Source organism: Salmo salar, chromosome 27, assembly GCF_965601325.2.
Source record: "Salmo salar chromosome 27, fSalSal1, whole genome shotgun sequence".
Classification (NCBI taxonomy): Eukaryota; Metazoa; Chordata; class Actinopteri; order Salmoniformes; family Salmonidae; genus Salmo; species Salmo salar.
This window is the reverse complement of record NC_138317.1, coordinates 10,802,744-10,863,691: the sequence shown is the minus strand read 5'-3', so window position 1 is coordinate 10,863,691 and position 60,948 is coordinate 10,802,744. Positions and strand designations below refer to the sequence as shown.

The 60,948-nt window shown below is 42.4% G+C and overlaps 3 protein-coding genes across 4 annotated transcripts; all 3 read right to left on the bottom strand.

Annotated features, from left to right (window-relative positions):
• Window positions 1–2,066: 2,066 nt before the first annotated feature.
• Window positions 2,067–9,578, bottom strand: LOC106588432 (glyceraldehyde-3-phosphate dehydrogenase). 2 transcript variants are annotated; one of them, XM_014177418.3, is made up of 12 exons: window positions 9,488–9,578; window positions 8,956–9,001; window positions 7,229–7,328; window positions 6,909–7,018; window positions 5,418–5,508; window positions 5,008–5,123; window positions 4,006–4,087; window positions 3,546–3,697; window positions 3,268–3,346; window positions 2,950–3,033; window positions 2,491–2,588; window positions 2,067–2,372 (listed from the first exon to the last, which is right to left on the bottom strand). In XM_014177418.3, exons 2-12 carry the CDS (start codon window positions 8,976–8,978, stop codon window positions 2,303–2,305), a joined length of 1,005 nt encoding a protein of 334 aa, XP_014032893.3. In that variant the 5' UTR covers window positions 8,979–9,001; window positions 9,488–9,578; the 3' UTR covers window positions 2,067–2,302. The 2 variants fall into 2 exon arrangements, with proteins under 2 accessions (XP_014032893.3, XP_014032894.3); XM_014177419.3 differs by lacking the exon at window positions 9,488–9,578 and adding an exon at window positions 9,395–9,418.
• Window positions 9,579–18,053: 8,475 nt separating this feature from the next.
• Window positions 18,054–24,681, bottom strand: LOC106588431 (glyceraldehyde-3-phosphate dehydrogenase). The gene is made up of 12 exons (XM_014177417.3): window positions 24,579–24,681; window positions 24,012–24,057; window positions 21,636–21,735; window positions 21,419–21,528; window positions 21,061–21,151; window positions 20,664–20,779; window positions 20,333–20,414; window positions 20,081–20,232; window positions 19,817–19,895; window positions 19,518–19,601; window positions 18,887–18,984; window positions 18,054–18,351 (listed from the first exon to the last, which is right to left on the bottom strand). The coding sequence occupies exons 2-12, from the start codon at window positions 24,032–24,034 to the stop codon at window positions 18,282–18,284; spliced, it is 1,005 nt and encodes a 334-aa protein (XP_014032892.1). The 5' UTR covers window positions 24,035–24,057; window positions 24,579–24,681; the 3' UTR covers window positions 18,054–18,281.
• Window positions 24,682–31,118: 6,437 nt separating this feature from the next.
• LOC106588433 (inhibitor of growth protein 4) lies at window positions 31,119–35,413 on the bottom strand. The gene is made up of 8 exons (XM_014177421.3): window positions 35,318–35,413; window positions 34,785–34,856; window positions 34,452–34,618; window positions 33,959–34,073; window positions 33,522–33,633; window positions 33,165–33,309; window positions 32,578–32,639; window positions 31,119–32,429 (listed from the first exon to the last, which is right to left on the bottom strand). Exons 1-8 carry the CDS (start codon window positions 35,352–35,354, stop codon window positions 32,390–32,392), a joined length of 750 nt encoding a protein of 249 aa, XP_014032896.1. The 5' UTR covers window positions 35,355–35,413; the 3' UTR covers window positions 31,119–32,389.
• Between the last annotated feature and the right edge of the window lie 25,535 nt (window positions 35,414–60,948).

Genomic DNA, 60,948 nt, shown 5'->3' with positions numbered 1-60,948 from the left:
TGCTTACTACATGATTCCATATGTGTTATTTCATGTTGATGTCTTCACTATTATTCTACAAAGTAGAAAATAGTAAAAATGAAGAAATACCCTTGAAGGAGTAGGTGTGTCCAAACTTTTGACTGGGGCTGTATGTATGTATGTATATATATATTACAATGAAGCAAGCATGGCTTTGAACAGATGTTTTCTTTTGACTGGCTATGTACCATCTTAAAACAACAGGCAGGTACGTACAGCACAGAGGTCTATTAGGTCATCATTTTCAAAGGCTGATAGGAAGTTGTAGAATTATTGTAGAATGAATTAGACTGCAATAAAACTGGAATGGAAATAACCAACTCGTCACTTTTCAGACGAGCTATTATCTCTAATAATAGTAGTCATTTCAATGCACAGTTCTCCAACATGTAAGTGAATTACATGTATTGGTAAGAGTTGAGACCTTGAATGGAGGAAAGTGCTTCTTCCTCAACATCCTCTTCCTCAACATCTTTCTCCTCAACATGCAGGGCTGCGGGTACAGGAGCCATGACTTTTTATTTTCTTTAACTTGTGGATGTGGCATAGGTAGGAGCAGCTGTAGTCGGGCTGGAAGAGGTTTTCCCAACATTATCTTCCTCCTCTATGAGACAGAGAAAGAGAGCGAGAGATGGGGCATGTAAACCCATTTAGCCTTCAAATTTAAAAGGCACAAACTGTAACTTTGGCAATAAGACGAAGACAAACCCATTCATGTAATATTTACGATTTCCCCATCTGATAAATGTGAGATTGCGAGGCCCATTCGAACACACCATCGGACAGACAACTGATCTCACCCAGCTCCTGGAAGAGAAGGGGTTGATCTTCTTTGAGACACTTGAAGGTCATACAACTCTCATTTGATCCTGGGGGGGATCTTTTCTTTGTGTATTTGATCGTACGCCTCCTGTTGCATCATGCCCTTTCCAAGCAGGTAATCCACTATTACCACGGTGACCCTCTTAATGAGTGTGCACATCCACAAACGCAACACCTTGGATTCAGATGAGAAAAATAAGTGTTTATTTTTCAGGAAAACTTGTAATCTTTTACACTGGTGATGATTTGAAGCAAGATTATTTTTCACAAGTTACATGTTTATTTTGAAAAAAATGCAAATATGTGATATAGCATTTATTGCATCTCTCCTCAAAATGTTTTTCATAGTGCCTCTATGAGATGAATGGTAACCCTGAACGCTCTTGCTAACCCTGAACGATGTCATCTTGATCACGGTCCATATTTGTAAACTATTTCACAGAAGCAAGGCTGTAACGTAACATTTGTCAAAAGCTAAAGGGTCTGAACACTTTCCGAATGCACTGTAGTTTATCGGAATAGTAATAGATTGGACAGAAAACTATTTTTCCTCAGAAGTGCGCACCGGTTTTCCCTGTCGTAAAAAAATAAAAGGTACATTTAGTGACGGTTATGAATAACCCCTAGAAAGTTCACTTACATGAACAATAATAGCCTCTTATCTTGTTCCTGGTCTTGTGTTTAAAGAGCAATGATCTGTGTGATTTGAATGCATTGATCTCTTATTGACTTGATCTGACATACGTCACTGACTATAGCTCCTGCCATCATGTGACCTGTTTCTCGTCTAAGGAACCAACAACAATATGGAGAGTCAAGCATTTTTCTTTAGAATACAATGCACTACTGAACTAGTCTACTTTTTGCTTCCATCTGGAAAATGGTTTCAGTTAAATGGTTACACCCACTTCTGAAGAACTCTCAATCACTCCTCAGAAAAGGTATACTTTCACTTTCCACTAGGTGTTGACAGACAAGTCCATCTACACATCTCTTGTCAACATCATTTAAGACTCAGACTTGAGTAAATGGGAACATTTTAGCATGCCATTCATGGTCCAAATGATTAGTTATACAGCCTCTGTTGGGCTTTAATGGAATGTACCCTGAATGCCAAGTTTGATTCACAGAAATAAAATGTAAACAGATCTAAATTAATGCGTGGATTTGAACAATTCAAGCATATACAAGACGTGCTCCTGAGGACTGAGACGACAAAATCATTTTCAGAAACCGATGACTTTTATTGACAACTAAGGCACGGCAGACAGGAATATTCTGCAGGAAAAAAAACAGACTCAGTCTTCTGAACAGAACAGAGGTGTGACTTATTATAAAACATTGCTATAGACTTTACTACTGGGTTCTTTCTCTGGCGGTGGACTGGTTGGATGTCCGTTCAGGAGAAGGAAGAGGCCATGGGGGGGGGGGGGGGGGTTGGAGGTGTGTTGTGGAAACTTTACTCTTTGAGTGCCATGTGCAGACACAAGTCAATAACGCGGTTGCTATACCCGTACTCATTGTCGTACCTATGGGAGAGGGAGCAAGAGGAAGGAGTCTTTATAATGTATATAAATATTCAAAATTACAACATTGATTGTGTTGGGCGGGGGGGGGTTTTGGGGGTAGGTCTAGATAGATACATACCATGAGACCAGCTTGACAAAGTGGTCGTTGAGGGCAATGCCTGCCCCGGCGTCAAAGATTGAGGAACGTTTGTCGCCGTTGAAGTCTGTGGACACCACCTGGGGGGGGGGGGGGGGGGGGGGGGGGAGCAACAGGCTTTAGGCTCATTATGTGAAAAACTGAAATGAACAAACCAATTAACTCTACTGCTCTACTGCTCCCTAGTGTTTGAACTCAGGTATTGCATCATATGACCTTGAGGCTCAGTGCATGAGTGTAAGGAACGCTTGGGCCCTGTTGATGTACTCTTTAAAATCGCATCCTTCCTTATTTCCTTCATTGTGGTCATCACTGACATGACAGCAACACAGATCCTTACTCACAGCTATCAAATCATGTTAGATCAGATTTCTTAAAGTATGGAAGGAATGATGCATTTTATAGTATTCAAGCAGGGTCTTGGAATGGGAAAATATTTACCTGGTCCTCCGTGTATCCCAGAATTCCCTTCATGGGTCCTTTGGAAGCCTCCTTGATGACTCTCTTGATCTCTTCATAAGGGGCCTGAGGCAGACAGGAGAAAACATTAAAATGTAGAACAATGTAACCAAATGGAGACAAATGCCTGTTGCATGTTATGTTGACAGTAAGGAAATGTGCAAAAACAAGGGTAGCTTGTAGTTGGGTTGGAAGCGTGGGCAAGAGGAATTAGGTATTCGGAGTAGCTTTACTTGTGCATAACATCTATTTCAATAAAATGCCTCAAAAAGAGCAGAGAGAGCTGATTGGGAGACTTACAGCCTTCTCAAGACGGACAGTCAGGTCAACCACGGACACGTTGGGAGTGGGGACACGGAAGGCCATGCCTGTCAGCTTGCTGTGGGTCAGGAGGTTCAGTTGAAAAATGAATGACAGCCCTGGTTTTGATATACAGCTGAGGGATGGGGCTAGGGAAATGTAAAGCTTTGGAATATTCAGATGCGCCCTTAGTGAAAAGCACTATACAAATCCCATCCATTATCACCATGGTCGTAAAACCTCCATTACGAAACCAGTGGTCCCGGATTGGTTCATACCCGTTCAGCTCTGGGATAACCTTGCTCACGGCCTTGGCGGCGCCGGTGGAGGCAGGGATAATGTTCTGGCTGGCACCACGTCCATCTCTCCACAGCTTACCGGAGGGCCCGTCAACAGTCTTCTGTGTGGCGGTGACGGCGTGAACTGTGCTCTGGGGGAAGAAACAAGTGATATGGATGTTAGTCTAAGCAAGGTGTTGTTCATTAGGCACCAAACTGAAGAAAACGGGAAGTTACCATCTGAACTAATAAGAAAACCTAATTTAAAAATGTTCCACTGTGTACCCTAATGAACACAACCCAGGACTTGTGCAGAGCAGCAACATGGCTGTTGTTAGCATTAGCATGTACATTGACGTCTCTATTAATGTTAGCATTTACATCTCCACCAGTGTTGACCCACTTTTTACCGCTACATCCCAGTCCCTATGGTAATTGTGCTGTTTGGATCCATTCTTACCATGAGACCCTCAATGATGCCGAAGTTGTCGTTGATAACCTTGGCGATGGGAGCCAGGCAGTTAGTTGTGCAGGAGGCGTTGCTGTGAGGACATGACATCATTATCAATAATAATCAACATGCTCCCACTCGGAAAAGACGCTACGCCACTTCAACGTCTGTTACACCGACAACAAATCAGCATCTAGCCACTCCTCCACCCACCTTTGAACCACATTAAATCCTGTCTCTCTGAAATAAAAACCTGGACGCAACAGAACTTTGCCTTTCTGCTGGGTGTGTTCTTCCAGTCCAAACTCCAGAGTTTTGTCGTCAGGGTCTTTTCTACAGCTACACTCAGGGTCTAGAACTCCTTCCCTCCAACGGTCCTTCTAGTCCTGTCTAAACCTACCCATAACTCCCACTCCACCTCAGTTCCTTCAAATTTCTTGTTTGTTTTGCCTTTATGTTTCCTTTATTGCCCATTAGAAAAGCGGCATATAAGAACCATTATTGACAATATGACAGCGCCACAAATGTTGAGTAATTTAACATTGTGCCACACAGCCATAAAGTAATCATTTTAAGAGCAGCAACCTGTAGTTTTATTTTAAGCAAACCTGTATTAAAATCAATAGTTTTCCATGTTACCCAGTCTGATTTGTTGTTTTCTTACCTCAAGAGAAGATATGCGGCTGCCATATAATTTTAATACACGGTCTATGGAAATCCCTGTGAAGTAAACAATGCGAGTACACACAATTTGACAAAAATGGTGGAAAACAGTTCTGTTCCAAAATCTGTCAAACACCTTCTCTAGCGATATTGTCCCAATGTTTTCAGGCCACGTTTCATACTCGCATTCTCAGTAAGACTGAGAGGGAGGGTTTTTGACCTGCTGGAACTGAGTGTGTGTGTTTCAGTGATTGTTTGTACAAGTAACATATCACCATGTGGCAGGACTGTTTGTACAGGTCACACTGCGCCTTTAAAATAATGTTATGGTGGAGGGGAGTGGCTTACCTGACAACCTTCAGGGAGTTATCGTAATGATGGTGGTTGACACCCATCACGAACATGGGGGCATCAGCGCTGGGGGCGGAGATGATGACCCTCTTGGCACCTCCCTGCAGGTGAGCCTATGGTGGTGGTGGGTGGGGTGAGAGGTCAAAGAGTACATTTGTGTAACAAATACACAGCATCAAGGCTGCCTTGCTTGGTTCAGTCACATACAGCCGATGATATGCAAAATTGGTAGACTGGAGGCGATTAAAACGATTTACAACATGAAAATATATACAGCACTGTGCTTACTCACTGCTCACCCACAATATTATAGCCATGAAGTATTTAAACATATTTTTCACAGAATTCAAGTATAGACCATTGTCAATATGACCTACTTCCTACTGCTAGTGAACTGCGGTACTTACAGAGGCCTTGTCGATGGTGGTGAACACACCAGTAGACTCAACAACGTAGTCAGCGCCAGCGTCACCCCACTTGATCTGGGAAGGGTCCCTCCTGAAGATGGCAAAGAGATGGGAGAAGTTAGGATTAAACCACAAAACCAGGGTTAGAATAAATATATGAGTTGATCCCCCTTTGCTGCTATAACAGCCTCCACCCTTCTGGGAAGGCTTTCCACTAGATGTTGGAACTGCGGGGACTTGCTTCCAGTCAGCCACAAAAGCATTAGCGAGGTCAGGCACTGATGTTGCGCGATTAGGCCTGGCTCGCAGTCGGCGTTCCAATTCATCCCAAAAGTGTTCAATGGGGTTGAGGTCAGGGCTCTGTGCAGGCCAGTCAAGTTCTTCAACACCGATCTCGACAAGCATTTCTGTATGGGCCTCGCTTTGTGCAAGGGGGCGTTGTAATGCTGAAACAGGGAAGAGCCTTCCCCAAACTGTTGCCTCAAAGTTGGAAGCACAGAACTGTCTAGAATGTCATTGTATGCTGTAGCATTAAGATTTCCCTTCACTGGAAGTAAGGGGCCTAGACCAAACAATGAAAAACAGCACAGACCATTATTCCGCCTCCAAACTTTACAGTTGGCACTATGCATTTGGGCAAGTAGCGTTCTTCTGGCATCCGCCAAACCCAGATTCGTCTCTCGGACTGCCAGATGTAGGAGTGCGATTCATCACTCCAGAGAACGCGTTTCCACTGCTCCAGATTTCAATGGCGGCGAGCTTTACACCACTCCGGCTGACGCTTGGCATTGCGCATGGTGATCTTAGGCGTGTCTGTGGCTGCTCGGCCATGGAAACCCATTTCATAGAGCTCCCGATGAACAGTTATTGTGCTGATGTTGCTTCCAGAGGCAGTTTGGAACTCTGTAGTGAGTGTTGCAACCGAGGACAGACATTTTTATGCGCTACAGCACTCGGCGGTCCCGTTCTGTGAGCTTGTGTGGCTTCCCACTTAGCGGCTGAGCCGTTGTGGCGCCTAGACGTTTCCACTTCACAATAACAGCACTTACAGTTGCCTGAGGCAGCTCTAGCACAGCAGAAAACTGACTTGTTGGTAAGGTGGCATCCTAGTACGGTGCCACACCGAAAGTCACTGAGCTCTTCAGTAAGGCCATTCTACTGCCAATGTTTGTCTATAGAGATTGCATGGCTGTGTGCTCGATTTTTTATACACCTGTCAGCAACGTGCGTGGCTGAAATAGCCGAATCCACTAATTTGAAGGGGTGTCCACATACCTTGTTTGGTCCAGCCTACTGCTAAGGCATTCCCAAGAGTCAATGTGAATGTTTAAGATACACAGACAAATATCCATATTGCCAGAAGTAGTATATAACCCATCAATTTGATTCTGCGCAAAACAGTGTCTCAGAAACAGTTTCATTTCAAACCATGCACAAAATAAGCCAATGAATGTACCTGGAGCATTAGTAAAGAAAAGGAAAAACACTTACTCATGGAAAACTGTGATGTGCAGGTTGCCAATGATCAGCTTGCCATTCTCTTGTCTCACCTCACTGTGCTTCCATACACCGTGAGTGGAGTCATACTTGAACATGTAGACCTACAGAACAAGAACCTTTAGGGAGGTGTTCAATATGAGAACAGTAAACCTGTGCACCTGAGATTTTTCTAGAGTTTAACCGAAAGAAACCTGACCCACTCAAGGTCTGACTTCGGTAAAATATTTTTACATTTCTCCCTCAATTTCAGTAACCTATATTTTGATTTTACATTTCGGTGTATTAAGCAGTAGGCTGTGTAAAGTTCTCACCATGTAGTCCAGATCAATGAAGGGGTCGTTGATTGCGACGACGTTGACTTCACCGCTCTTGGCAGCGGCACGGGTCACCAGGCGCCCGATACGCCCAAATCTGAGAAGAGAATCTTTTTTTAAATCAGTCTTACAGGTAATTCATATATATGCAAATTCATATTACCACACTATACCAGGCGGTGGCAGCAGCCATGTGACGCAGGCAGACACACCCACACCTAAAAATGAGTCCTGCACACAAGGGTCAACGGATGGCTCAGCAAAGGAGTCAAAGTTCATCAGAAAGGAGTCAACATGCATCAGAAAGAACACAAGGCAAAAAACAAAAGGTTTGGTAAGGTGTTCTGGCAAAAAATACCTTGTTATCAATTTCCTTTAACAAGTCATTTAGTTCTAGTCAGCAAAGTTACAGCATACTATACTTCACAAACCGTTTTGGAACTGCTAACAGTCAGCATGATCTTTTAGTCAGTCATTAGACATCATTTAGTTTCCATACTTAGGAGGAGTGAAATATCAGTCTCCAGGTCGCAGCGTTTCGTCTTTCAACTGGGCACAGTAAAACTGTTGGGTTGATTTTGGGAAAGGGTCTATCATAACAAACTTTAATCTTCCAGCAGTTTAGTGACAGCTGACTATTGGTCAAATAAAGGTTAGAGGAATAGGATTTGTAAGAGTTCCTCCAAACTGTCTCGCTGTGATCTCTGAACTTCAGCTGAAAAGGTTAGCGGGATATTATTAGATGGGTAGAATAAAGGAATGTGACAGCTGAGGAGAGGAAAGATATAAGAGTGTTGCAAAGAGGCGTTGTGACAACCAAACCATAAATAAGTAGAGGATGGTAGTGGCCAGACCAGGGAGGTGTTGAACACACCATAGCAAAATGAAAATAAGCATTTCTTATTGCACAAGTTCAGGTAGTCCCTTCTCATTTCGGCCTGTATGCTTCTGTTTTCGTTTCTAGTGAAAGCTGTACAACCCAGGCTTGTGAATTTGAGAGCAAGCGCCTATGGTATCAACTAGACTCAGCCGCAGGCTTATTTTATTTGAGCGGATGGTCAGGGGCCCGGAACATAATTACAAATAACTGCAAGAAGCCCAAACGGATATAATATTGAACTAAAACAGAATCATTTCAAAACTTGCTTACATTTGTATACGATATCTCTATTATGCATGGGAATACTTTGGAACAGATTTCCAGAATTAAAAAAATATTTAACAAAAAAAAAATCGCTTGGAGCTGATTTGCGGGGGGGTTTTTTTCAGTCTTTTTATGTCCAACAACATGCATACATATTTTTCGGGGAAAACTTGGAGCGACAAATAAATTTTAAAAAAAAAAATCACCCGCGGGCCGGCCGCCAGCTGGAGAACCCTGGCCTATGGCATGTACAGTACAGAAGTGCAATGCAGCCCAGGGTCTATCCTGAGACCCGATCCTGTCATCAGAGACGTCTTATGTTCTCTTTAAGACAATACCATTTAAAAGATCCTAAATTTGCCCAGTGACAGAAGCAGACACACCCCCAAGTAAAAACAGGAGTCTTACACACAATGCATGGCCCAGCAGTTTGGTCAGGCTTATGAACTTGAGAGCAAGCGCCTATGGAATGTACAGTACGGAAGTGCAATGCAGCCCAGGGTATTACCTTGTCACCTGATCCTGTCAACAGCCTGTTCTTTTTAAAATATATCATTTTAAAGAAAAATATGCAACTTACCCATTGATTCCAATCTTCACCATTCTGCCTGATCTTGTCTAGTTCGCTGAAGGTAAAACCAAATAAAATAATAGGTAATTAACTTGTGCGTTACGTAGCCCAGCACAGTGTGAACATGAGGCAAAATTTGAATAAGCAACTAAAGTAATCTATGTACAACAATACATTAAGCATCACTGATAAACCGTCAATACAGAAAGAAACTAGCAGTGATAGATGCCACAAAATAGGTGTATCTATAGAATCCCAAGAATTGCACAATGCATACATGACATCAGAATAATTTCAAAGAGCCCAAAAATGTTTCTCGCCTAAAATACTCAACTATCCATGCCACGTAAGCTCATTTATTCTCTCTCATCTACACAAATTGTAGCCTGCATCTATACAAATTGTAGTTATACAAGACAGCTATTCAAAACGCCAGGTAGGACTCCACCTGCCGAAGTGTAAATTGCCACAAAGAATCAACGCATAATTCTACAATGAAATGTCAAATTGGCTACGAAGCCATAAAGAGATGAATAAGTACCGTTTGTGAGTTGCTCTGTCCACTATGTTGGCAAGGTGCGCTAGCAATTTATGTTCCTATAGGGTCCATGAACACGCCCCCACGTGAACACCAACTCATGTGCACACGCCCCTTCAGAATGTCAAGTCACAGATGGATGGGGAGCCAAGGTCGTTGTCGCAATCGACACGAACATAAATTACAGAACAGGAAATTCATTTGAATGTCACCCACCACTATTGATGTGATCATCTTGGCTACATTGCGTGTGGAATGAGCTGGATGCATCTTGGCCCCCAAAAAAGAGGAAGATTTGTATTTGGATGGATTTGATAGTTAGATAATAATTGTATTAACCAGCTGTTTGACATGAACTTTATTTAAAGGCTATAATCTTTGGGAAAACATTTTAATCATATTTTTCCAGGGCATTGGGTGTGCTTGGCTGCAAGACAGTCTTGCAGTGAAAGACAGTTGAAAGAACATGGGATGAAACCCAATGCTTCTTCGAGTGATAACAGTGTGTCCATCAATTGGCCTTTTGCCAAGGTAAGACCACAGCTGCACTTGGACTTGTCTAAAGTCAAGCGGGCTCATATTCAGAGTATGACACTTTGAGCAGTGCTTGACTTGGACAGGAGCTCATCGGAGCTGAGTACCGGCACCTCATATGTTCTACTGCTTGAGCTCCTGTTCCTCCTATAGAATATTAGCTCAAAAGTATTGTGGAGCTCCTGCACCTAAATATAAACAGTACCAGAACCCAAAATGAGTACCGGAACCCATTTCAGTCCAAGTCAACACTGACTTTGAGACATGATGGGGCATGTGATGTTCTGGTGCCCGTGGCTATGTGATATCCTGCATGAGCTGTAGGATGCTTAATGCAGCAAGATAAATTAGCGTTATCCTATATTCTGAGAATTTGGATGTAAAGGAAACTAAAGTGTAGATACTGAATGTTGGAGGTTCTTTATTACTTATCATGAACCTAAGCATCAATGTTCTCTGGACCAAAATAAACCTGGAGAGAGAGTGAGAGAGAGAGAGAGAGAGAGAGAGAGGACAGGGTAGTGTGTGAGTCGATGTAAGAAAAAAAACAAAAGTCACTGGAGGTTGACATTTACAAGATCCTCTATACCCCCCTTCCCCACCCCCAAGACAGGTGTGCATAGTGAGAGGATCTGTTCGTGCATAACCCAGAACTTGAGCCCAGAACCACTACAGTAGGCTACTATGCATGCAGAAATTGAGTCTAATTTATTGCCTACGCACAAACAAAAATGATCTACGCAATTGCCAGCACAATGTACACTGCACCGTCCCATCTGGACAAGAGGAATACCTATGTAAGAATGTTGTTCATTGACTATTGCTCAGCATTCAACACCATAGTACCCTCCAAACTCATCATTAAGCTTGAGGCCCTGGGTCTCAACCCCGCCCTGTGCCATTGGGTCCAGGACTTCCTGACGGGCCGCCCCCTGGTGGTGAAGGTAGGAAACAACATCTCCACTTCGCTGATCCTCAACACTTGGGGTCCCACAAGGGTGCGTGCTCAGCCCCCTCCTGTACTCCTTGTTCACCCACGACTGTGTGGCCATGCACGCCTCCAACTCAATCATCGAGTTTGCAGACGACACAACAGTAGTAGGCTTGATTAAGTTCTAAGTTCCTCAGCGTACACATCACAGACAAACTGAAATGGACCACCCATTCAGACAGTGTGTTGAAGAACGCGCAACAATACCTCTACAACCTCAGGAGGCTGAAGAAATTTGGCTTGTCACCTAAAACCCTCACAAACTTTTACAAATGCACAATTGAGAGCATCCTGTCGGGCTGTATCACCGCCTGGTATGGCAACTGCACCGCCCACAACCGCAAGGCTCTCCAGAGGGTGGTGCGATCTGCACAACGCATCACCGGGGGCATTACCTGCCCTCCAGGACACCTACAGCACCCGATGTCACAAGAAGGCCAAAAATATCATCAAGGACAACAATCACCCAAGCCACTGCCTGTTCACCCCTCTACCATCCAGAAGGCGGGGTCAGTACAGGTGCATCAAAGCTGGGACTGAGAGACTGAAAAACAGCTTCTATCTCAAGGCCATCAGACTGTTAAACAGCCATCCCTAACACAAAGAGGCTACTGCCTACATACAGACTTGAAATCATTGGCCACTTTAATAAATGGATCACTAGTCACTTTAATAATGCCACTTTAATGTTTACATATCTTGCATTACTCATCTCATATACTGTATTTTATACCATCTATTGCATCCTGCCTATGCTGCTCTGTCATTGCTCATCCATATATTTATATGTATATATTCTTATTTCATTCCTATTCTTAGATTTGTGTGTATTAGGTAGTTGTTGTGGAATTATTAGATTACATGTTAGATATTGCTGCACTGTTGGAACTAGAAGCACAAGCATTTTGCTACACTCGCAATAACATCTGCTAACCATGTGTATGTGACCAATATATATCTTTTTTATTTGAAGGTGGTGAAAGCGAGAGGCAGGCTGTGGGATCGAGGATAGCGGGCGTCACTTGAACGGTGAGTCTCTTGAGACTCTGTGCCTCATTCCCTTGTTCCTCTCACGCTTCCTCCTGTTCTACTGTCCGTTAGGAGTACCTGTTAAGAATTCCCCTGCTGGTGATCTCTGACACTCTCTTCATCTCTTTCTCAAGCTCCCCCAAACGTTAGCCTTGCTGCAGAAGATAGCAGAGCCATAAAACGGGGCATGGTGAGCTCCTTACTGTGCCCGGGCTGCAAGGCTCCTAGATAGAACAATAAGATTACTAATACATCTAACTGATACAGTGATTTTTATCACATAAAGTATCTAAAATCGCATAAAAATCTACACAAAAAGGAAATGCAAATATACTGTAGCATACAAAAGCAGATATAAGAGATCAGGAAGGGAGTTGAGGCAGTTTGTTTTTGGGAGCATCTTAAGCCTGATGAGCAGAGGGAGGGTTGCATCTCAACCTCCTGTAACTGTCTGTAACTTTGAGTGACCTGAGTGGCCAGGCCTCCCATTGGTCAATCCCGTTACAGCCTGCCCCTGAAAATCCGCTCACCTCTCCCACTAGCCACGGTTTCCCAGCAGCAGGTCAGAGTCTCCTGGCATACTATCCCCTGAGCTGCTCTCATAAAGTTGAGTGCGTATTCAAATGTATGTTTGACATTGTTGTTCCTATTCTTGGTATTGGGTTGGGTTTGTACTGCTGCCTTTATACAGTTCTTTGTTATCTTAAAGCGGTCATTGTTCTACTGGGCGATTGTTAGTGTTTTTATCATTCCATTCCATCTGTACTTCCATTTTATACTTATTATTTATGTTGTATTCATTACATTCATGCATGTATTCCTACTTCTGAGTCAAGAGGATGATTTCTTATTACGGGCTTATCACCCAGCAGAGGAATCTACAGTGGATCCAGAATTGCTGCTGGAGGTTGGCCCAGGGCCAGGCAAAGATCCTGGGGCCAGGGCCGGCTGTGCTCCTCTCCCTGGAGAGGGCTTTGGCACCACTGTTGATACAGGGAAAGACTCCATGGTAGGAATCTGCCTGGCCGCAGTGGTGGCCACCATGGGCCTGCCATGGTTTCGCTCCAAGTCGTAACATGCCTCAATTAAAGCCCAAGGCAAATGTTTACATAGTGATTTGGATAGGGGCAATTTGGCTGAAATCCTTCTGACATGTACAGCAACGCCTTCCAACTCCATTCCCGTAGGGTCAGATGTTGGCTATTGCTCCAGCACCACTCTTCATAACATAACTCATGACACATCCGTTAAATATACATTTACAATTGAGTTATTTAGCAGATGCTCTTATGCTGCTCTTATTACAGTCTCTGCATTCAACTTTTCAAGGGAAAACAACCACATAACTTAGTCATTGCAAGTAGACCCTTTTTCGATTAAACCCATATTTCCGTTAGACAATACATGCCATACTTAGGATGTTATTTGAGATTTCAACATCAACATGTATTGACTAGACTGAACTAGGGAGAATTTGGGGTGTTAAATTTGATAAATTGATGAGTGACCGTATGAAACTGGCTGCATAATCAGAGTCCCTGCAGATATTGTCACTGAATGGAGATTAATTGAAATTACTGGACACACAGTAGCTTGTACAACTTTCACCCTACATTTAAAACCATTAAGACAAGTATAAGTTATCTATCTCTGTGTATATCTTCTTGGTCTATATGCTACAGATGTCTGAGTATGCTAGAAAAGTGAGTTGAAATGAAATCAGGCTTTTCCTCTAAATTGAGCCATCTTCTTTCAGAGCACAGACTTCACATAGGGCCTAGGCGAAGGAAAGGTCAGCCTAAAGGTCAACCATACGGCAGATAACCTTCTCCATGGTCTGCCATGCTACTGTATACAGTGCACCCGACCCGGGGATGGCCTAGATCTTCCTCTTATAGTTTAAATATGTCAAAGGCTATGACATTTTGGCAAGGAGGTACCGAGATGCCGGCTGTGGGATCGAGGATAGACGAGGTGACAGTGTATTTCCAATGGTATGTTTTGCTAAGTTTGCTTTCCTAATTCCAGAGTAACTTGGTTTGATGTAAACCAGTTATATACTCCATAAATAGGAGAGGACATTTCCTGATGAAAATGTGTGCGCTTGCTCATCTATAGTGAGTATTGGCTACAAGTTATAGGCAATAGGAAGGGGGTTTGTTGGGTTGTTTTGGGGGGTGTTACACATAGTAAGGGCAGGGTGGTGAACGTGGGAAGAGAGAGTTCATTGACCTGGAGTAAACTTCCGTCTTCAACTGTATGAAGAAAATGCGGAGTGGAAATCGGAAGTTTACGTACACCTTAGCCAAATACATTTAAACTCAGCTTTTCACAATTCCTGACATTTAATCCGTGTAAAAATTCCCTGTTTTAGGTCAGTTAGGATCATCACTTTATTTTAAAAATGTGAAATGTCAGAATAATAGTAGAGTGATTTATTTCAGCTTTTATTTCTTTCATCACATTCCCAGTGGGTCAGAAGTTTACATACACTCAATTAGTATTTGGTAGCATTGCCTTTAAATTGTTTAACTTGGGTCAAATGTTTTGGGTAGCCTTCCACAAGCTTCCCACAATAAGTTGGGTGAATTTTGGCCAATTCCTCCTGACAGAGCGAGTGTAACTGAGTCAGGTTTGTAGGCCTCCTTGCTCGCACACACTTTTTCAGTTCTGCCCACAAATTTTCCATAGGATTGAGGTCGGGGCTTTGTGATGGCCACTCCAATACCGTGACTTTGTTGTCCTTAAGCAATTTTGCCACAACTTTGTAAGTATGCTTGGGGTCATTGTCCATTTGGAAGACCCATTTGCGACCAAGCTTTAACTTCCTGACTGATGTCTTGAGATGTTGCTTCAATATATCCACATCATTTTTCACCCTCATGATGGCATCTATTTTGTGAAGTGCACCAGTTCCTCCTGCAGCAAAACACCCCCACAACATGATGCTGCCACCCCCGTGCTTCACGATTGGGATGGTGTTCTTCGGCTTGCAAGCCTCCCCCTTTTTCCTCCAAACATAACAATGGTCATTATGGCCAAACAGTTCTATTTTTGTTTCATTAGACCATAGGACATTTCTCCAAAAAGTACGATCTTTGTCCCCATGTGGAGTTGCAAACCATAGTCTGGCTTTTTTATGGTGGTTTTGGAGCAGTGGCTTCTTCTTTGCTGTGTGGCCTTTCAGGTTATGTCGATATAAATGGATATAGATACTGTAGATATAGATACTTTTGTACCTGTTTCCTCCAGCATCTTCACGTGGTCCTTTGCTGTTCTGGGATTGATTTGCACTTTTTGCACCAAAATACGTTTATCTCTAGGAGACAGAATGCGTCTCCTTCCTGAGCGGTATGACGGCTGCGTGGTCCCATGGTGTTTATACTTGCGTACTACTGTTTGTACAGATGAACGTGGTACCTTCAGGCATTTGGAAATTGCTCCCAAGGTTGAACCAGACTTGTGGAGGTCTACAATTTTTTTCTGAGGTCTTGGCTGATTTCTTTTGATTATCCCATGATGTCAAGCAAAGAGGCACTGAGTTTGAAAGTAGGCCTTAAAATGCATCCACAGGTACACCTCCAATTGACTCAAATGTCAATTAGCCTATCAGAAGCTTCAAAAGCCATGACATTTTCTGGAATTTTCTAAGCTGTTTAAAGGCACAGTCAACTTATGTATGTAAACTTCTGACCCACTGGAATTGTGATGAATTATAAATGAAATAATCTGTCTGTAAACAATTGTTGGAAAAAATTACTTGTCATGCACACAGTAGATGTCCTAACTGACTTGCCAAAACTGTGGTTTGTTAACAAGAAATTTGGGAAGTGGTTGAAAAACGAATTTTAATGACTCCAATTTATTTGATACCTGGTGGTGAGTTATGCAGTCTCACCATTAAAATGTGCAGTCAAATCCATATGGCACATTGTGTCAGCTTCTTTAACTACAAGACCTACAACCCAGTATTTCCCCATAGTATGTTTTAAAAGGTTTGTTTTGCTAATGTTAAGATTTCCAGCATAACTTGGTTGATACAACCCAGTTTTATTCTAAATAGATACATGATACTAAGGTTATAGGTAAAGATTCAGGAAAGTTGTTTAAAAGTTAAATCACTTAACATGTTTGAGCCTAAAACACTTGTTTATGCCTCGTGTTAATGCCTTTAGGTTGTCCTTGTATCACTTATTTTGTCCTCCAGGAGCCAGCTGTCCTGCGTTTAGTTTTGATTACAGGACCTGTTTCAGGTGAGAGTTGGGCATCCTGACAACATGGCTAGTCCATCAGAGCTTGTGTTGAATGGTGGTGGTGGTGATGCTGTGGATGTTTTCCTCCTCAAGGACACTGGTGTTGGTGTGCCGGTCTTCTCAGCTGATCATGTAGCGGAGGCCATCTTTGGTGCTGAGACTCCAGGGCTTCGAGATGCCTGCTGTATGTGGTCCATATATATTCGGGTAGGGAGCACTAGTGGTTTGTAGACCAGGATTTTGGTTCTGGCCTGGATGTCGCAATCCTCCGAGACTCTTTTCCTCCGTCTTGAGAAGGCTCCAGTGGCACACCTTAGGTTGGCGGTGGTTTATTTCCGTGTCAATTTCAGCTTTGGAGGAGAGAAGGCTGCTATGTTAGGTAAAGTGGATTGAGCAGCAGACACTGAGGAAGTCTGCAGACACCACCTGAAGGATGAGTTGTGAAAAATTCATTACTTTACTACTCTCGTGTCTGAGCTTAGACACTGCAGTTTGTATTTGAGGCCCAGGACATGAGTAGGAAAAACTTGGGCCCTTTTCGATACTCTTACAAACATATCTTTACTTCCTCCCTTGAAATCCCTGATCTGACATTTGAAACCAATGCAGAGGAAAGCTTGTGCACACACCAATCCAGTTGTCATAGTGGTTTCTTGAACGAATGAGCGGTAACCTTCCAAAAACCACCAGGCTCTCTGGTTTTTAACTTTGTGCACTACGTCAGACACTGGCTTTTATCCGCAACAAGTCCATTTGGTGGAACCCCTACTAGTGGGAAAATGTATTTTGTTTATGCAGATTTTAGAATATTTGCAGGACAATCTGTTGGAAACCTAGCTATAGAGAAGCATTGGAGACCACTGGACTTTCAGTTGATTTACTAAATTGACACCAACCCTGACCCTAGTTACCACTAACAAAAGCATAGGAAATACTGATTGGGACACTTCCTTGCCTGGCTACCTGGACTCCTTGCGCCAGCCAAACGTTTGGATCCGAGTACCTCCCGACCCGTCACCAAATGTGAACACATTCGGGGGTTGTCCGAATGGTCCAGAACACACGTGGGTAAAGCGGCAGTTAGAAAACATGTCATTGGCTTTGATACGTGTTAGATGATCCAGTCGCTAATGACTTTCTTACAACACCCCTCGTACTTCCTCCTCACCACAATGTCAGTCTGACTAAAGTATGTAGCAAACGACAGAGCTTACGTCTTCACAAGCCGGATTGTCAGGTCAACCAGACAAGGGGTACATGGAAGCCATACCAGTCAGCTTGCTGCGGGTCCTAGTTCCTTTTAGATCCACACTATTACAAGCAAAATGTGGCTTAAATGTAAACATTAAAAGAACCTGTTTGAAGCCGTGTCCAATACTGTGGTTCATCTTAACTTATAGCAAATTGGGTGTGTCAACTACTGTAGACCAGCTCCATATGACTGCTTAAGAATTGAGATTCCACTAGTGAAAAGCAGTATACAATTCCTAACCATCACTGGTGATAAAAACCCATTAAGGAACCAGTGTTCATGGATTGGTTCATACCACAGCCTGTTCTGGCTGGCACATCTCTCCAGCTTAGAGTTCTGCGCATCTGTGTTCTGCGACAGGATGAGCTGTGGGGCAGAGACGTCAGTCCACGCAGTGTGGTGTTTATGAGGCACTGAGTGGAACACTGTTACATTAATGTTCCATTGCAAAACATTTCAGAACAGTTGCGTGCCCTAATGAACATGTGCTCTGGAAGAATGAGATGACAGTTCAATAACAGGACTTTTATTGTGAAGGAGTGCAAATTAAGCCACAGTGTAGTAAACAGAAATATTCTGCAGGCAAAAATACTCAATCCTCACACTGAACAGAACAGAGGTGTCTTAGAAAAATGTTGCCCATTGAGTTCACTGCAGGCTCTCTGGCATCGGACTGGTGGGGTGTCCGTTCAGGAGAAGGAAGAGGTCACGAGTGGTTGGAAGTGTGGTGTGGAAACTTTACTCCTTGGAGGCCATGTGCAGACACAGGTCAACAACACGGTTGCTGTAGCCAAACTCGTTGTCGTACCTATGGAAGACGGAGTTAGAAAATTCACAAAAACCTACAATCACGGGAACGTTAAGGATGTACTAATTCAATTAATGTTGCGATGGAACAGAATTACAACATTGATCATGTCCGAGTGAGTGACGCCCATGTCCATGAACTGCATTCAACTATGCAGTTCACACCTTTGTGGTCCAGCTGACACTAGACAGCATTGGATGCCACAAGTTCAAACATTTTTTTTTTCTCCAAATTGTGTTGCGCTTTGCCACACCGCAATCACAATAAGTTTATTTAATAAGCCCTTTTGTTATTTGAATGTTTTTTGTTGCCTGGTTTAGATCCTGGCATGGTATCAATTTGTGGATGGAAACTCTGCCAAATCAAAGGAAAGTGTCATGTTCCTCAAGGCTCTGTTCATTACATATGCTGCCCCTTGTAATGTTATAACAGTTGCAACATGCAATGCAAATGAGGCACAGCTTTACATGTCGATGAAACGGAGTCGGTGGACACCTGGTGTGAGCCCAATGTGTAGGTTTCTGCTATTACATACCATGAGACCAGCTTGACAAAGTGGTCGTTGAGGGCAATGCCTGCGCCGGCGTCAAAGATTGAGGAGCGGCAGTCGCCGTTGAAGTCTGTGGACACCACCTGAGGGGAGCAGCACGTTTCAGTGTAAACGATTAACCCATCACTAGACATTTCAGCCTCTGACCTTGAGGCCCATGGCATAGGAGTAGGGAACGGTTGCCTTACTTCCCAATCACTCCTTTCTCCAGAAGTGTGCTCTACGTCCATGCATTTGATGTGTTCCCTAACTAGCGCAACTTATTCAAGTTGTCACCTAATCAAGCGCCTCTAAATCAGCTGTGGAACACACCAAATATGTGGACTGGCTGGGGGTACTCTAGACCAAGGTTTCCCCAAACAGTCCTGGGCGCACGTTTTGTTTGTCAACCTAACACGACACAGCAGAATAACCAAAGCGTGATGAATTGGTTATGCGAGTCAGCTGTGTAGTGCTAGGGCAAAAAGCAAGATGCGCCCAGGGGGGGCCTCAGGACAGAGATCAGGAAACACTGATCTAGATCAATCTAATGATTTTAAATTTGTGGGAAGTAGTGTACAAGTGCACACTAAGAAAAGGACAGATTGGGACACGGTTGGAATGGGGAAATATTTACCTGGTCTTCTGTGTATCCCAGAATTCCCTTCATGGGTCCTTCAGCGGCAGCCTTGATGACCTTCTTGATCTCGTCATAAGGCGCCTAAAGCAGAAGAGCGAACAGGTAAAAAAAAAAAATATATATATATATATATATATATATATATATATATATATATATATATATATATATATATATATATATAGTAAAAATGTATGAAGTGCCTGTTGCCGTAATGCTGGTAACTTGCACCAAAATCCCAGTTCACCTCTAGTAGACATTAGCAAAAGTATAAAAAGGTTGATTGGGAGACTTACGGCCTTCTCAAGACGGACAGTCAGGTCAACCACAGACACGTTGGGAGTGGGGACACGGAAGGCCATGCCGGTCAGCTTGCTGTGGGTCAGAAAGACCCACAAAAGGTTCAGGATCCACACCATTATGGGCACAAGTGGGCCTCAAATAATTTCTTCAAAAAACAAAACCCTAGTAAAAAGCACTAGGGCTATATAAATCTCAGCAGTTAACACTATGATCATCAAACCTCCATTAAAAAACTATGGTCCTGGATTGGTTCATACCCATTCAGCTCTGGGATAACCTTGCCCACGGCCTTGGCGGCACCGGTGGAAGCAGGGATAATGTTCTGGCTGGCACCACGTCCATCTCGCCACAGCTTACCGGAGGGCCCGTCAACAGTCTTCTGTGTGGCGGTGACGGCGTGAACTGTGCTCTGGGGCGGACGACAACATTAGTCCATGCATGGAGCACCACTAAGATTAAAGGACTATGACATTCAAAAAGTCAAACGCTGAATGAAGATCCGTTCTTACCATGAGACCCTCAACGATGCCGAAGTTGTCGTTGATAACCTTGGCGATGGGAGCCAGGCAGTTAGTTGTGCAGGAGGCGTTGCTGTGAGGACATAATTGTTAGTAACATGACACTAACAGATATTTAACAATTAAACATTGTGCCACAAATTCATAAAATAATCAGCTGAAATTACAATACTTGAATTGAAATAGTATTACTCAGGACTGAAAGAAGTGAGAACACTGCACACTGAGTACGTGTTTGTTTCAGCCATTCTTTGTACAAGTCATAATTTGGCCGCAGGGAATTACCAATGCTCCTTAAAAGGTAACGCAACAGGAGGCTTACCTGACAACCTTTAGGGAGTTGTCGTACTTCTCGTGGTTGACACCCATCACGAACATGGGTGCGTCGGCGCTGGGGGCAGAGATGATGACCCTCTTGGCACCTCCCTGCAGATGAGCCTGTGGTGGGTGGTTGGATGAGGGCAAAGGTTAGGTTTGTGGAAATGCAAAGCCACTGAATGAACTAAGCCAGCCAACCTTTAGCACATAGCAGAAAAAGCCCAGTGAAATGCTAAAAAACAAAACATGAGTTAAGGTAAGAAGAAAAAAAAGGGTCGTAATTGAAACTGGGGTCATACTGCATAACATGCCTACCAAAATAAAAAGAACGCACACCAAATCACTAACTACCTAAAAATGTGACCATGGACTTCCTACTGCTAGTGAACTGAGGTACTTACAGAGGCCTTGTCGATGGTGGTGAACACACCAGTTGACTCGACAACGTAGTCCGCGCCAGCGTCACCCCACTTGATGGCGGTGGGGTCCCTCCTGAAGAAAGCAACGAGATGAAGTTGGGGTGAAACTACAAAACTAGCATTCCAATTACAGAAGTACAATGTTCCAATGTGTGTGAAACCCATAGGCATAATATACCTGTTCTATCCTACTAGAGCACTCAGTCAATGGGGCAGTTTCCCCAGAACCAGAGAGGAATCTTTTTTACTCCACCACTAAGCTTAATATGTGTGCACAACCATCCAACTGTGTCATTTGAACCAATGTACCTAAAGAATAAGTCAAGGAAAACCCACTCACTCATGGAAAACTGTGATGTGCAGATTGCCAATGATCAGCTTTCCACCTTCCTGCTTCACTTCGCTGTCCTTCCAAACACCGTGGGTGGAGTCATACTTGAACATGTAGACCTATGGAACAAGGGCAGGACTTTAAAGCCAGTAAGTGGTGGTACAGTAAACACGAGCAGCTAAAACTGGTTTGTGTACTGCATTTCTTAATGCGGTATGAAGTTCACCATGTAGTCCAGGTCAATGAAGGGGTCATTGATGGCGACGACCTCGACCTTGCCGCCCTTGGCGGCGGCACGGGTCACCAGACGCCCAATACGCCCAAATCTGAGACGAGAAGGAATCTTACAGTTAATCCTCGTGTATCATATTACCACACCAGCATGTGGCAGCAGCCCTAAACTGACATGTCTGGCAGCTCTACAACACCTGCCAACCTTGACATTTGCAGCCCAGAGCCTTTGTTTATGCCCAATATGGTTGGGTTGGTGCAGCGTGACCAGAAATGAGAAGTGCGGGGTTGAGGACAAATTGGAAAAGCAGGTTAAAGACCAGTCTGTTTAAGCTTGGTTGGCCTGTGCAGTTAAAGGGACATTACCCTCAAATCATAGCATTTTTTTATACACTGAACAAAAATAAATGCAACATATGACAGCAGTAATGTTCCATACGCACAAAAAGCTTTTGTAAAATTGTGTACAAATTTGTTTACATCCCTCTATGAGCATTTTAGCCTTTGTCAAGATAGTCCATCCACTTGACAGGTGTGGCATAATAAGCAGCGGATTAAACAGCATGATCATTACACAGGGGCACCTTCTGCTGGGGACAATAAAAGGCAACTCTACAATTTGCAGTTTTGTTACGCAACGCCAGATGTCTCAAGCTGAGGGAGCATGCAATTGCTATGACTGCAGGAATGCCCACCAGAGCTGTTGGCAGAGAATCATTTCTACCATAAGCCACCTCCAACATCATTTAAGAATTTGGCAGTACATCCAATCAGCCTCAACCTTGTCAACCCAGGACCTCCACATCCAGGTTCTTCACCTGTGGGATACTGAGGAGTCTTAAAGCCTTTTTGTGGGGGGAACTGATTGGCTAGGCCTAGCTCCCCAATGGGTGCGCTTGGCACCCAAGTGGGTGGGTTTATGCAACCCCTGCTCAGTCATGTGAAATCCACAGATTAGTGCCTAATTTATTGATTTCAGTTAACTAATTTCCTTATGACCTGTAACTCAGCAAAATCTTTTAAATAGTTGGGTTTATATTTTTGTTCAGGATAGCTAAATGTACATCTTGCCATCGGTTGTGTAGGTAGTTTCAGCATAAATTGGGTGAATAGTTAAGAGTTAGTTAAGAGCAGCCACATGGGACTGCTCCCTTACGTGAAGTGAATGAAGTCTGATGGTTACTGTTTAACTCTAGCTGATTACTGATAGGACCACATTGGTCAAATACTGTGAATGCTGGAGACTTTAGTTGCAGTCAGTGGTTGAGAAAAGCCTAGACACCACTGAAATACAAACTAAACTGGATTATAGTCTAGAATTCTTTTATATACACTTTTTTTTAAAGTCAGTTCCTGGCAGCTGAAATAACTTTAATGTACATAACATTAGCAGCCAATTACTGCACAGATTTGTCTTGTGATATATACAGACTAATCAAGTTCAGAGGGGATGATAAAATCCCTGTGATTGAGGATTCAGTGTCACTCATAAGGATAACCACAATGTTTAACTCATTTCAACTTTGCCCAGTGACACAAAATCCGACACACCCCCAGCTAAAAGGGTGTCCTGTTCACAAGGGTCAATGTATTGACCACCAAAGGAGTCAAAGTGCATCAGAACTGAGTAAAAACAGGATGAAAAACAAGCCTATTTGGTAACAGTATGAGCCAGTGAAATTGGCGTTGGGGAGCAAATTCCTTGCTGTCCTTTACCATTAACAAGTAATTTTTTTAAATCAATGAAGTTAAGTCATACTAAATACCTTTGTATGAGTCTATGACATAGGTTGAGGGACCTGAACAGTCAGGAGGATCTTTTGCACTCAATGTGAAGAGTTCAGTTTCCATACTGTATATAGGTCAATCAGCACATTCGTGTCCCAGATTTCAAATGGGCATCATTACAGGTTGATTTTGGGAAAGGGCTTCTATCAATCTTAGCTTCCTGCAGTTCAATTACAGCAGTCTATTGGTCAAATAAAGGTTAGAAGGATATGATTGGTCAAAGAGCTCCAAACAAAAAGAAAATCTGAACTTTAGCTGACAAGGTCAGCGGGATATTATTAGATGGGTAGAATAAAGGAATGTGACAGCTGAGGAGATACAAGAGTGCTGTAGAGGCGATGTGACACCTTAACTATAAATAAGTAGAGAATGGACATGAGAAGTGTTCAGACTAGGCTTGTGAACTAGCAGTTACAGTATGGCACGAGTTTTCCTCCAACTTGGTTCCAAAGTACACAAACTGTATCAAGGGATTTGTGCAATGCAAGCATGGGTCTCTTCTGTGACATTTTGAACTCTGTCCTCTAGTGCTGATACAAAAACCAGTCATTTCTTTTAAAAGTATTGACAAAAAGCAGGTTACCCATTGATCCCAATCTTCACCATTTTGCCTGATATGGTATAATACTCTGAAAATAAAACACAAATTAAAACCCAACAAGTAGGAGTAGAATGCACATTGACTAAGTACCCATGTCAGCGTTTCCCCAAACGTGTTTTTTGTTCTAGTAGTAGACAGCCGATTCAAATGATCAACGCATCATGCTTTGATTAGGCTATTTGAAATCAGCTTTGCACTACTTTGGGTCCCCAGGACTGAGTTTGGGAAACACTGATCTACGTATCAGATTAACAGTCACTATAGAGAGAAAACAAATAAGATGGCCATTACATCTGTGGCATCTATCAGCAGTGTTTTGTTAATGTACACAGTTGACATAAGTCATGGAAAATGTACTAAGTCTGCATGCACAGAAAACACATTTAAAACACACGTAGGCTAGCCCAAAGTTAAAAGACAGCTATTCAAAACACCAGGTAGGCCTACACTGCACAGTGCGTAAATCACATACAATTAAGGCATACTTGAAACTGTCAACTAAAGTTGGTTTTGGAACGCATAAAAGAGCAAAGAAAGTTTTTAAAGTACCGTTCTTGTATAGCCTCTGTCTGTCCACTTGTTCACAAGGGGAAGCGGGGACGAGTAAAGGTGCGCTCGCCTTTTATCTCCCCATTGAGTCCGTGGACACGCCTCCGCGTGCGCACGCCCGGTCAGAATGTCAAGGTCGCGGTGGCTAGTCAATCCACAGTAAATATGGAACAAAAAACCTGTACCATTCATTTGGACGGTGTGGACAGTCGTGCTTTGTACCCCCATTATTATTGTTTTGGTTAGATTGGCAGCATTGCAACTGGGCGCATCTTGGCAAAAAAATATATGTTCTCATTACCAGCCTAATTTGATATTTCATTAATATTGTAACGACCCTGGGTTTATAAGCGCGGATATCGACTCTGCAGTTCGAGCATGCTTTTGCGGCACAGTCGATAGCGAGCTGGACTTCGGGCTAGAAGGCCGAGGGTTCAAACCTGCCCCCTTCCTGTTTCATTACAATATAGCTACTAATAAATGAAACAGGTGAGGTTAGATGGATTGATAAACCAATTTGACAATTGTTAATACACATGGAAATACAGGTAGACTCAGCCAAATTATGTTACCATGAGCAGCACTGCAGATATTGGGTGCTTTTCCCTGCCTAGGCATTGCTGATGCCTGCCAGATCTTACAACGACTGGATCACAGGAGGTTGGTGGCGCCTTTATTGGGGAGGACGGGCTCGTGGTAATGACTGGAGCGGAATTGGTGGAATGGTATCAAATACATCAAACACACGGTTTTCATTTGTCTGATGCCATTCATTCCATTACCACCTTCCAGCCATTATTATGACCCGTCCTTCCCTCAGCTGCCTCCTGTGGCCTGGACAGGTATTTTATGTATCAGCTAACCACATCATATGTTATAGCAATCTGTCAGTCTGACATGGTCGATGACATGACAAGCAACCATTGGTTGATGCATGCAATGTCTGAGCAGTGGAAAGCAACCATTGAGATGAGCGAAATGCAAGACTTCGCTCTCACACAGTCACACACAGTATCATCCACCTGACAGGTGTGGCATAACAAGAAGCTGATTAAACAGCATGACCATTACACAGGTGTACCTTGTGCTGGGGGACAATAAAAGGCCACTATAAAATGTGCAGTTTTGTCACACAACACAATGCCACAGACGTCTCAAGTTGTGAGGGAGCGTGCAATTGGCATGCTGACTGCAGGAATGTCCACCAGAGCTGTTGGCAGAGAATTTTAATTTCTCTACCATAAGCCGCCTCCAACATAGTTTTAGAGAATTTGGCATTACGTCCAACTGGGCCTCACAGCCCAGGACCTCCTCATCCGGCTTCTTCACCTGTGGGATCGTCTGAGACCAGCCACCCAGACAGCTGATGAAACTGGGTTTGCACAACTGAAGAATTGATGCACAAACTGTCAGAAACCATCTCAGCGAAGCTCATCTGCATGCTCGTTGTCCTCACCAGGATCTTGACCTGACTGCAGTTCGGCGTTGTAACTGACTTCAGTGGGCAAATACTCACCTTCGATGGCCAATGGCACACTGAAGAAGCATGCTCTTCACAGATGAATCCCGGTTTCAACTGTACCGGGCAGCATGCTAGCAGATACCCATAGACTTCCAGTCATTGTGCTAGCATTGGCTCACAAAACTACCTCTAACTTCCATCATACTGGACACAGAGACATAAAAAATGGTATCCACAGGTTCATCTGACGCTGGGGAAGTACATAAAGGGCATCATGGACTAAATCCCAAAGTATCCCTTTAAGGTCACTACATTACCCCGTGTCCCCACGCTTCTCTATGCCAGATCCCTCACGTGTACACGTCTCTCCGATGGCCTCACGGGCTCCATCCCACTTCTGACACCAATACAGCAAATTTGGGGGGGTAGTGTGGCGATCCTCGCTATTTGAGCTACGTCACAAGTCCCACCAAGTGGGTTAATTGTATTCGTGCAATGTGTAGGGTTTCACACCAGGGACCCGGGTTCACTTCCCTTCCCTGCTGTTCGCTACAATGGTGTCAGAAGTGGGATAGCCCTACTAGCTTAAATAACAAAAGGACAGAGAGGGAATTACAGTTAATGCCAACAAGCGTTTTAATGTTACACAGCGGGGTAACGGGAGCTGCATAAAACTACATACCTAGCCTGAACTACAGTAGCTAGCCTTAACTCACAGTCCAGTGGGAGGTATTCCCTCAGAGAGATAATAATGAGAGAACGAAATGGGAGTCTTCCCCTAATTATTGCCGCGTTCAAAACAACTGGGAACTCGAAAATCTCTGACTTCTGACTTCAGTGCGTTCAAAACAACTGGGAACTGAAAAAAACTATCTCCGACAGAGAAGAATCGACTTGAACGGTCATCCAACTCGGAATTCCAACTCGGGAACTCGGCCTCTTTCTAGAGCTCCGACTTTCCAACCTGAAGATCACTGACGTCATGATTTGACCTCGTATTTATTCGAGTTCCCAGTTGTTCTGAATGCGGCATATATCCCTACAGAACCTATGCCTCTGTAACCGATGTTAAATGGCTAGCTCGTTAGCGGTGGTGCGCGCTAATAGCGTTTCAATCGGTGACGTCACTCGCTCTGAGACCTTGCTCTGCAAGGGCGGTGGCTTTTGTGGAGCGATGGGCAACGATGCTTCGAGGGTGGCTGTTATTGATGTGTGCAGAGGGTCCCTGGTTCGAGCCCAGGTAGGGGCGAGGAGAGGGACGGAAGCTATACTGTTACACCTCCCCCCTTTCCGATGACTATGACAACCCCATAAACAATTAAAGTGATTGCTGCTGCCAGTCCGGGACAGCATCTGCCCACGCTTAACATAAGACATTGATAAGATTTCCTAAAACATTTATATTACCATATCACAGAAAATATCCATGGTAAAGTTGTGCCTGCCTTTCGGTGTCGCCTTACCAAAATGTCACCCTCTTTGACATGATAAATCTATATAAATAGAGAGATATAGGCCATCCCAGGGTGCAGTGTATATGTATTCAGTAGCCTGGCAGATTATGAGAAGGTCATCTGCCATATTTTTAGGTTGACCTTTACTTCGTCTATGTGATTTAACTACTGCAAGGGTTCAAATGTGGGGTGCTGGAGAGCTACCACAGGCCTATTGCTTGTCATTTCACCTCATCTCCATTCAGTGAGTGACCATATTTGCAGAGACATTGATGTTCATTGTGCCTGCAGCCAATTACATATTGATACTCATCAATTTGTCAATTGTAACACTCCACATTCTCCCAAGTTCAGTCTAGTCAAGACATGTTGATGTTGGAAGCTCAAATAACATCCTAAAAATGGAACGTATCAGGAACCAGGAAGGACTGTGCCAATTTCATTTTCCATGTGGGTTTATCGAATGTGTGTGACTTGAACGATGATACCATGATAGAGTGGTGCTGGAGCAAAGACCAGCGTTTGACCCTGAAGGAATGGCGTTGGAAGGCTTTGGTGCAATGGATACCCTAAGGCACATGCGTCAAACTCATTCCACGGAAGGCCGAGTGTCTGAAGGTTTTCCCTCCTCCCTTGTACTTGATTGATGAAATAAGGTGACTAATTAGTAAGGAACTCCCCTAACCTGGTTGCCTAGGTCTTAATTGAAAGGAAAACCCAGAAACCTGCAGACACTAGGGCCTCCAGGGAATTCAGCAAAATAGCTTGTATCAAAACCACTATCTAAACATTTGCCTTTGCCTTCACTTGATACAGGCCACGACTTGGCAATAACCATGACGGGCCTATGGTGTACATATTGTAGCAACCCTCAGGAGTTGAAAGAGCTGTTGTGCACATTGCACAGAGTATCTGCAAATGTCTGTAGTTGTTTGGTTCATCTTTCTAACATTTCAGGAATCATTTGTTTATTCATGTAAACCTCAGTCCTATGCTCTAATAAAATAGAGATACATTTGCATGAAAATCAGCATTCATAGGGACAGTTCAGGAATAAGGGTTTTGATTCTGCTCTTCAGATACAGAACCCCTTGCAACAGGCCTCTGAATGCTTCTTGGCGTTCGTACCCAGTATTCTTGTAAAAAGAATCTTCCAAATAATCTCTACCCATGAATAAATTCCACATACAGGTAACTGCCAAAATAAAGGAAACACCCATTTAAAAGTGTCTTAACACGGCATTGGGCCACCACGAGCCAAAACAGCTTCAATGCACCTTGGCATAGATTCTACATGTATCTGGAACTATTGTAGGGATGTGACACCATTTTTCCACAAGAAATTAAATAATTTGGTGTTTTGTTGATGGAAAACGTTGCCTCAGGCGCTGTTCCAGAATGTCCTATAAGTATTCAATTGGGTTGAGATCTGGTCTGAGACAGCCATGGCATATGTCTTACATTGTTTTCATGCTCATCAAACTATTCAGTGGCCACTCGTGCCCTGTGGATTGAGGCATTGTTATCCTATGGGGGCATAGCCAATGCAGGCAAAATAATAGGCAAGTGGGCCTGCCCAACATTTTTATACATGACCCTAAGCATGATGGGATGTTAACTGCTTAGGAATTGCTCAGGACCACCATGTGCAGAAGTACCAGCTTTCAATATACTGTACTTTGTATCCCTCATTATTCAAGTGTTTCCTTTATTTTGGCAGATACCTGTATATATACACTACCGTTCAAAAGTTTGTGGTCACTTAGAAATGTCCTTGTTTTTGAAAGAATGAAAGAAAAGCAATTTTTTTGCCCATTAAAATAACATCAAATTGATCAGAAATACAGTGTAGACATTGTTAATGACTATTGTAGCTGGAAACGGCTGATTTGTAATGGAATATCTACAGTTGAAGTCGGAAGTTTACATACACCTTAGCGAAATACATTTAAACACAGTTTTTCACAATTCCTGACATTTAATCCTGGTAAAAATGTCCTATTTTAGGACAGTTAGGATCACCACTTTATTTTAAGAATGTGACGTCAGAATAATAGTAGAGAGACATTTATTTCAGCTTTTATTTATTTCTTCACATTCCCATTGGGTCCGACTTTACATACACTAAATTAGTATTTGGTAGCATTGCCTTTAAATTGTTTAACTTGGGTCAAACATTTCAGGTAGCCTTCCACAAGCTTCCCACAATAAGTTGGGTGAATTTTGGCCCATTCCTCCTGACAGAGATGGTGTAACGGAGTCAGGTTTGTAGGCCTCCTTGCTCGCACACGCTTTTTCAGTTATGCCCACACATTTTCTATAGGATTGAGGTCAGGGCTTTGTGATGGCCATTCCAATATATTGACTTTGTTGTCTTGTTGTCCAGTCTCAAAGTCAACAGTGAAGAGGCAACTCCGGGATGCTGGCATTCTAGGCAGAGTTGCAAAGAAAAAGCCATTTCTCAGACTGGCCAATAAAAATGTAAAGATTAAGATGGGCAAAAGAACACAGACACTGGACAGAGGAACTCTGCCTAGAAGGCCAGCATCCCGGAGTCGCCTCTTCATTGTTAATGTTGAGACTGGTGTTTTGCGGGTACTATTTAATATAGCTGCCAGTTGAGGACTTGTGAGGCGTCTGTTTCTCAAACTAGACACTAATGTACTTGTCCTGTTGCTCAGTTGTGCACCGGGTCCTCCCACTCCTCTTTCTATTCTGGTTAGAGACAGTTTGCGCTCTTCTGTGAAGGGAGAAGTACACAGCGTTGTATGAGATCTTCAGTTTCTTGGCAATTTCTCGCATTGAACCCACAAATGCTGATGCTCCAGATACTCAACAAGTCTAAAGGCCAGTTTCATTGCTTCAATCAGCACAACAGTTTTCAGCTGTGCTAACATAATTGCAAAAGGGTTTAATGATCAATTAGCCTTTTAAAATGATAAACTTGGATTAGCTAACACAACGTGCCATTGTAACACAGGAGTGATGGTTGCTGATAATGGACCTCTGTACACCTATGTAGATATTCCATTAAAGAAAAATCACCCGTTTCCAGCTACGATAGTCATTTACAACATTAACAATGTCTACACTGTATTTCTGATCAATTTGATGTTATTTTAATGGACAAAACGTGTGCTTTTCTTTCAAAAACAAGGACATTTCTATGTGACCCCAAACTTTTGAACGGTAATGTACATTTGTTATATAATGAATCCATCAGTGTCAAATTGGAGATAGTAGACACCATCTGGTATTTTGGAAAGCACAGGATATCCTATGGTCTATAATAGTGCAGTGATGAGAGCAGCTAGACATCTTGTGGCCAGATTGAACACTGCACTGGAGATGTAATACTTTGGGAATGGGCCAGCAGAGTACAATGTTGGATTTATGAAGTTATTTGATGTAGAAGAAAATAACATCTCAGAGTGATGCACTGTTGGAGAACTGCAGATTGATAATCTGTCAATACTATGCACGCAAACAAAGATGTCTTTATCTTTCTCAATAGAAAGACACCGGACTGAAAATGAATACAAGTAGTAAATAAACAGCAATACACCAACAAAGCTCATGATGATAGTAGAACTTTTAGAAATAAGAAATGGCATTTTACTCTGGTTGTTTTTTTTGTTTTTGTGCTTTATTCCTTGTGCTTTATTCCATAAGAATAGATAACTCCAAAAACAACACCCAATGTTTTGAAGTACATTATTCAATTAGTCAGAATACAAAAAGGTCATAGCATCAAAATACAGTTTCATTAGTTTTAATGTTTTACTAAATGAAGTTATATTCTTGAGGCTTCAGTCAAACCATACTGAGCAACGTAGCCAGTCATTCTGGATACTTGTACTTTTAAGCACATTTAAATGGTTATTCTTACAGTACTGATCAATAAGGCTCTTCATAAAGCACAGTCAGTCAAAGAAAGGCCTCTTCCTAATAGAAATATACAGGACGTTGTTGAATTTTTTGAGATGGGCCTATCAAAATGTCTATATATCAGAAAATATATTTTTTTAAAGCTTTACCATCTAGATTCAGTTATCAATACATTTTCCAGTTCACTAATTCCTGCTCTTTTGGGCAAACAACCTGCAATTCAGGTGATTGCTGTTTAAATGAATATGAGAGAGAAATTTGGTGCAGTTTGCTTCCGACAGCATTCTGAACTAGCACATCTAGGTATGTACATTCTCCTTTTCAGTCAAATCGACAATCTAGCTACATCAACGACTCCGCTTAATCAACCCACTTTCTTTTCAGTCCCCCAAAAGTCTGTTATGGAAATAACCAGTGAGAATATAGAGAATAGTTGGAGAACAAAAGAGTTGATACACGTGATCGGTGTGTATCAGGGCTGAATAGTGTTCAGTATAAAAGCATCCAGTACGAGTCGCTGTTACAGTCTATCATGAAGCAAAAAGAAGGGTATACGTCCCTGTAGTACTCTGCATAAATAAGCATTAAAGCAACCATCAAAAAGTTAAACAATAAAAAAACATATATATAGTCATGATTGAGGAACATCAATTAGGCTAACAGCTGTAACTACACCTCCGTCAAATGTCCATCTTCTTTCTGTTTGACAAAGAGAGGTATACAGGATAGCAGACCAGAAGTACCATTAGACACTGAACGGAAGAACACACACTGAAAAAGGGGAGGGGCTACTTGGACTTGGTCCAATAGGAAATGCTCATTTTGGTTTTGCGTTTCAACCCAACTCGTGATGGTGTGACCTATTAAACATGACCCCGCAGAGTCTATGTTAGTGTTTATGGATGTTTATGGAGGGCTTGCCATGTTTCAAAACAAACACTGGACCCTCCTTTGTAAACTCTACATCCCTCTAGCGTTATGATTGTTGGTTATGATCGTCTCTGGGTTCATTTTCTCTTCCTCTCCTGAGTACACCTTGGACAGTACCTGGGCGAAAGAAATGAGAGAACAAGAGAAAAGAGGGTGAGAGAGACAGAGAGAGAGAAAAGTACGTTCAGTGAGTTGGTCTCTTCCATGTTACAGGAGAAACATCTTTATTTTCCCATCCTAAATTCCAAGCTCTTCCTTGACTTACCATTTTCCTCTGGGTTTTGTCGTCAGCCCCACGCAGGCAAAGTGGAACCACTCAATGGAGCACTACAATGAGACACACACACACACACAGTACATTCTGATTAGTATTATTCCATTAGTATAGGGAGCAACTTTTATAATGCTGTGCTGTACACTAGTGGGTTACTCTTGGTCAAAATGTACCAAAAGGAACTAGCCTTTATTTAGGTTTTACTGAATTAATCTGTGATTTAAGCACCAAACATTCCAACACCATCTCTCATTTCTTGACACTACACTAATTTATAACTCAAGACTTTTTTGGTAAAATCACACATTTATGTCAAAGTGGTATTTTCTGTAGAAAAATTCTAGTGCCCTGATTTCAGGTTAGGATTTGGCTCATAGTGAATAGTTGACCCAATCAGGGTTGGGTTTCATTTCAATTCCACCATCTCAGGAAGTGATGTCATTGCTTCTCTCTATGAGGAAAAAAAAAGGGAATTGGAATTTACGTTTACTTCCTGAATTGAAAGGGAAATGACCCCAACTCTGGACCTAGTGCTCATGTACCGCTAGATAACCAATGGCAGAAAGCTGTGGACTCACGTCTGTGTTGTCACAGCCGATCATCTCTCCATAAGACACTTGGTGACACAGGCAGTAGGTGGGCTCGTTGGGGTCCACGGGCATGTCCAGCACGTCCGAGGGGTGGACGTTCCCAAAGTTCACTGTAGGGGCTGTGAACTCTGGCCTAAGGACACAACAAGGGAGGACAATGGGAATTAATACTGAGAGGAAGAGATGTACTGTATCAGAGACTGTTGTAAGGTACAGAGTGAGAGAAGACCAGAACATTTCAGTTCGGTTCAGGGAGTTATTGGAGTGGAGATGAGAATTTGCTGTCTAGCTTATATCTGGTACAAAGCATCAGCTTATGAAACATATGTTTCAAATTGTACATACGTTTGTGTTAGTTTGACTTTCTTCTGCCCGCTCTTGGGGCTGCAGTCGTCGTCTGACTTCGCCTTCAACCTCGTGCGAGCCACCTTCTTCTCTTTTGGCCCCCTGAGCTCACCTTACGAAAGACACAAAACTCTTCAGGCTATGGACACATAAGGAGCTTGCCTGGGTCGTGTTCATTAAGCACCAAACAGAAGAAAATAGACTCATATAGGGAGGGACTAATTGGACTTGTCCAATAAGAATAAGCCAGTTTTTTGTAAAACATTTTCCATTGCATGTAATTATAAACACGGCCCAGTTCCCAGCTATCTATAGGCTTAAACGTTGTTGTCTGTGTGTTTGTTTATGTGTGGACAGCAATGAGACAGCACTAAAAAGTAACGTGTTCAAGGGACAGAACCGAATGAAAATGAGCACAGTGTCAGAACAGAACTTACTCTTGTTTCCCTTGCTGGAGGTCGAGTCATAGTCGGTGCTCTCAATCTTTTTCTCCTTTAGGTCTGCCTCGAAGCGGGCCAGGTCTGTGTCCAGCCTGCGGATGTGTTTGTCCACCTGAGGGATCACAATGAATAACAGAACACTGACTGAGGCATCACATGTACAAATTACTTGACATCACAGCTTGTCTAGGCTAACTAATCACAGTGGAAGCAAAAAGTGTGTCCACTGCTGCTCAACATCAAAATATGTGCTATTCAACATTTCCAGCTGCATCAAACATGCTAATTGAGAATATAACATATCTTTCACTATGTAAGGTTTACCTGCAACCTGAGGTACAGATGACAAATTATACTAGAGTGCATGTTTACAGGCAGGCAAGGGTAACCCTCTCTCCAAAGAGAACCTTTATTTTCCTCACTACTAGTATGGACCCCAAGCAGCACTCCTATTCTCGATCTACTGTAACCATCCTAAGGTTTTACTCACCATCTCATAGGTCTGCATGGCCAGCTGGACCTTGTCATCTCCAAACTCTTTACACTTGCCATACGACTGCTGAATTTGGCGGAGCAGGGAGAGCTTCTGCTCCGAGGAGAGGGTGTGTGCATTTGACGTGCACTCACAAGCCAAAGAGTCTATCTGCCCTTTCAGATCTGAGAGAAAGAGAGATGAAATGATTTATTGTAAGTTGTGGTTACAACCATCATATGGGCTACATGCACACTGACTTTTGACTGGAGCTTGGATAAGTGTTTGCTACTTACCTGTTATGATAACAACAACAATGAGGATAATATCAGATCTGTGTGAGAGTCTCACCCTCGGTCCGTGTGTCCAGGTCTCTCATCAGAGTGAAATTCCTCTGTAGCTCAAATGGCAGGTTTTCTATACCTAGAAAAACAAGGTGTTGTACAGTATACTAAGTCATATATCGGTCCCAATTCAAATACAGCAGTATCAGTGTCAGTGGGCTGCAACATAGCTAGTGTGTGTTAAGTAACGTTACTAATGCTGGCCTATAAATATGTATATTATGTAAACGTAGGGAAACCACTGAATAGAACCATACGATACAATAAATTAATTTAGAATCTATTAAGAATGGTACAATTATGCACTGTTTTACTAGCTCGGATAGCAAGCGAGCTAACTAAGCTAGCTTTCTCGCGTGCTCTTCGTCCCTCGCTCTGGACTTTTCATTGGAGTAACGTTAGCCGAAACAGTAACGTTAACTGGGCTTCTCATCTCCTCAAACTCAGGTACTGGTTGTGGGAGTAGCTATGCGTGCATGTAAAACAAATACACACAACACATTACACAATATTTAGTAGGATGATAAATTACTATCTTACTGTCAAGGTAGTGTTCCAAATACATTCCCGCCGCCATCTTGAAAATAATAAACAAAGGTTTTTCCGGTCAGACAGGAAATATTCTTCGATGGGGTTTAACGGCCGTTGGCATTCAATGTTAATTGTGCATTACCGCCACCAACTGGACGGGGTATTGAATAAGAACTCAAAAAAACGTGGGAAAGTGGGAAAACGGCATCATACAAAATAAAAACACGTCAACTAAAAAAACCCACCCCACTTCTTTAATCACAGTCCACTCCAAAATACTTCTTACACATGCCCAGGGGCCTGTGATGGCGGTACATTCACCGACAGGATTTCTTGCACCGCCTCGGCTGTGACATCATGAAGACCCCAAAAACGTTCAGCGGCATTTCACAATGATTCCAATTTTCTTAGACTTTTTCTCCGCGGTTTAAGACCATTGCAGTAAATAATACAAAGTCCACCTTTTTAACATGTAGCATTTCACAATTCCTCAGTTGATGAAAAACTTTCACTGGTCGTGGTGGCTCTACTACCATTGCTTCTTCCCCGCCACTCGTTCCTTCCAATCTTCTCACTGCCTCCAGATAAGAGACATGCTGGACACTCCTTACCCTTGCCACCTCATTCTTCACCTTAACAAGGCACTCCAGGAATTCAGGCGCATGTTCATCTCCACAGTTGCAGCATTTCACCTCATCTGGCATTCGATACTCTTCCCTTCTGCACACACTTGACACATGACCAAATCTTTTACATTTATATCACTGAAGGGGCTTGTGTACAAAAGCTCTTACAGTGTATCTCATGAATCCTAACTTTATATGAGAAGGGAGAGACTTGTGCTGGAAACGAATAACTAATATCTGTGTTCTATTCAGTATGACCAGAACCTTGTTTAGAGAAAGGGATATCTCAGTTTCAAGGTCTCAGCTTAGAAAGAAGAAGCCTCGTGCGGTATTGGTCTGTCACATGTTATGAACCAGTATTGGTCGGTCACATGAATGAAACAAAACGATAATGATTAATTAATTATTCTAAATCATACAAATATAACTTGTCTGTGTATGTAAGACAACTACTGGGACTGCCCCAGCAGAGCTCCTGATTGACATGTGTACTATGGTGCATTGAGTTGGTTGGAACCTCTCCAGCGTGCTGATAATAAAGAATGATTAATTTAAGATTGACTTCGAGTGTCCCTGTGTAAGAATTTACACAACAATTTGGCGTCACGAATTGGATGATTGATTCTGCCTGCAGAGCTTTCCAGTTAGGGTCTGCGAGGAAAACCAGTGGCACATTTTATGAAGTGTGAGGGAAATTCCCGTCTGACCAAAACAGGATGAGGACCCACCCAGACCCTTACTGTGAGTTGCCCAGCAGAAGACACATCATCTGCAAACAATTGAGGGATGGCAACTGATTTCAGTAAGTCAATTTAAGTCAATTTGTATAAAAATAAATGATAAAACCAATGAAACTAAACATAAAGATGTAGAAGGAGGGTACCACTAGCCTACACAATAACACAAGGTGTTTTTGAATCCGGGGTGTTATTTACATGTATGGGAAGCAGCAAGACTATAGAGCCTAAAAAGACCATAGCATTTATGATTAAATAAACTACTGAAGCTATAGACACACGAGACTATAGATAATGTAGACTATACATATATATATTTTATTTATTTAACCTTTATTTAGCTAGGCAAGTCAGTTAAGAACAAATTCTTATTTACAATGACGGCCTCCCCCGGTCAAACCCGGACGACGCTGTGCCAATCACGGCCGGATGTGATACAGCCTAGATTCAAACCAGGGTGTCAAGGCTTTGGGTAACTGGTGAAAAGGAGTCAGGCGCAGGAGAGCTGAGATGCGTGGACAAGGTATTTAATACACGAAAAACACCAGTATAGAAACAATACAACGGTGCGTGAACTATACCGGTACCACCAAAATTACACGGGTGCATAGTACAAAACCCGGCAACAAAATACCAGCCGTCAGATACAGCCATCAACATAGAACAAACACGCACAATTACATGTGGGAAACAGAGGGTTAAATAATGAACAGGTAATGGGGGAATTGAAACCAGGTGTGAAAAACCCACAGACAAAACAAATGGAAAATGAATCAGCGATGGCTAGAAGACCGGTGACGTCAACCGCCGAGCGCTGCCCGAACAAGGAGAGGGACCGACCTCGGCGGAAGTCGTGACACAGGGACTGTAGGGACGCAGATGCACTGAGATTCAGTGCATTAGACCGCTGTGCCACTCGGGAGCCTGAGATACATGAGACTATAGATACTATAGAGAGTATAGATACTGTAGAGACTATGGCGACTGTAGAGACTATAGAGGAACCGTTGAAGATACATATGACGTGGAAGAAGGCTAGAGCTAGTCTTAGAGAGAAGACTAGAGCGAGGGCAAGTAACGGTACCATGCCCCGCTGACAGCTGTCTGTAGGCATTTATAAGATAAATGTCTACATGGTCTGCAGCCACTGGTAGAGAATAGCATAAGGTGCACTCTGTGCTATTTTATATGTATAGTGAAGATACATATGATGCATAGGAGGTAATTACAGAGAATTGTTGAAGATGCACATGGGGTAATAAGGGAGACTACCGAGTGTGTTTGGGAATAGTACTAAGTGAATGTGGATGTGAAAGTTGTGTATGGTTGTGTGAGTGTGGAAAGGACGTGTTAACCTCTACAGGATCCGTGGGTCGAGCTAACATAGGCTAATGCAATTAGCATGAGGTTGTAAGTAACAAGAAAATTTCCCAGGACGTAGACATATCTGATATTGGCAGAAAGCTTAAATTCTTAATGAAATGCACTGTCCAATTTAGCTATTACAGTGAAAGAATACCGTGCTATTGTTTGAGCAGAGTGCACAGTTATGAACTTGAAAATGTATTAATAAATCAATTAGGTACATTTGGGCAGTCTTGATACAACATTTTGAACAGAAATGCAATGGTTTATTGGATCAGTCTAAAACGTTGCACATACACTGCTGCCATCTGGTGGCCAGAATCTAAATTGCGCTTGGGCTGGAATAGTATATTATGGCCTTACTCTTGCATTTCAAAGATGATGGTACAAAGAAAATACACCAAATATGCATGGTTTTTCCTTTGTATTATCTTTTACCAGATCTAATGTGTCATATTCTTCAACAGTCATTTCACATTTCCACAAACTTCAAAGTGTTTCCTTTTCAAATGGTATCAAGAATATGTACATCCTGGCTTCAGGTCCTGAGCTACAGGCAGTTAGATTTGGGTATGTCATTTTAGGCGAAAATTTAAAAAAGGTGCTGATTTTTAGAAATTTGGATAAAAACTGATTGATAGAAATTTGGTGTTAAGCTGGTTGGAATTTGGATAATAAGAGATTGAAATGTGGTTATTAAGCAGACTGTACAGAGTGAATGAGAGCTGTCAAGGGACTAGCTCCAGTGTGAAAGAGGATTACAGAGTGCGTGAAAGAATGGATACCCCAACCAGTTCTGTGTGAGCTGAGTTTTTAGATCTATAACGTTATCTAGGGGTTCTGTCCACCACCGCCCATCAATCTACAGGTAGTGAGCACTGACAGGAGAAGCCATTGAAAGATATGTGTACCTCTCGGGCTGCTCCATTGTGATTGTTGCTGCAGTGTGGAGGTAAAAACCTAAAGATTTATAACGTTATAAAGGGATTCTGTATGGAGATATGAAAGGAGAAAGTACTATTTCCGAATATGCTGTTAAATAGAACACTCGTGAATATCTAAACCCCTGTATGTATAGAACACTGGTGTAGAAGAGGAATTTGTGATGTAGCACAAATGTATAATGGGTTAGTAGAGATAAAGTAACACAATATTTGTATAATGGGATACTAGAGATCTGATGAAGTAACAATAGGAATAATAATAATATACAACTTGCACACCCACACGTAGATGTACAAAAGTGGTGTAAATAGTATTCTGTTCAGAATGGTCCCTTTATGGATAATTTGATGAAGATGGGGTTAAAGCATTGTATGGGACTTAATTTACACCTAACCAATAAAACTATACACGTTTATGAGATTTCCTCCACCCTGGTAATACATTTTGAAATAAGCCCATACCCTGTTAAATAGAACCAATGATTTTCTGTATTCACCAACTCACCTGTTTAACGTGCTAGGTAGAGACTTATTATGGACAGAGTATGCCATCTACAGGGGACTGATAGACAGTGCAACTCAGTTAATATTAATATAATTCTAATATAAATATAATATAGTTAATTTAATCATATTGATCCCTCCAAAGCATTACATATGAATCTTAAAATAATAAACGTAATCAATATTGAAGCAGAAAGTGAATATCCAACAGAAATTTGAAATAAATATATAGTAACTTTTGAAGTTATACTAAAATGAAAATAATGCTTTCCAATATGGAGAAAGTTATTACATTTGTTTTGTTTTAAACCTTGCAATAGGGGGAAAAGCAGAATGTTGTTTGAGAGTGATTCGTGTGTTCGAGCGGTAGTGATTGAGGTATTCTTATTGGGAAGGGAGTCCAAGTTGAAGGAAACAGATATGGAGACTAGTGAAAGCAACAAAGTGAATGGTAATTGGCTTTCAGATAGCAATCCAATAATGCAATATCTCAGTAATTTGACGAAGTAAGACAGAGGGATTGAGCATTGCTACTTAAATTAGAGGCCGCTCACTCTTCAAGGCCTGGTCCACTGATCTCGTGTTTAAGCCATCTGGTGTTTTGGTTAAGAGATAAACTTCCTGTGGAACAACAGCCACCAGTACACATTGAACTCAAATAGGCTGTAAGAGAGACAGTGGGGAAATTTGGGACAGAGGTATGAATAATTGAATAAGAAATGTTTTTGACAATTTATTTCTAAATTCTGTAGTTTGGGTAGCACTAAGTCAGAAGGTAATGTCATCTAAAACAATAATATGTTTCCATTACGTGGAACTGTGTCCAGAATTGTAGATCCAAATTAATGTTTTTAGTCCCGAATATTGAGCTGATAAGCCAGCAATAACATTTTGAAGGTCCTAGCAGATTTGTTAAACAACAGGTTTTATATTTTGACTAAGTTCATGTCCCAGGGAGAGTTTGTACAGTATGTTGATGCAACAGGTCAAAATGACAATGATTTCAAGAGAGGGGCGCTGGGGGATTGTTTACTTTGGAAGGTGCCTATTCAGCTTGACGAGACACTGTGTCATCTGATGTGTCTGAAGTATAATTCTGTATAGACTGATGGAATGTCCGCTACCAGTTTTTTCTTCATGTTTATCAATGATACTGTATCTCTCCCTTTGGAAGGCTTCCTAAGGCAAGTGCCTTGGGAAAGCAGTTAAAAGTAGCCGGATCCAGCTGTTAAGGGAGCTCCCAAATTAACTAAGGCCATTTTGTTTGTTTTTACCCTACGTTTTACCACACACGCCAGCACCCACGCACAAACCCACCTATTATGAATATTTGTTAGTGGTGTTAATACTGATTTATGGCGTGGGGTCTTTCTATTTGGTTTTAGTGGGTTTTTCACGGGTTAGAAAGGATGCAACTTAAAGGGTACACAAATGACATTTTCTGAAGTTTCTATCATCAGAGTTTTCGTTGCACACATGTAAAATATCTTTAAATAATGTCTGAGGTACAGGAAAACAAACACTCACTTAATAGGGCTGACTGACCTCGGATCTCTGTTCTGACTTCCTGGTGAGGCCTGATCACCCTCAATAGAAAGACTGGAGACATTGGTTTTGATTTAAATGGGCTATGTAAACAATAATAATTAGAATAAGTTTATAATTGATCAATAGTCCCATGTGTGATTCGGACCAGGAGGCGGACAGAGAGAGAGCGCTGCCCCTGAATGAATGTAGTCTATTTTACCATTACGATGTGAGTTATGTGTCCAAAGGGGGAATTACCAGTCCCCTGGGGCCCTGGCACTTTGGTAAATAAGCAAATTGAGTTTGTTCACATGCCTGCCTATGAAATAAGAAATATGTACTGGTAATGGTTGACAGTTACTCCAAATGGATTTAAGTTTTCCCCACCTCGAGTGATATATGTGTATTGCTGTTGTTGTTGTTTTCTTGTCTTTGTTTTTGTCTTGCTTCAATAACAAATCTCACCAGATTGGGTTTGCTGGATGGTCAAGATTTCTCCCTAAGGATTAGACCTCTAACTCCCTGACCTGTAACTCTGCAGTGAGATCGCCAAGATGACAGGGAAGTATAAGCAAATTTTGAAAAAAAATTGTTTCAACTGTGTGTTGTTATTCTCTTTAACTTTTGTTTTAGAAATCTGTATTAATTAGGGCTAGGCCCTTTTTTTCTCCACTTCCTATCTGAATGACGTGCCCAAAGTAAACTGCCTGTAGATCAGGCCCTGAAGCCAAGATATGCATAGAATTGGTACCATTAGAAAGAAACTCTTTGAAGTTCGTAGAAATGTTAAAATAATGTAGGAGAATATAACACAATAGATATGGTCAGAGAAAATCCAAAGAAAAATCTACCAGAATTATTTTTGGGGAGAGATAAACTATCCTCTTAGAAAGGCAAGAGAAAGGTCATATTGAAAATTAGCCCCCTGGATGCAATTCCTATGACTTCCACAGGGTGTCAACAGTCTATGTTCAAGGTTACAGGCTTGTAACTTCAAAAAGGAATAAGAAATATCAGTTTTAGCAGATGGACATAGACTTGGAAATTCGTGTTTGTGTGCAAATGAAGACATTACGCACCTGTTAAAATTGGTTTCCTATTCATAATACTTCTTTCCGTAAGAAATATTATAGATTGATTACGTTGTAGGGTATCTGAGGAGTAAATAGAAACGTATTTTGACTTGTTGAAACAAAGTTTAGGGGTAGATTTTTGGATTATTTTCTCTGCATGCTGAACGAGTGGATTACTCAAATTGATGGCGCCAACTAAACAGACTTTTTAGGATATAAAGAAGGATTTTATCTAACAAAACGACACTACAAGTTATAGCTGGGACCCTTTGGATGACAAATCAGAGGAAGATTTTCAAAAAGTAAGTGAATATTTAATCGTTATTTGTGAATGTATGTGCCGGTGCCAGTGGAAAAATATTTTGATGTGGGGTGCCGTACTCAAACAATCGCATGGCATGTTTTCTCTGTAATAGCTACTGTAAATCGGACAGTACAGTTAGATTAACAAGAATTTAAGCTTTCAGCCAATATAAGACACTTATATGTACATAAATGTTTAAAATCCATAATATTCATGATTATTTATTTGAATTGCACGCCCTCCAGTTTCACCGGAAGTTGTCCCGCTAGTGGGACTGCTATCCCTAAGAAGTTTTAAGAAGAAGGTAGCAGTAATCATTTGTCATACAGTAAATCATTTGTCTGAATTTCCTGAATGAGCCCTAAACTAAACTGTTTTTCTGGTCTGTCCTCTCTCGAGGTGATGGCGAAGGTGACCACAGATGGTGTCTAGACGTCAAGGCTCAGGAGTAAACCCAGATGCAGACAGTTTCGAAGTAACAAAAGTTTATTACAAAAACAGAGGGGGCAGGCAAACAACAGGTCAAGGGCAGGCAGAGGTCAGTAGTCCAGAGCAGAGTCCAAAAAGTACATAACTTCAGGCAGGGTCAGGGCAGGCAGAGTTCAGTAATCCAGGGTGGTGTGACAAGGTACAGAACGACAGGCAGGCTCAGGGTCAGGACAGGCAGAATGGTAAAAACTGGGAAAGCTAGAAAACAGGAACTAGAGACAGACAGGAGCACCTGAAAAAACGCTAGTAGGCTTGAAAAAAAAAACTAACTGGCAAAAGACAAACAGAGAACACAGGTCTAAATACACTGGGGACAATGAGAAAGGTGGGCAACACCTGGAGGGGGGTGAAGACAAGCACAAAGACAGGTTAAACAGATCAGGGTGTGATGCATGGAAGGAATAATTAGATGCATGGAAGGGATAATTTGACCAAGAACAGTGTGACCCTTAACACCCCCTCTAAGCGGCTGAAGTAATGGTGACAATGGCGTTCAGTATGGTCCTTCACCACTTCTACCGTGAGACCTGAGTCCAAGCCAGCAACCTGTACACAGCATCCAGTCGAAGCTATCAGGAGTACGACATGAGTCCAATGGAGTAAGCATGGAGAGGGATCCCGTCCAAACTTCTCTCATGCTGCTGGTTTACTGGTGGGAAAATGGACAAAGACATAATGGACAAAGACATAATGAACTGTAAAGAATGTCTCTCAGGTGAGAGACATTACCAAGGGCCGTCCACTTTGAACATGTGCCATTGGGAGTACAAACTGAAACACTAGCTGAAGAAGAACATGAAGAAACGCCAGAAGGATGAGTACCGGGAGGGAGGGGGTGGTCAACCGTGCCTCTAATTGATTTAGGCTTATCCAAAATTGTTTATTTGGGGTATCAGGTTGATTGTGGAGGTCTGCACACTGTGAAAGTTATAGTAATTTTGATTAAGAAGGCATTGAGATACCAATGTGATAATAGGTGATGAGAATAGGTAATGCTTGAAATATAAGATGAATATACTGTATGTCAATGTAAATGTACATTCTGCCAGTATCGGTGTGTGTTAAATTGAGGGTCTTAAATTAGAGTGATAGAACTGGCATGAAGCCCTAAGGACTGTCATTCTAAATTTGGGTTGGATAATTTATCATAAGTTATAATTATGATTTGGAAAGGTGAGGCCATTCTAAATTTGGGTTGGGTAATTTATCAATAGTTAAAGCTATGATTTGGAAAGGCAAGGTTTCTAAAGACAGAGCTATGCCCCTAAATTGTGAGGAGAGCCACTAGATTATACCTTGGGCTAGTCTTGCCCCAATATCACTCTTATCAAGGTTGGTGTGAAACTGCTATATCACGTGTTCTCTCTCTTTCATGTGAAAGTCAATACGCATGTGCCCTGGATCAAATTCGGCTAAGACATAGAGAACCTCTAGAGACATGGAGAAGTTGGCAATGCTAAAATAATTGCATAAATTGGCTTTGAAAAACAGAGACTCTTGACTATCATTTGGCAGGTCAAGGGGGCACTTGTGCAATCATTGGCAATGAATGTTGTACTTTTGTCCCTGATCACTCTTCTAATGTGACTGATCTCGCCGAATGCATTGTCACTGCTGATGATAACCCAGAATGAAGGGCTTGAAATTATGAAGTGTCTGGTTTTATGTGTTGATTTCACTCCCATTAATAGAAGTATAACCTTTATTATGATTTATTAGAATCATATATTTTGATATAAAAGCTACAGTTGAAATGCTTACGTTAAAATGTTTTGATGATTATCACAAATTATGTGATAAGAGGAGGGAATGTGCTGGAAATAATCAATGTTTGTGCTTTTCTAATAACTCATTTCTGTGTTCTATTCGTGTGCTTTTGTAATAAACGTTTTTTGTGCTCATGTCAGTGACTGACTGAACGAATATTCACTATCAGTAACTGCAATTTGGCAGTACGCCCAGAACCTTGTTTAGAGAAAGGGATATCTCAGTTTCAAGGTCTCAGCTTAAAGAGAAGAAGCCTGGTGAGGTATTGGTCTGTCACATGTTAGGAAACAGTATTGGTCAGTCACATGAATGAAACAAAATGGTAATGATGAATTAATTATGCTAAATCACGCAAATATAACTTGTTGTAAGTTGGGTGGAACCTCTCCAGCATGCTGATAATAAAGAATGATTCATTTAAGATTGACTTCGAGTGTCCCTGTGTAAGAATTTACACAACAGAATCTTCATTCAAAGAAATGTAGCACAGATGAAGTGAATTTATTTTCTCCATCCACCACACAGGTCAGTCAACGTGCACCAACCACTCCATCGATGTCTTCAGGAAGAACCTTTGCCTTTATTTCTTGCACCACACCAGAAATAACCCCCTTGATAGGCGCCCGGCTATGAAAATCCATACAGGAAACATTCCACTCCATACATTCCACTACATATCTTTTTTGAGTATTAAAACACGCTTCTTCTGCTCAGCAGACACACAACCAATCTAAATAAGACCACTTCTTGTGACTCTCACCGACTCCACACTTTCCTCCAACACATTCCAAATTTTCCTCGAGATGTTCAACGGATTTCCAATGTAGCATTGATCCAAAACCCCTCATTTGGATTAAAAACGAGTCTAGCGGTTTCCTATTTTCCACCACAGCTTTACTTCTCTTGTTTCCCCAACACGGCCGCTCTTCACTCCGATCTTCTGTATCCTCCACCCGTCTGCACACACTTGAAACATGTCCAAATCCTTATTTATTTTACACCGTAGTGGTTTGGGAACAAACGCTCTTACTGCGTACCTAGTATACCCCAGCTTTACACATTGGTGGAAAAGTAGTGAATTGCCATATTTGAGTATAAGTAAAGATATCTTAATAGAAAATGACTCAAGTCAAAGTGAGTCACCCAATAAAATACTACTTGAGTGAAATCTAAATGTATCTCGTATTAAATGTACTTAACCTTTATTATTGTGGAAAAAGTACTCAATTGTCATACTTAAGTAAAAGTAAAAAGTAAATGCTATACATCAAATTCCTTATATTAAAACTTCTCTAGGGTAGGGGGCAGTATTTTGACGTCCGGATGAAAGGCATGCCCAAATTAAACTGCCTGCTACTCAGGCTCAGAAGGTAGGATATGCATATCATTAGAAGATTTGGATAGAAAACACTCTGAAGTTTCTAAAACTGTTTGAATGATGTCTGTGAGTATAACAGAACTCATATGGCAGGCAAAACCCTGAGAAAAATCCAACCCGGAAGTTGAAAATCTGAGGCTTGTAGTTTTTTCAATTGATTCCCTATTCAAACTATAGTGACTTAGGGTTCATTTTGCACTTCCTAAGGCTTCCACTAGATGTCAACAGTCTTTAGAACGTTGTTTCATGATTCTACTGTGAACATGGACCGAACAAAAGGGCCTGGAAGTTGATGAGTGAGGAAATGACATGAGCTCAGAGGCGCGCACTCACGTGAGTGTGAGCTGTGTTCCTTTTCTTTTTTGAAGTCATTGGAATTGTCTGGTTGAAATATTACGGACGATTTATGTTAAAAACATCCTAAAGATTGATGCTATACATCGTTTGACATATTTCTACGAACGTAAATCTAACTTTTTTTGACTTTTCATCGTGACATTTTGCGCGCGCTTCCTGCATTTGGAGTAGTGGACTGAACGCGCAAACAAAAAGGAGGTATTTGGACATAAATGATGGACTTTATCGAACAAAACAAACATTTATTGTCGACCTGGGATTCCTGGGAGTGCATTCTGATGAAGATCATCAAAGGTAAGTGAATATTTCTAATATTATTTCTGAGTTTTATTGACTCCACAAAATGGCGGGTTTGGTTTCGTGTCTGAACGCTGTACTCAGATTATTGCAAAGTGTGCTTTTGCTGTAAAGTTTTTTGAAATCTGACACAGCGGTTGCATTAACCTCTTACATCTAGACGTTCCGCTAGCGGAACACCTGCTCCAATATCCAATGATAGGGCGTGGCGCGAATGACAAATTCCTCTAAAATACAAAAACTTCAATTTTTCAAACATATGACTATTTCACAGCATTTTAAAGACAAGACTCTCCTTTATCTAACCACACTGTCCGATTTCAAAAAGGCTTTACAGCGAAAGCAAAACATTAGATTATGTCAGCAGAGTACCCAGCCAGAAATAATCAGACACCCATTTTTCAAGCTAGCATATAATGTCACAAAAAACAAAACCACAGCTAAATGCACTAACCTTTGATGATCTTCATCAGATGACACACCTAGGACATTATGTTATACAATATATGCATGTTTTGTTCAATCAAGTTCATATTTATATCAAAAACCAGCTTTTTACATTAGCATGTGACGTTCAGAACTAGCAAACCTCCGGTGAATTTACTAAATTACTCACGATAAACGTTCACAAAAAACATAACAATTATTTTAAGAATTATAGATACAGAACTCCTTTGTGCAATCGAGGTGTCCGATTTTAAAATAGCTTTTCGGTGAAAGCACATTTTGCAATATTCTGAGTAGATAGCCCAGCCATCACGGCTAGCTATTTAGACACCCAGCAAATGTAGCACTCATAAAAGTCAGATTTACTATAAGAAAAATGTTCTTACCTTTGCTGTCTTCGTCAGAATGCACTCCCAGGACTGCTACTTCAATAACAAATGTTGGTTTGGTTCAAAATAATCCATAGTTATATCCAAACAGCGGCGTTTTGTTTGTGCGTTCAAGACACTATCCGAAGTGTAAATAAGGGTCACGAGCATGGCACATTTCGTGACAAAAGATTTCTAAATATTCCATTACCGTACTTCGAAGCATGTCAACCGCTGTTTAAAATCAATTTTTATGCCATTTTTCTCATAAAAAAGCGATAATATTCCGACCGGGAATCTGCGTTTAGGTAAACAGACGAAAGAAAACAAAACATGGGGTCGACGCGGGCACGAGCCTGAGTCTCACAGTACTGTAACCAGCCACTATCCAAACGCGCTACTTTTTTTCAGCCAGAGCCTGCAAAGCCACGATTCAGCTTTTTGCCGCCTTCTGAGAGCCCATGGGAGCCGTAGGAAGTGTCACGTAACAGCAGAGATCCTCTGTAATGGATAGAGATAATCAAGAAGGGCAAGAAATTGTCAGACAGGGCACTTCCTGCATGGAATCTTCTCAGGTTTTGGCCTGCCAAATAAGTTCTGTTATACTCACAGACAACATTCAAACAGTTTTAGAAACTTTGGAGTGTTTTCTATCCAAAGCTAATAATTATATGCATATTCTAGTTTCTGGGCAGGAGTAATAATCAGATTAAATCGGGTACGTTTTTTATCCGGCTGTGAAAATACTGCCCCCTAGCCATAACAGGTTAAGGAGAAGTGTATCTATAATTCTTTGAATTACAGTTTAATGTTTTAGCAACGTTTATGATGAGTATTTCTGTAAATTGATGTGCTCGTTCACCGGAAGTTTTGGGAGGCAAAACATTTCTGAACATTACACGCCAATGTAAAATGGGGTTTTTGGATATAAATATGAACTTTATCGAGCAAAACAAACATGTTTTGTGTAACATGAAGTCCTATGAGTGCCATCTGATGAAGATCATCAAAGGTTAGTGATTAATTTTAGCTGTATTTCTGGTTTTTGTGACGCCTCTCCTAGCTTGGAAAATGGCTGTGTGGTTTTTCTTATCAAGGTGATGTCCTAACATAATCTAATGCTATGCTTTTGCCGTAAAGCCTTTTTGAAATCAAACAATGTGGTTGGATTAACGAGAAGATTATCTTTAAAATGGTGTAAAATACTTGTGTGTGTGAGAAATTTGAATTATGAGATTTTTGTTGTTTTGAATTTGGCGCCCTGCTATTTCACTGGCTGTTGAATAGTGTGTCCCGCAGGTGGGACGGTCACATCCCACATACCCAAGAGAGGTTTTAAGCAAACCAGACAACACTATGAAAATAATATAATAATTACGGACAGACAGGGGCACACTCCAACACTCAGACATCATTTACAAAGGCAATATTTGTGTTTAGTGGGTCCGCCAGATCAGAGGATGGATGGCAATGAGTAAGGATGACAATGCGTTCTAGTGATACTGTTGGTGCGTGAACCGGACCATATTTTTGTAAGGATGAGTAAGGATGACAATGCGTTCTAGTGATACTGTTGGTGCGTGAACCGGACCATATTTTTGTTCTGCCTGAGCATTCGAAATGTAACGAGCACTTTTGTATGTCAGGGAAAATTTATGTGAGTAAAAAGTACATTATTTTCACCAGTAATGTAGTGGAGTAAAACTAAAAGTTACAAGTATAAATACTAAAGTATAGTACAGATATCCCAAAAATGACTTAAGTAGTACTTTAAAGTACTTTAACTTAAGTACTTTACACCACTGGCTTTACATGCGTAGAGAGGTGCTTGCCATTAAAAAACAATAGAACTGACAAGGTTTTCCTCCATGACTTCCATCGACACCCAGAGATGACACCCTTAACAGGTGCCCTACTCTGGAGTTCAAATCACGATACTTTCATTGGCTCAATACTTGTGAGGCCCACTGCCCTCTTCCTCTGTTCCACACAATTCATCAGGACAAGCCCACTCCTGGTCACTCTGATTGATTTAACGTTTCCTAACATACAATTCACCCTCTTCGACACCCCCAGACGGATATCCCAGAGAAAGACCCTCATCAAAAATTGCATCCCAACAACAAACAACTCCACATAATCTTCCCCTTCTATTATCGACACTACTGTTTTCCGTTCTTCTTCTCCAACTAAACTACACAAACTTCTTGTTTCAAACTCGGCATTCACTTCCACCATGATTCCCAACCCAAGTCCCTGAAATCTTCTACTTCTTTGGTATTATGGCGGTCCAAAAACAAATGTTAAAGGTGCATGCCGTCACCTATTGGCTGTGTATCAGCCTACTATTCTGTAGTATGAATTCATTACACTTAGTCCCTGAAATCTTCTTCTTCTGTGTATTTTTATATGGCAGTTGGCAACCAACTTCAAAGGGGCAATCAGCATAAACGCTTCATGAGCTTAGTTCAACTGTCTTACCCCATCAGAACCTAAAATATAAGCTTGCTTTACTCCAATGTTAGTTAGCAAAGTCAATGTAAACAAACACTATATACCCTCAAAACATGGTTAAAACTATAATTTTGATATCATGGATAGTCAGTCCTTGCATCCATAGCTCTGTCTATGAATTTGAGAGTGGTTACATTTCTCCAGCCCTATCCCTCATCTTTTTACTGAAACAGGGGCGGGGCGTTTTCTTTGTTATTGTTTCAACTGCTGATTGCCGCTTTAAGGTGCAGTATGGCCAGCAACTCCATTGTGTATACAGATAAATTATCCGTTGCTCTTTTTGTCAGTGCCACCTTAAACTCAGAAACACTAAAAGCTGCCCCTGTCCTCCCTGTTTGAGGGTCCTTAGATCCATCAGTAAATATATTTTAAAATACATATATTAAATATAAATGTTAAAATATAATACTGTGTTCCTCATGTTCACTTACAATATTTACTGGAGCTACTCCTTTCTCACCAGCTCTTACCCTCTCAAGCAACCCTAGGTCTATCATTGGCTGAGGGAGCCACCAAGGTGGTATAGCAGGAAGAACCACAGAAGGGCTGAACTCCTTTTCAAACAGTCCCATCTCTCGCCATGCCATTACCTATCCACCCAAAGCTTGTATTCAGACTTCGTTCATGCTCCCAGCCATTCTAGGAGTGCAATTTTGTAAGAGTGTAATCTTATGTCTTTGAAGATTTACCCAATTACGCTATTGTTGGTTGTTTTCTCATCTTTAACAGCCCTTTCCCCAACTCTACCTGCAGTGCTGCCACCGTGGTGGTCCTGATTACTCCACAACATATTGTTATGGCTTGTGTTTGGAGTACATCTAGCTTTTCTAAAAGATGTCTGAGATACTGATCCATACGCTACACTACCATAGTCCAGTGATCCGACAGGAAATGAAGTCCGGGGGGGTCATCCAGTATGGGACATCCTTTTTCTTTTTGCGCAACCAAAATAAGGTTTTCACACATTTAGTACATAATAAAGATTTTCTATTACATTTCGGTTATTTCAACTTTTAAAAAATAAATAAAATGATTTGGGCCGATTTCTGTAGGCTGTGTTACAAACAAGATGAAATATGCATTAGGCTAATGTATTCAACAGCTGGCAGGCAACCAGATGGAGTGATTGGAATAATTTGGCCAGAGGATGCAGACAAGACATTATTCATTCATTCAATATTCATTGATTTATTATTTGTGGCACTTCAAAATTACAAAGCGATTATCTGAGTGGATGTCATCAATAGGTGGCAGTGTAATGTATTCTATCACCATCACAATTCACTGTCAGTAAAGAACCTGATGAATTGGAAGTAGTTTCCCCTACCACTGATCTAGAATCAGAATCGGTTTCTAGCTTGAGCACTGAAATGACAAGGACTGAGTGAGTAGCAGCACAGGTGAGATGCAAGGAATGATCAACCTATTGGGGCAAAAGCACTCGACCCACCAGAGACGCATCACTAAGAGAGACAAGCGCAAACACGAAGAGGGGTTGACAAACTGACAGGAGGAACTCAGACATGTGCACCACATGACTTGCAGACGAGTGTGAAAGGCTCTGAATTATAGAGATCAAACATGCAGGCACTCATACACACATGCAAATGCACTCTCTCGCTCTCCCTCTTTTTCTCTCTCTGGGCGCCCACTGCCACTCATCTTCCTCATCAGTTGTGCCTCTGTGTCAAGCAGGTTAAACTAGATTAGCTCATTATCTCACTTCCTCTCTCAGAAGCTGGTTTCAAAATATGCTGCTATTTTGTCATGAGGAAAAACATGACCGGTGCTAAAGCCACAAACCTGAATTTGTGTGTCAGCAAACGGCAGCCCCGACACTTGATTTGCTAAACTGAGGAATAGGGCTGGAGAAATGGAAGCACCCTGAAATTCATAGATGAAACTATATGGATTGAATCTGTATATTTGCTCCAGAAATTGTTTTAAAAAGCTATACTGTAAAGGCAGCAGTACAGCCAGACAAAGGTGGCGGCAGGTAGCCTAGCGGTTAGAGCGTTGGGCCAGCAACCAAAAAGTCACTGGTTTGAATACTTGAGCTGACAAGGTGAAAAATCGGTTGACACTTAACCCTATTTTGCTCCAGGGGCACCTTAATACTATGAAAACAACACATTTCACTGTATATGACAACAACAAAAAATTGCCACGTAATAATTGTGTTATTGCAACATACATCTTTTTGTTGTTGATTTTTTGGGGGGTTTGGCTGCTCTATCTAACCCTGTGGTCATATCAACACTGCAGCTGCAGCTGTGTTCTTCCCATAATTTGTGTGACAAGTTTTGGCACAGGGCTTCTTGACACAAGCAGACCCTAAATAGTATGCTACAATCTGCTACATTTACTGCTGTTCAATTATCATTTCAATTAATGATACACTTCAAATTAGTGGATTCAGCTATTTCAGCCACACCCATTGCTGACAGGTGTATAGAATCGAGCACACAGCCATGCAATCTCTATAGACAAACATTTGCAGTAGAATGACCTTACTGAAGAGCTCAGTGACTTTCAACGTGGCACTGTCATAGGTTTTTACTTTTCCAACAAGTCAGTTCGTCAAATTTCTGCCCTGCTAGAGCTGCCCCCGCAACTGTAAGTGCTGTTATTGTGAAGTGGAAATGTCTAGGAGCAATAACGGCTCTGCCACTAAGTGGTAGGCCACACAAGCTCACAGAAAGGGTCCACCAAGTGCTGAAGCCTGTAGCGGTTAAAAATTGTCTGTCCTCATTTGCAACACTCACTACCAAGTTCCAAACTGCCTCTGGAAGCATCCTCAGCACAATAACTGTTTGTCGGGAACTTAATGAAATGGGTTTCCTTGGACGAGCAGCCACACACAAGTCTAAGATCACCATGTGCAATGCCAAGCATCTGCTGGAGTGGTGTAAAGCTCACTGCCATTGGACTCTGGAGCAGTGGAAACAAGTTCTCTGGGGTGATGAATCAAGCTTCACCATATGGACAAATCTGGGTTTGGGGAATAGCAGGAGAACGCTCCCTGTCCGAATGCATAGTGCCAACTGTAAAGTTTGGTGGAGGAGGAATAATGATCTGGGTAGGGCTGTGGTGGTCATGAAATTTTGTCAGCCCATTATTGTCTCATGGTAATTGACCGTTAATTAACATAACCACTTTTAGCATATCCAGGCTCCACACATACAAGCCTCTGATGCTTTGGATCATCTGCATTTAAAATCAATTGAATATACACTATCACAATAAATGAATGATTTATTTTAGGCAGATCTAAAGAAACATTACGATATGAAGAAAATGTATTTCAGAATAACAGAATATGAGTTGGCCTACTGTATGTTATCTGGCTAGTAAGGTTCTGCTTTTCTTTTCTTAGTCAACCTTGTGTTCTTTTTCTCTGTGTTCTGGAACGTAGCCCTGTCTTTCATTTTTGTTCATTGATTTCACCTGTATTCGTTTCGCACCTGGTCTCATCAGCTCCCTATTTAGTTCAAGTCTTTCTGTTTGTATCGTTGTGAGGTATTGTTTGTTTTTGACTGCCTACCTGTGTTTGACCATTGCCTATGGCCACGATTCCTGCCTTCTGTGACGGCTTAATAAACATCTGCCTCGCTCTGTGCGTGAATCTACACCTTTTTATCCCTAACCTAAAAACGGAATGGATTCAGCGGAGCTACAGCGGCGCCTAACGCAGCAAGAGGAGCTTATGGAGGAAATTTGCCATCTTCTCCTGCAAGCCTATCCCTACTCCTCCAATGCCAGGTATCGTAACCCATAGCCCTCCTTCATTCATACCCATGCCTGGAAAATATGACAGTTCACCTGGGAAATGTCAGGGATTTCTGATTCAATGCAGCAAATACATTGAGCACAACCCCACTAACTTCTCCACTGACAAGAGCAGGGTGGATTTTGTTGTCTCTACTCACAGGCAAAGCCCTGGATTGGGCCACCGCCATATGGACTGCCAACAGCACAGAACTCGGATCCGAGACCCATTTCCACACCCTATTCAAAGAGGTATTCGATCATTCTCCCTCAGGTCATCCTATAGGTGACCTCCTCATGGAACTTCAACAAGGACACAATTCAGCTGCCAAGTATACCCTTGAGTTCCACACCATGGCTGCAGGGAGTGGCTGGAATGAGGCTGCTATACTTGCTGTCTACCGTAGAGGGCTCAACGGGGAACTTCAGGATTTAAATCAATATATTCGTATGTCCATCTCCCTCAACCACCTCATCGCCGACCGCCGAAGAACTCTGCCCAGGAACACATAACCTTCTCTTTCCATCATCCCGTCCGAGTTTTCCAGAGCCCATGGAGTTGGGCCACGCACCTCTCCAGTGTATCGAACGTCAAAAGCGGATCCAAGAAGGGCTCTGTCTATACTGTGGAGGGAAAAATCAGCTACTCAGCCATTGCCCTGCTCACCCCCCACGGAGAGATGAGACGGGTCCCCCTGCTGCCATTCAGGTAGGCGCATCCTTATTTCTAAATATCTCCCAGAAGCAATTCTCTGCCCCTGTATTGATAACAGTGAAGGGGGTTACCAAGTATGTTGAAGGCTTGATAGATTTGGGAGCAGCAGGTAATTTTATCGATCCCCAGCTAGTACAAGAGCTTGACATTTGTCTAACACCTGTCACCCCTCCCTTAAGGATTAACACCCTGGACAGACAGCCATTGGGCACGGGCTTCATCACGCACCTGACACAGTGTCACCCTCCAGATTGGAGTCTTCCACACCGAAACCATTCAACTCATGGAACTCTCATCCCCCAAACAGCCACTCATCCTCGGACACCCCTGGCTTTGTTGTCACGACCCTGCCATCTCGTGGCAACAAGGTGAACTACTGTCCTGGTCTTCTACCTGCTTCACCAGTTGTCTCAGCTTACCCTGCAGAGTCACCACCATTGATGAATCTGCCTTGGCAGTGCCACCCACCATACCATCTGAATACGCCCAGTATATCAATGTCTTCAGCAAAATCAAGGCCTCCCCTCTGCCATCACATTGCCCAGGAAACTGTGCTATTGACTTACTCACTAGAGTGTCCCCACCGACGGGCTGTTTACCCCCTATCTATCCTGGAAAATGAGGCAATGGAGAACTACATAGATGACTCACTCAAACGGTTTCACTCCTTCTTCCCAGGGTGCATCCAGCTTCTTCCGTGGATAAAAAGGACGGTGGTCTCCGTCCATGTATTGACTATTGTTCCCTGAATGACGTCACGGTCAAGAACCATTTCCCTCTGATCCCAGCGACCCTTGAACAAGTGGGCCGCGCCATCATCTATACCAAACTCGACCTGCAAAGTGCATATAACCTTGTCCGTATACGTGAAGGCGATGAATGGAAGATGGCCTTATCACTGCTCGAGGGCACTACGAATACCTGGTCATGCCCTACGGCCTTACTAACGCCCCCGCCGTCTTCCAATCCTTTATGAACGAGGTTTTCCAGGATATAATCAACTGCTTTCTCATCGTCTACATTGACATTCTGATTTACTCCTACTTCCGGAAGGAACACATACAGCATGTGCAAAAGGTTCCTCAATGGCTCCTTGACCAGCACATAAAAGTTAAGACTGAAAAGAGTGCCTTCCATGTAACCCCGATAAGCTTCGTTCTGACACTTGGCGGGGTCAGCATAGATGAGAACAAAGTCACCGCCGTCAGTAACTGGCCCAAACCCACCACCGTTAAGGAACTCCAACAATTCATTGGGTTCTCCAACTTCTATCGCTGGTTCATTCCGCTCCCCTCACTGCCCTTACCAGCCAAAAGACCCAGACCCTTCAATGGACTGCGTTCAACTTGAAACGCCTCTTCACCTTAGCTCCTGTCCTTCGCCAACCTGATCCAACCCTTCCTTTCACCCTGGAGATGGATGCCTCAAGTAGGAGCCATACTCTTTCAGTGGGTGTGCACACTTCCCAAATCACATCCCTGTGCCTTCTTCTCCAGGAAGTTAACCCCCGCTGAGAGGAACTGAACTCCTCGCTATCAAGCTGGCCCTCGAGGAGTGGCACCACTGGTTGGAGGGTGCAAAACATCCCTTTCTCGTCCTAACAGATCATTGTAATCTGGAATATATCAGTGGTCAAGAGGTTACACTCCAGACAAGCCTGCTGGGCACTTCACACGCTTCCATTTTCATGTTACTTACATCACTGGAAAGACAAACGTAAAAGGTGATGTTCTCTCGATCAAGTTTGACCTTCCGACCAGTAACTCAGATCCTACACCCATTCTTCCTGCCTCTTGCATTATGGGACCGGTACAGTGGAAGGTTCACTCTGCCATACAAGAAGCCCTAACCTCAGACCCGGCTCCTCCTAAGACACCAGTTGGGAAAAGTTACATACCAGCAGCTGTTAGACCCCAACTGATGCAATGGTGTCACACGTCTGTGAGGTCAGAACATCTGGGCATTACGAACCACCAAACTTCTAGCCCGGAAGTTCTGGTGCTCCTCACTGGCATCCTACATAAGGGTTTTATGTACTCTCTGTCCAGTCTGCACCCAAACCGAAAGCCCTCGTCATCTCCCTTCTGGGAAGCTTCAACCTTGCAAGTTCCTCACAGACATTGGTCCCACATAGCTGTTGACTTCATCACAGACATTCCTGAATCCTCTGGTAACACCACCATCCTTGTCATAGACCTTTTTTCAAAAATGTCTGGTTCCTCTTCCTCATTTACCTAATGCGTGGAATTGGCGGAGGGTGTTCTGTCTGTATGGGATTCCAGAGGACATAGGTGGTGACCCTTCTGTGACCGACTGGGGGTCGCCCTCAGCCTCTCCTCCGGGTACCACCCCCAGACTAACGGGCAGACAGAACACCTGAACCAAGAAATAGGGAAGTACCTCTGCCAACATTCTGCCTCTCCACATGACTGCAGTCAGTGTATGGCCTGGGCCGAATACGCTCAGAACTCACTCATGCACTCATCCCTCCACCTTACTCCGTTTCAGTGTGTCCTTGGTTACCAAACAACCCATGATTCCCTGGGAGGCGGAGCCTGGGACTGTCCCAGCTGTCGACGACTGGTTTCGGTGTATTGAGCAGGTATGGGAGACCGCTCACCAGCATCTGCAGGAAGCCTCTAATACCCAGAAACGCTTTGCCGACAGACACCGCCGACCTACGCCACTCTTTCACCCCGGACAGCGTGTGTGGCTCTCTACCAGAGACATCCGGCTCCGCCTCCCCTGCAAAAAGTTCTGTTCTCGCTTCATTGGCCCCTTCATAACCCATTACATCAACCCTGTCATGTACCGCCTCCAGTTACCCCGTCAGTATAAAATCTCCTCGTCCTTCGATGTGTCTCTGTTAAAACCGGTCACCTACAGTCCTCCAGTCTCTACCCGCAGTGCGCCCCCAGTGTTGGATGTCGGAGGGGAACCTGCCTATGCCATATGGGCCATCCTTGATTTCCAAACGCCTGAAGGTCGCCTCCACTACCTACCTACTACCTCCACTACCTACCTCCTTCAGGGAGTAGGAGCTTTTATTTTCTTAGTCAACCTTGTTCTTTTTCCTTGAGGTAGCCCTGTTTCTTTGCTCTGAAACTAGCCCTGTCTTTCATTGATTTCACCTGTGTTTGTTTCTCACCTGGTCTCATCACCTTCCTATTTTGTTCAAGTCTTTCTGTTTGTATGGTTGGGCGGTATTGTTTGACTGCCTACCTGTGTTTGACCATTGTCTGCCTGTGACCACCACCTGCCTTTTGCGAAGGCTTAATAAACATTTGCACTGCTCTGCGCATGAATCTACACCTTTTTCTCCCTAAGTATTCATTACAGCTATGCGCCATGACATACACTGTAGGCTTGTTAATTTAGCAGACAAGATAGGCTTATAAATCCCGTGCTACTATTTTATATGATTGTATAGTAAGAATAATATAACTGACCTTGGCTGAATAAAATAGAATGACATTTTTCACATTCCGAAAGCGAGTGCGCGCATATGAAGTGGCTATGTTGAGTGTAAAATTGCTCATTTGGAACGGGTCCTATACACTAGATTTGGAGATCTGTGGCAACTTTAGTGAATGATACAACCCATAGAATGCGTTAGAACTCAAAAGATATATATATATATATATATATATATATGGGCTATTGATGATCTGAAAAATCGCAACCAAAAAAAGCTTGCGATCTGTTGCCTCAGGCTGTACAAGTTCTCTCATCAATGATCATATTTTCACCCTTCTAACTACTCTCAATATAATTAGTATTTACTACTATGGAAAAGGAATTTCGATTTAGAATGGCCCATTGTCATATGGGCAAGACGATAGCGAACGGAGGGCAATATCCCGCGAGTGCGTTTTCACTCATATTGGGTAGACTACTCCGGTAATTTCGCTGCGCCACAGATTACATTCTGCTCAAACTCTGTATGCCAATTGGCTCTCCAACTCGGTTCCTGCAGCTACTGTACCAAGTGAAATCTGTTCTTGAACATGGATAGTAACATGGTTTTAAAACGAAACATATTTCATTAAACTGTTGACAGCACCTCTGCGCGCTGGAAAAAGGAATGGAGTGGAGGAGATGGAAACACCGTGGTGAGATAGATATTCTGTAGTTTAAAGTAATGTGTCAGTCAATTATGGGGCGGGAAAATGCCCTATTAATAGGCTATTCAAAAATAAATGTTTAATTGTAGGCTAAATCTGAATTTGTATAATTTGGGCTAGACCAATTATGTACCAAAGATATCTTAAATCAATGTTTTAATGTTTTTCTGCCATGTGTAATATGTGTATTAGGCACTGTATTGTATAAAGGCACAATCATTATTTTAATAAAAAAAGAAATCGGCCTTGGGCTCATTCATATATTGGCCTATGCTTATGCATCAGCTCTAATATGCATACGGGGGTTTTGAATGAATCGTCACTTTAGAAAGTGCTGTCCATTTCGTTGTTAGGCTTTGAAACAACATCCACAACGACCATGTTTACCACTCAGTTTCAACCTGTTGTTGAACTTCTTTCTTCAAATTGATCAATCACAAGGTGAGTTTTAAAATCAGTACTGTTTTGATAAGTGTTTGATGTGATTTTGGGGAAGACCCTTTCCTGTTTCAGCATGGCATTGCCCCTGTGCACAAAGCGAGGTCTATACAGAAAATGGTTTGTCAAGATTGGTGTGGAATAACTTGACTGGCCTGCACAGAACCCTGACCTCAACCCCATCGGACACCTTTGGGATGAATTGGAATATTAACTGCAAGCCAGGCCTAATCACCCAACATCAGTGCCTGACCTTACTAATGCTCTTGTGGCTGAATGGAAGCAAGTCCCCGCAGCAATGTTCCAACATCTAGTGGAAATAGAAGCAAAGGGGGGACCAACTCCATATTAATGCCCATGATTTTGGAATGGGATGTTTGATGAGCAGGTGTCCACATACTTTTGGTCATGTAGTGTATACTGTATACTGATTCTTGAAGAATATAACTTATAAATGCCTCATGAACTTAGTAAGTACAACTGTCCTATCCCATCGTAACCCAAAATATTCTGATTTGACGCCGTTGTTTAGGTTTTGTTGTCATTTGAGCCCATAGCTTCAAGTTGCTGTCAATCCTTTAACAGCTTCAGTGAAGGCTGAGTTGAATAGTACATTTATATAACATTCACTTAGGGGCAGACTTAGTGATTTGAAGGCCCTAGGCAGAGGCCAGTCTGAGCCCACCCCCCCACCCCACTGCGTTCACATACGAGATAGGAAATGTGCCACGTCCTTAAATTATCCGCCAATGATATGATGCCCACCAGCCCCACCTGTCCTCTTTAAAAACATATAAAAGGACCCGAACTCACTGCAGCGCACTCACCTACCCACCCAACACTCGGCACCATGTTAGTGTTCCTCTGTCTCGTCTCTCTCCTCAGCCTTGCTTTGGGTGCTACTGTACCAGACCAGGAGGAAGAGCTATTCCAAAATTCCTGCCTCATGGGCTGGTATGACTTCAATGGACGTTGCTATAAGTATGTTGCTTCACCAGTGGTCTGGGCTAATGCTGAGTCCTACTGTGTGTCTGAGGGAGCAAACCTGGCCTCTGTGCACAGTGAGTCAGAACAACAGTTCATCTCAACCCTGATCAAGAGTTTCGACCCTGCGGAGAGACCAACCTGGATCGGGCTGTCAGACGTCCACATGGAGGGGAGATGGATGTGGTCTGATGGGTCAAAGGTAGACTTTACCAAATGGCATGCAACACAGCCTAATGGTGGAGTGACAGAAAACTGTGTAACAACTCACTTTTCAGGCCCACAGTGGTTTGATAGAGACTGCAACAGCAATTTGTACTCCTTTGTCTGTGCCAAACGTCTCTGCAAATGAGCTGTCTTTCGAGATGGAGGGACTGTCCCTGGCTGTCCTGAGACTTCCATCCTGTAGAAGAAACCTGGTTTTCAATAATAAAGAAACATGTTTTATTGAAAATAATGTTGAATTGAAAATCATTGAAGGAGAATTGTAACTAGAACTAAAAAGGCTTTGTGTTTGTTTCAGCTGTCTTTTTCTTGTGTCAAGAAACCCTACACCAAAACTTAAAAGATATGACAAGAACACAGCTGGGTTATGTGGCAATACCCACTTTTCTGGAATGGCTGTAGTCCTGCCTTTGAGTCACAACTTATTCACAGAAAGGTTATCCATCTGCAAGTGGTGATAAATGTTAATAAAAAAATCAGTGCTAGCAAAGGAACTAAAATGATCCAGATGTGTGTACATTTTCCAGATTGGTTCTCATTCGCAAGGTTGAAAATATTAGCGAAACATTAGCAATACAACACTTCTTCACATCCCTGCAATGGATGTTTTTTGGATTATGATAAAGTAAGAAAGCAGTAGTTAGCCATTTCAGGCATTTCTAAGCAGTGTCCTTCAAAAACATTTACCT

Bases quoted from the DNA above. Each gene is read 5' to 3' on its own strand.
- LOC106588432 (XM_014177418.3), bottom strand. From the start codon at position 8,978: ATGGTGAAGATTGGAATCAATGG. The intron at 7,019-7,228 runs GTGAGAACTTTA...CTTGTTCTGTAG, and splicing joins TCATTGATCTGGACTACATG to GTCTACATGTTCAAGTATGA. The intron at 5,509-6,908 runs GTAAGTGTTTTT...TGCCATCTTCAG, and splicing joins CACATCACAGTTTTCCATGA to GAGGGACCCTTCCCAGATCA.
- LOC106588431 (XM_014177417.3), bottom strand. From the start codon at position 24,034: ATGGTGAAGATTGGGATCAATGG. The intron at 20,780-21,060 runs GTAAGTACCTCA...CACCCACCACAG, and splicing joins CCACCATCGACAAGGCCTCT to GCTCATCTGCAGGGAGGTGC. The intron at 19,896-20,080 runs GTATGAACCAAT...TCTGACCCACAG, and splicing joins GTTATCCCAGAGCTGAATGG to CAAGCTGACCGGCATGGCCT.
- LOC106588433 (XM_014177421.3), bottom strand. From the start codon at position 35,354: ATGGCGGCGGGAATGTATTTGGAACACTACCTTGACA. The intron at 33,634-33,958 runs GTAAGTTCTGTT...GTCTTTCGTAAG, and splicing joins CTCCAGCAAGGGAAACAAGA to GTGAGCTCAGGGGGCCAAAA. The intron at 32,640-33,164 runs GTGAGTCCACAG...GTCTCATTGTAG, and splicing joins TCGGCTGTGACAACACAGAC to TGCTCCATTGAGTGGTTCCA.